This window comes from Phascolarctos cinereus, unplaced genomic scaffold (assembly GCF_003287225.1).
Source record: "Phascolarctos cinereus isolate Bilbo 61053 unplaced genomic scaffold, phaCin_HiC Scaffold_726;HRSCAF=1367, whole genome shotgun sequence".
In the NCBI taxonomy this organism is placed as follows: Eukaryota; Metazoa; Chordata; class Mammalia; order Diprotodontia; family Phascolarctidae; genus Phascolarctos; species Phascolarctos cinereus.
Genome location: NW_027556098.1, coordinates 24786905 through 24858993, shown reverse-complemented (window position 1 = coordinate 24858993; position 72089 = coordinate 24786905). Strand labels below are relative to the sequence as shown.

The following is a 72089-nucleotide window of genomic DNA, read 5'->3' as shown; positions in this document are numbered from 1 at the left end:
AATTGTCAGTGACTTCATAATGCAGAGTCTTCCCTGCTGCTGCTGCTGTTTCTCCACCCTATAATCCAGATCATGGGACACCAAGCCACCTGCGCATAAAAGTACACCAGCGCTCTGTCCTGGTTCCCCTTCTCTCTCTGCATTTTCTCTAATGGTTATTTTTGTCAGCTCTGTGGATTCAATTCTCTTCTCTTTGTTGATTACTCTTAAATCTAGATATCCAGTTCTCATTTTCTTCTAAGTTCTAGTATCTCTTATTTATCTGTATATTTGACATCTCCACTTGAATGTTCCTGAAATATCTGATATTCAAAATATCCAAAAAATAATGCACCCTCCAATTCACATTCTGAACTCCTCTATTTCTACTGAAGATATCACCAATCCCATTGTCACCATTTTCCCCATCATTCAGATTGACAATCTAGAAGTTTTCCTTGACTCTTCACTTTTACCTCACATATCATTAATTGCCAAATCTTATTACTTTCTATTGCTATAATATCTGTCCCAGATGACCTTTCTCTTTATTCACACATCAATCATACTAGTTTAAGCACTTACCGGCACTAGCTTAAAATATCACAATGGCCTCCTAGTTGGTCTCCCTATCTTAAAACTCCCTCCACTCTAATGTATCCTTCACAAAGCCACAAAAAAATTTTCCCGAAGTTTCCTGAAACTGTATAATTACACCTCACCCCCATCCCCCATTCAATAATCCCTAGTAATTCCCTATTACTTCTAAGTTAAAAAATAAACTTCTCTGTTGGAAAGAGAGAAATCTGTAATGAGCTTGAAATGCATCCTGCCTTCCCAGTCTCATTTCACATTTCTCCCTTCCACACACTCTAAAGTTAAACCAAACTGATTTTCTTGCCATGACACACACCATTTCCTATCTCTAAGCTTCTGCATTGGCTTTTCCCCATGTATAGAATGTTTGCCTCTCTCTTTAACTTCACCTTTTGAAACTCCCTATTTCTTTCAAGATTTTGCATTATACTTTTCTTGGTCCCTCCTGATGCTAGCACATTCCTTGCTAAAATTATGTTTTATCTGTTTTGTATGTGTTTTGTATTTTTCTATGTACAAATATGTTATCTCCAGGAGTGCGCTGGTAATTACGCTCTTTTAGGTTTAATTTGAATTAATATTTTCTTCATGACTTTCTGAAGTCTAGACAATCAACAAACAATAAATCAAGACTTGATTTATTGCATTTGTTCCAAGGTGCAAAGGCTGACTCTGAAAATTTAATAATTGACTCCTGGTCTGGTTTAAGCTGGCTCCAGCACACCCTGAAATCTAGGGCCCTATCATACCACGGCTTCCCTTCCAAAACAGGATCTAAGTGAAGACTTGTATAAAAAATTTTCATTCATCAATTTATGTAAGAAAACAATGAATTGGACCCTGGATGCATCCCACAGCAATAATTTAACAAATAATTATTAAGCAGCTAATATGTACAAAGCACTGGGCTATGTAATGGGGATACAAAGATAAATGAAACATGGCCCCTGAACTCAAAGAGCTTACAATCAATAAGCAAGCATTTATTAAGCACCTACTATGTTCCAGGCTTTGCACTAAGAACGTAAGGACCAAAACACATCCCACCTCTCAAATAGTTCCTGCTCTCAAGAAGCTTACATCCTAGTAGAGGAGAAAATGGGTACATACATAGGGATATGCAAAATAAATACAAGATAATTACATACAAGCTATTTAGTGAGAGAGGGTAATACCAAGTGAAGACTTTTTGCTGAAGATTGTACTTGACCTAAATTTTGAAGAAAGTGAGGAATTCTATGAGACAGAGATGAGGATGAATTTCTGGAATGAAGGACAGCCGATGCAAAGGTACAGGGATGGAAGATGGCATTACTTATGTGAGAAATAAAGACCAGTAATGGGAATATAGCAGGTATTCAAATACCTGTAGCATACATTCTATCCTGTACGTCTTGTAAGAAAACGTAAAGTCTGACCAGATTCATGCTAACAGATGAAGCCAGGAGTCAGTATAAGGTATTGAAAAGCAACCAGATTTTGTTTAGCTTGGCAGTTCCATGGCATATTGGTAGAGAGTTGGTGTCCAATCGCTTGAGAAAAAAAACCCCTCTCCTTACATAAGTTCTACTTACACATTCTAAAGCTCTTTATCCCCTTCTCTCGCCTTCCCCTTACTTCCCTTTTCTGCCTGGTAATAATGTATCCTTTATATATTCTTGCCTCCAGAACTAGCTAGTACTAGTCAAGTCATTATTCCCTTAACAGAGGTGAAGCATTAAGTGGTCTGGAGACAGCTAGCACCAGTAACATAATGAAGGGAGACAGAATAGAGGAAATCATGCATCATTTCCCACCATGAGGGTCTTTTTAACTTTTATATTGGTGGTATTCAGTTGTTTTTTAGTCATATCTGACTCTTGATGTTCACATTCAGGGTTTTCTTGGCAAAGATACTAGAGTGGTTTGCCATTTCCTTCTCCAGGTCATTTTATAGATGAGGACACTAAAGCAGACAGGATTAAGTTACTTGCCCAGGGTCATATAGCTAGAAAATGTCTGAGGCCACATTTGGACTCAGGAAGATGACTCTTCCTGACTCTAGCCCTGGCACTCTATCTGCTGTGCCATCTAGCTGTCCCTCTTAGTTAACTTTAGAAAAGCAATTAGTAGAAAGGAGATAAGGGATAAGCAGAACAAGACGGACAACATCTCTTGAAATACTGGCAGTGAAGTGAAAAGAGTTGTGGATTTGGACTTTGAGGACTTGGATTTAAATACTATTTCTGCTAGTTGCTACCAGTGTGACCTTGGACAAATGATTTAACTCCTTTGGGCTTCATTTTACTCTCCTTGAAAATGAGAGCATTGGAAGAGATAACCTTTAAGATTTGTTCTAGCCCTAAATTGGGGTAGCTAGGTGGCATGGTAAATAGAGCACTAGGCTTGGCATCAGGAAGACTCTTCTTCATGAGTTCAAATCTGGCCTTAGACACTTACTAGCTCTGTGACCCTGGGCAAGTCATTGGAAAGGAAAATGGCAAATCACCCCAGGATCTTTGCCAAGAACCAAATGGGGTCATGAAGAGTCAGACACAACTGAACCAGCCCCCTCTTAAGTCATATGCAGAATCTAAGAGCCACAACAATGAGCCCACATAGTTTTAACCCCCTGTGCAGCAAATGTTCGTCTGTCTAAAAGACCTCTACCTCTTGAAATGAAATGAACTAATTAATGAAAAAGCATTTATTAAGGTATCATTCCATGCAAAGAGCTGTGCTAAGCACTGGGGATACACACAGAAAAAGCTAGATAGTTCCTACTCTCGAGGCACTCTAATGAATGAGGCAGTGAGGTGCATAAAGTTCTGGATGGACCAGGAGTCAGGAAGAGCTAAGTTCAAGTTCAGTCTCAGACACTTACTAGCCACGTGACCTTGGGCAAATAACCTCTGTCAAATTTCATCAACTGTAAAATGGAAATAATAATAGCACCTATCTCCCAGGGTTGTTGTGAGTATAAAATGAGATAATATTTGTAAAGCACTTATTATAGTGCCTGGCATATAGTAGGAGTTACATAAATGCTAGTTATCGTGATTACTATTATATTTATTATTGTCATTGTTGCTGTTGTTGTTGGAGGCAATGGATAAAGAAAGCACAGCTACAGGAGAAAGGGAAAAGTATGGAAGTCATAAAGGTGCAATGGTTGGGCATATGGCAAGGCCCAGAAGGCTTTAGATTACTTACATAATCTAAGACAGTGGTAAGGGATTGTAGGGCACAGAGACAAAACATATTGGAAGGTTGAGAAGCCCATAGCCAGTGTTAGGGCAGATGATAAAGCATAGTAGTCCTCCATATCAATGAATGAAGTTGTTGACTTCCATCTTCTTCAGATCCTGTAAGTAGTCAAGCAGTCCAGTCAAAGGGAAAACCAAGGTGCCCTAGGTGGTGGCTCTTCCCATTATCTAACTATCCTAGAAACCCTAGATTCACTTGAAGACTTGGCTCAAGTGACATTTTTTGATTTCCCTAGTTGTTAGTGCCCCATTCACAATAACTGTATATCTATCTATATCTTCCTATCTCTATCATCTGTCTCTTTATCTATCTATCTATCTATCTATCTATCTATCTATCTATCTATCTATCTATCTGTCTGTCTGTCTGTCTGTCTGTCTGTCTGTCTGTCTGTCTGTCTGTCTATCTACCTACCTGTCTGTCTGTCCTGTCTGTGTATCTTTCTATCCGTCTGTCTGTCTATCTCCTTATCTGCAGTTTTGAGCAGAGAGGACCAGATTTGGAGTCAGAAGATTTGAAATTGAATCCAGGCCCTTAAGTTGGTGTACCTGGGTTTCAATCTGATTGTTATTATTCGATATCTGTATGACCATTGGATATGTCCTTTAACATATGATATACTGGGCAGAGCACTGGATTAGGAATCATAAGACCGGAATACCAGCACTCCTACCGGTGTAATATTTGCTGGGTTCAGTTTCCTTATCTATAAATAAGCACATTGGACTAGATGACTTTTAAGGTACCTTTGACAATTAAATGATATGATCCTAGAATTCTTTAGTTTCATTGGCTCTCAATTTACTTTCACATAAAATAAAAGAATTGGGCTCTATGGTCCTAAAGAGATCTAAATCCTACCATTCTATGTTTGGTTTTGGCATCTCACTATTTCATTCTAAACATTTCCATTTAAAAGAAATCTCTAGGCAAAAGGAAATATTTAACCCAAAGGAATGTATCTTCACTGGTGGGATTTCAGAGGCTACAGTGCCTGGCTGGGCAAATGCCTGGCTATTTTCGAGGCTGGGGGTTGAACAGAGAAAGGGACTTCTAGAGGCTCTGCATATCACAATACATCTTACTTTGCATACACTGTCTACACATGAATCTCTCCCCTTCCTTTCTTTACCCATCCTTCTCTGAAATATGGTTTAAATGTTTTTACAGGGAAGATTGTCTAAGTGAGACACAGTTTAACGATCTCTTCTTGATGCTGTAACTCAGCTCTTACCTTTCCCTTTCTTAGCCCAATCTGTCTAATTTTTTTAAAGGGTTTTTAATCACCTTTTGCATGCAGAAAGCAGCACTAATTAGCTAAATGTCTGCTGAAAATGCCACTCAGGCTATATAACAACTGATAGTTCATTTCCTGTTGTTCTGTGTGGAGCTAAAATGAGTGCAAATGATTACCTTTTGTTGAATTAAAGTGTGGTGTTAAGGTATTCAAGGGAGAAGATCCCAGCCCTTTGGAGCCAGTGAACCAGTGTTGCTATGCAAATTGAGCCAAATTGTTTTACTTTTTCACCTGGAGGTGAACAAACATCATTCCAATACTGACGACGTTGATACCATAAACTTATTTGGTTAATGTCATATTTATGTGAAGAGGAGGATGAACACAAGTACTTTGAATTTTGGGGAAACATCATCTCCCCAGATAAAGAAACCTCCTAGCCTCTCCCCCCAATACAGTCATGGGCTTGTATCATTAGAAACCCTTAAATTGTAATTCATTCTCCCCTTACTGACAACAACAGAATAAGCAAGACTGATTTTATTTTTAAGAAGTGCATTGGATAGCTAGGTTGGTATAGGGGATAGAGCCCTGGGCCTACAGTCTGAAAGACCTTTCAAATATGTTCAAATATGGCCTTAGATGCCAGCTGTGTGACCCTGGGCAAATCACTTAGCCCTATTTGCCTCAGTTTCTTCATCTGTAAAATGAGAAGAAAATGGCAAACCATTCCAGTATCTTTGCCAAGAAAATCCCAAATGGAGTCACAAAGAGTCAGACACAACAGAAAAACGACTGAACAACAAAAACTCATCTACATGAAATAGGAGGTATATAGAGTTTGAAAATGGGAGCCCTGAATGTTAGAGATGTTCAGTAAGGAAATAAACATTAGTCCATTTATAACTTCTCCTTTGGTGACTGGAAATTGGGAATAATAAGCTAGAGTGCATCACTGATCATGGAACCCAAGCCCCAGACCCAGAAGAGGATTCCAAAGCAAAGACCAGGCCTGAGGGCATTCATTATTTAACTGAGCGCATTCTGCTCTTTGCTCTAAAGAGCTTACTTGCTGAAAAGCTGAGAATCTGCAGCAGGGGGTGATGACAGACTAAGACTCTGAGGCAACAGAAAAGGAAGATACCTTTTCCTGGTCCTAATGTGAGGGTTTTTTCCCTACCTAAAAATGTTGCAGGAAAGCTGAGAAAGCACCACACTATCCACTGAGAAAGAGCCAGTAAAGTGTTTTATCTGAGCCAGAAGCTGGAGGCAATGAGCAGATCCTATGAGTGAAAGAAAGTAGGTCCTGGTGTTGGAAGAGATTAAGTGTCTAGCTGAGCAGCATCCTATACAGAGACAATGTAAGACCAGTCCTAAGCAGGCCTTCCAGGGCAGCGCAGGGACATCATTAGCCCTGAAATGGTGGAGGGATTGTCAATCTATGCTTGTGCCCTGGCCATATGTACTCCTTTCCATGCCTGTTCCTTAATTGTCACCATTCTACTCTCTGATGCTTTATCTACATATAGAACAGTGCACTTCAGGTCTCAAATTGCTTTATCTCAAGGAGTCGGACACAACTGAAAAATGACTGAATGACAAAAACTCATCTAAATGGAAGAATAGAAGGTATTTTGAGTTTGAAAATAGGAGCCCTGAATGCTAGAGATGTTTAGCAAGGAAATAATCATTACTTCATTTGTGACCTTGCCTTTGGTGACTGAAAACTGGGAAGAATAAGCTAGAGTGCTTCAATGACCATGGAACCCAAGCCCCAGACCAAGAAGAGGATTCCAAAGGAAAGAGTAGGCCTGATAGCATTCATTATCAAACTATTCTTATTAATTATTCTTATTAAACTATTAAACATTTCATCAAATGGCCACTAGGTGGTGTAGTAAACAGAGCCCTGGATGGCATCAGGAGAAACAAATTCAAATACAGGCTTAGGCTAGGCTAGGCAAACTAGGGTAGATTTTCCCCAATTATGTGATCCTGGGTGAGTTACTAAAACTCTGTCTCAGTTTCCTCATCTATATGTATGTGTGTGTGTGTGTGTATAAATATATAATATGTGTGTGTCTGTGTTTGTGTGTGTGTATATACGTATATACATATGTGTATGTGTATATATGTATGTGTGTATGTATTATTATATATAAGAATAGAATAAATATGAAAATGGAATAGAATAAATATAAGATATAATAAGAACATAAAAATAATAGCACCTATATCCCAGGGTTCTTATAAGGATAACATCAGATGTATTTGTAAAGTGCTTTGCAAAGTTATAGAGCTATAGAATGAAGATGCCTTTGCTTTTATTAACTGATCTTCCGACCAATTAAGAAAGGTAAACATGTTACAGTGTACTCTGAACCTGGGGTAGCCATCCACTTAGGGACTTGCCTGTGTGTTGGGAGGTTCAGGGGTGTCCCAAGGCACTTCATGGGATTTCACTGGTTGCTATGCTTCATGACTCTCTTCTGTTTTTAGTATAAGTTTAAATATAGGCAGTATGCATTTCTGAAAAGCCCGTGTTGAGCAGCCAGTTCTGCAGTCACAATATCCCCAGGCAGATGTTCTAAATTAAACAGCTTGCACCTCCTTCCTACTGAACAGCAACCAATTAAAAGAGACTTGACGCCCCTCACAAGCCTGAATCCAGCCCAACGCTCACCTCAGTTAAGAAGTACTCCCTGTCCCTTGGGACAGCTGCACAAACAAAATTAGCCAGCTTGACTTGCCCAGACAATTATAAAAGATGCTGTACGTTAGATTATGTAGTTATTTTATATTCACTCAATAGGTGGTGCTATTCCCCACAGAATCACACCATCTCACAGTTGTAAAAGACTTCAAGAGGTCAATGCCTATTGGATTGAAACTCTCCTCTACAACATATATGAAAAAAAAAATGTCATATAGCCTTTGCTTAAAGGCTTCAAATGAGAGAACCCAGTACACTTCTGGATAGTTCTAATCTAATTAGTGACCTCCCCCCCCCTTATCAAGTGTACTTTATTTTTTTCCCTTCAAAATGCCACTTATTTCTTCTAGCTATGCCCTCTGGGTTCAATAAAATTGCCTAATGCCTCTTGCTCATAGCATCCTTCTAAAAGCTGGCTAAAATTCCTAATTTTCCTGGCTAAAACACCTTTAGTTCCTTCAACCAGTTCTCATATGGTATGAACTAGGCAACCTTCAATATCCTGGCTACTCTGCTGTGGACGTTCTCTGGCTCATGAATTTCTTTCCTAAAATGTGGTACCCAGGGATAAAGATAAGACTATAATTCAAGCAGTGTGGCATGGTGAAAAAAAATACACAATAGGTGCTTAATAAATGCTTATTTCCTTCTTTCTAGATGACTTTCAAGATCTCTTCTATCTCTAAAACAATAAGCCTATGATCCTATTTGTTCTGACCAGAGCAGACCTCCCTAGAGGAGCTGTGCCCTGAATCTCAGGCCTCCTTAATCTTGATGTTCTGCTTCTCTCATTGCAGGCCAATTAATATTAGTTTCTTGGATGCTATGTCACACTGTTGACCTGTGGAGAGCTAGCCTGCAGTTCACTTAAACACTAAGAGCTATTTAACTATGCTTATGCCATCTAATACTAAATGAGGTAAATTTGTTCGTACTATATTTTCTACTAGATGAAAAATAGTTTTGAATTATTTTAATTTCCTTTCATTCATATTTGAAGGTCTGTCTTCTGATTGTTTGCAGAACTTGTTTTTAAATTGAATTGTTAAATTTAACCATTATGCTTAGTGGAGTTTTCAGACAAATTTTTTTGAGGCAACCTTTCAATTGGAATTTCATTTTCTGTGTTTAGAAGTTCCCAGCAGTTCTCTGCTATTATTTCCTACATTGTAGTGTTAAGGTTTATTGTCTTCTTGTGTTCTTCTGAAGGCCTATAATCCTTAAGCGTTCTGTCTTTGAGATCAGCATGTTTTGCTTGCATATGATCATATTTTCTTTTTATGTTATTGTTTGCTTGCTTTTCACTTATCTTCTTCTAGATTGCCCTTCACTTCTGTGTATTTGCATTCCCAATCTATTGTTCTCTCTTTGTTTATTTGGTGATTTATTTGGTTTTGACATTGCAGATAGCAATTCTTCTTTTCTGCCAATTTATTTTCGCTCTGCAGGCCATAAATTCTATTCTCATAAATCTCATTTCTCTTTGGAGCCACTCAGAAACTATGTTCTCCTCACATTCCACAGTCCTCTGTCTCATCAAGTGTTAGATCATTTTCCTTTGTTTTGCAGTATTGATTCAGAGATGCCTGAATTCATTTACTTGATCTGGGAGTCATATTTCCTTCTGTTGTTAATGTTTTCTCTGTTGAATTATCTGCTTATGTTCAATGTCTTTGAGTTTTCTTTTTCCTGAAATATATGGTAACTTCAGTCTTTCTTTTTTTTCTTCCAATTTTTCCTTATTCACTTTCTGACTGCCCCTCTGATGGTGGTTTCATTGGGACTGGATCTCAAAGAGTCTCAGCCTCCTCCCCTATTGGGCAATCGTGGTTTACCAGACTAGGTCTCTGCCTCAAGTGACTTTTGGGGGAAGTTTTACCCCAAGTGACTTATAACCCCAGCTGGATACTGGGCTCTTTACCTCAGGGTTAGTGGAGTGATGCACAGTTTCCCCCCTCCCCCCACCTAACAATATGGTATCTTGTCCCAGCGTACTGTCCCATTCCTTCTATACCTGAATTCTTTACCTTAGCACCAACACCTCTGCATTGGTGCTGTGGGGTTGTCCATTTTGGCACTATCATTTCAAAGACTGTCCTGCATTGGTGCTACAAGGTTATAACACCCCCCTGTAGGCTTTTTTTCCTGGAGAGCTGTTGCCTGCTACTCTAGCTGTCTGTGGTTACTTAAGCAAAGTTGTACAGCCTGCAGTTCGGCTCTCCATGGCACTGGAAAGAATGAGGGACTATTGGGGTGTGGGCGTAGGTTTTGTTGCAAGTCCTGACCTGTGTGTTGGGTCCTTGAGTCTCTGATTTCAGTCTCGCTGCCGCTACCGTAGCATGGGAGGTTGGGGGAGAGTGCTGAGTGTCGGTTCATGATTTTTTTTTTTTATCTTCCTTTGGATTCTGAATGTTCTCTACCATGGAGGCAGATGAAGTTGCTTTATCTTTGGTAAATAATTTATATTTTGGCAAGGTTTGAGAGGTTCTGCGAATCAGAGAGAATGATCCCATCTTGTTGCTCACACACTTCAACTTTTTCAATGAGGGGGCTAATGCCTTCACATATCAGGTTCTCGGGCTACAGGGAAAAAAAAAAACCTCAGTTATTCTTCTCCATAAGAAGATGCAACTGTGAAATCCCGGTCATAGATGTGTGTGACTTTTCTTTCCAAAAGGAAAGATTCCTTCTAGGAGCCAAACTCTTTCAGGATACAGAACAGTCAGGTAGCTAAGCAGAAGCTGCAGGTATCATCTTTCTTCACATTCATTTCTTCCTGTTTGCCATGATCAACACTTCTATCTGAAGCCTTTATATTTCTTAAGCCAATAAAGTCCCCATAAGTCCTCTTCAATTCCCTTATGGGGATCCTGTACTCCCAAATATCTTTTAGTGGTCTATGTTAAAGAAACTCAATAGAGTGAGTCTGAGGTGCACTCTCTCTTGCTCTCCCTCTCTCTCTCTCTCTCTCTCTCTCTCTCTCTCTCTCTCTCTCCTCTCTCTCTCTCTCTCTCTCTCCCTCCTGTGTTTCCTTAGCTCATCCTACCCCACTCCAAGATGCTTTGGTTTCCCATTGGAATGAAAGGGAAGGGAGAAGGCAGGAATAATCCACTCCCCACCATGAGACCAGGCTGCATCATCACCACCCACCTCAATCTTTTGTTTTCAATTCCTACCTTTATTATGAGTTTGTGCCTGGCAACAAGCCTACCAGATTTTAACCCATCCTATGTTCTTCCCTTTCCCTCCCAGTGAAGAATTTACACTTATAAAAATTATGTAGACTATACCAAGAAATCTGCGAGCAGTGTACAGAAATTAGCACATGCTAGAGTTACTGGTAAGCAGAGTACAATGCATTTGCAGGAACTTAATATATGACATTCACATTAGAATCACATGTGGCTGGTCATAATAATGGAACAAACCAAACATATAGTACATCATCACTGCATTTATGACAAAGTTGCATATGCAAGACTAAGGAAACAATAACTAAATGCATAGGTAACATAGCACACACGCACGTATAGCAATACTGCATACTAACTGTGTATATGAAATAGCATATGTATAACAATGTACTAGCTTAAATATCAACTATCTATATTAATTAAGCAAAAACATATAGTAGCAATAGCACATTTCAAAGAAAATGTATGAGTAGTATACACCAACATCATATGCTACGGTTATGTATAAAGAATATATTAGTTATATATAACAATGAGCATCATCATCCTTTCCTACCCTCTACATATAAGTGTATCCCAGGATCCTGTCCTCTGCCCTCTTCTTTTCCTTTTTCTCTCTTCAGTTCTCATGAGTTCAGCATCACCTTTATGTAGGTAATTAGCCTAAAGATTAGGCCCCATCTCTCTCCTGAACTCCATTCTTGTATCACTAATTGCCTAGAGTACATCTCCAATTAGGTGTCTATAGGCAACCCAAATTCAACAAAGTCTAGGAGGTCTAAACCCACCCTTCTTCCAAAGTTCCCTATTTCTATTGAGGATACTACTAATTTTCCAATTACCAAAGATTATAATCTTGGAGTCATCAACTCTTCCTTCTCCTTCACCTATCACAGCCAGGTCTTGTCAATTCTACCTTCACAATAAATCTCATATCCATGCTTTTTAGTCACTTACACAGTCACTCTCTTAATTCAGTTCCTGATCACTTTTCATTTGTACTGTTGTAATAATCTCCTATAGGGTTTAAGAGGGTATGTTTTTTCCTTTAAGGGATATTCCAAACAGTAACATGTACAAAGGATCTAGAAGGCAGGAGCTGGAATATATGCCAAAACTCTTGCTCTAGGTCAGCCTAGGGTCATATTCAACCCTTTCTTTGGTATAGATCCCTATGGCAGCCTGGTGAAGGCTATGGAAACTTGCAGAATAATATATTTAAACACCTAAAATAAATACATAGCATTCCAAAGGAAATCAATTATGTTGAATTTAGTTACAAAAATATATATTTTTTTAAAAGTTCCCACAACTCATACTGAGTCCTTTCTTTATGTGTAGCCCTCCCTCCACCTCCTTGCTTACAAGGAATTTAAGGAATACTTCCTTTACTGCCAGAGGTTTAGTGGGTGCCCCTCCCCAGTGATAAAATTACCCCCTTTCCCAGGCTTGGCTTGTTTTCTGCTTATTTCAGAGAAGCATAAAGGTGTATACATTTCTTAATGCCAACTGTCCTGCTCCTCTTCCATTTTGTTCCTCTTCCTCTTGGGTTCTTTAGTGCCCTTAAAGGAGACTAGGGGTAACTAGGCTCTTTGCACATGTCTCCAGCCCCTACCAATTGTGTTCCTCCTAGCATAGGGGTTTTTTCTTCATACTCCAGTTCCATTTAATTGATTAATAGTCAGATTAGCTTTTGCAAAGGAATATATACTTCAAAAGATATAATCAGAAACATGCAAAGTTGCTCCCCCAAAATGTGGAAGGCTTCCTTTACCTTATACCTGAAGGGTGATTAGGGTCATGTTTTCAGAGTTACAGAGCACAGTCCCAATTCAAGTCCAAAACCCCTTTGGGCTCTAGTTCTAGGCTTTTGGTTTCTCTTTGTTTTCTTGCTGGTCTGGCTGGCTGCACTATGAATCCTGATTACAAGGTTACCGTGGCTCAAACTCCAGAGAAAGGGTTAAAAGTCCAAAATCTGGTGGAGATTACTGTTGGCACCTAAAACTTAGGGTGGTAACCAACACAGAAAAGATACAAGCACCCTAAGACTCACTTCTTGGAACTAGGGTAATAAAGCATGAGTTGGAGAAGGAAGTTCATCCCTTCTCATTGGTTCAGTTTAGGGACCCTGCCCAAACTGTGGGTAAACGGTCATCTTTACCTATGGATGCATCAGTAAAGAATGTGCCAGAAATAGAGATTTCCAGTCCCACCAGTTTTAAAGACAGGTTACAAAGTCAATCAAAGTAGGTTATACTCACCTATAAGGTAAGGGATGAAGAGTGCCTCCATTTTAGGAGATATGGGCATCCACAGACAATCATTGTTGGGGTGCCTCCACGTTAGGCAAACTGGACATACTCCAAAGGTCCCATAACATATCTCTCTTGACTTCATAGGATCTGGTTTAGGAAACTTTCATTTACCTAGAGGGCTTGATTTCAACCTGCATTGTGTTTGGGACTTTTGTTTGCTTGTCCTCCTGTCATTCTCAACTTTAGTACAGAGACCCAGATTTCTACTCACTGCCAGCATTAATCACACTAGAAAAGAATTTAGTGGTAGATGAATTTCTTTTCTATCAAAGAGGAACTAGTTTCATAAGCAATAATAGCAATGATAAATAATTGAACATTAAATCCTAACAAACTCCATGCCTTACCCAGCTGCCTTGCATCCATGCTATGCTGACCCCTGGGCACTGTCTTCTAGCTTCCTAATGCACCTTAAAGATGACTGGGTCTTGCCACTTGCCCTGTTGTTTCACCCCTGTGATTTCTGGACCTTTCCATCTGTCTTATACCTGGACTCTTGCATATATTGCATCTTCCAATACTTCTTCTTCTTCTTCTTCTTCTTCTTCTTCTTCTCTTCTTCTTCTTCTTCTTCTTCTTCTCTTCTTCTTCTTCTTCTTCTTCTTCTTCTTCGCTACGTAATGGGGTTAAGTGACTTGCCCAGGGTCCACAGCTGGTAAGTATCAAATGTCTGAGGCTGGATTTGAACTCAAGTCCTCCTGACTCCAAGGTCGGAGCTCTATCCACTGTGCCGCCTAGCCACCCCTATAGTATAAACTTCTTGAGAGCAGAGACTGTCTTGCTTTTTCTATTTCTAATCTCAGAACTTAGGATAATGGTTGGCACATGGTAAGCACTTAATAAATATTTTTGGTTGTCTAGAGCACCAGAGGCTAAATAACTTGTTCAGGGACACAGTGTCTGAAGTAGTATTTTGAATCCAGGTCTGCCTATCTTGAAGACCAGCTCTGTCTCCATTAAGGAAGAGAATTTACTTCTTCTGAGCTCAGCTTTCTCCTAAAGGGAAAAGAAATCCTCCACCAATTTAACAGAGATCTAAACTTTGAGCCAATCCCTTTTTAACAAGTAAATGAAGGGTAAAACGAAGTATCCTCCTTCAGTGTACCCCACCAGTTCTTGAGGCAGGGGCAGTGAAAAAGCAGCTTGCAATTTTCTTTATATATGATTAGAGTTTTGTGGACTTTCCCAAAGGTCAAAGAAGCAAGTATCCAGAGACTGGGGACCTTATCTGACCCTGCACTGGCTTCCTCTGGTCTAGTGGGGAATTAGAATCTCTACTCATCCTCATACATTCATTCTCCCAGAGGTCTCCAAGAACAGAGTTCCAGCAATCTAAGTTGCAAAGACGTCATCAACTGTTTATCTCTGGGATATTATCTGCATGAAGGTCTCATCTCCATTGCCCACCTCTCTCTACTAGTAGGCAGACCCTTAGTAGGGGCTATCTTCATTTTACTCCACTCTTCTCAGATCCTTGCAGAGAACTCCAGTCCTCTTCTGTTGTTTTGCAAGAGGTTGTAATCTTTATATTCTTCTGTGTGGGAATTCCCAGTATCCCCTTCTGCAACACAAGGTGGCCAGTTAGTCAGCTGGAGAAAACCCAAGTCAGGTAACTCCTCAGGGGAAGCTCTCTCATTGAGAGGCAGGCAATGATCCCAAGTTCTTTTAGCTGGAGGAGACGCAGGGACTGCCTGCTTTGAGATCAAGATCTTTTAAAGGAAACATGTACTAAGTCACACACTACAAGGTTGCATCTTGGACTGCTTACCTTGTGCATGTACATGGGCCTGAAACTATACTGATCCCTAGGCAAGAGTTCTTCTCTTACAGGTGTTATGTTTCTGTGGACTCTAATATAGGCTCCATTTGTTTTCCTTAGTCCTGCAAATAAATCTTTTTTCTTTAGTTTTGGAAACTAAGCTTGCAAGTGAAGTTGTTGACAACACTACAGGAGTATGATACAGATAGTTTAGTTCTCAGATTATCTGAATGGAGATGAGCCAAAGAAACAGGGAAAGTCCCATAAAGTACACCCAAGTCTTTCATGTTCCCTAAGAGTTGCTGACCCAAAGGTTCATTATATAAAGCTATAAAAATATTGCCATATGTAAGTACATGCATTCTCAGAAACTTGTCTCATTTAGCTGAGGAGGGAAAATTCCAACTTTTCTCTTTTGGAAATAAATGAGCTTTTGATTTTAAATCTCAGGACTACTTTCATAGGAAAATATCTCCACCTTGTGGACTTTAAGGACATTGCTGGAAATAATCACCTTCCCCATTTTGTAGTTATGTTCTCTCCTAAAGTCTTCATGGACCCATCTTGGCTTTGAGATGATCATACTTACTTTAAGAGTATACTAAAAGAATTTGAAGTGTGGGCTCCTTGATGGACTATATGTCACACAAAGACTAATCTACTAAAGTTCAGAAAAGTTCATTCCCAATAGATTGCCCAACAGATGACAGATTATCTATCTATCTATCTATCTATCTATCTATCTATCTATCTATCTATCTATCTATCTGTCTGTCTGTCTGTCTGTCTGTCTGTCTGTCTGTCTGTCTGCCTGTCCGTCCATCTGTCTGTCTGTCTGTCTATGTATCCATCTATTTAGGTATTCATTTAGTCATTTGTTTATTTATCCATCCATTCATCCGTCTATTCACTCATTCATTCATTTATTTGCTTATTTATATGGCTGCAGTGACTTAAAAATTCATGTACTGAGGCAAGGGAGGGTTATCATCCATAATGGTGTAGAAAGCACACATGAAAAAGAAATTGTAGATAGTCCTCAAATCAAAGAAACTGGAACCTCGGATCAAATTCTACCTTTGAAGCTTACTACCAGAGTAATCTCTGAAAAGTCACTTATCCTCCCTTTGGTCTCCTCATCTTTAAAATGAGGGTATTAGACCAGATAGATTCTTAGGTGCCTTCCAGCTCCAGCTTAGATTTTGAAGTACTGAAGTATGGTTAAATAATTAAAGCATAAATTAACAGGGAGTTTCAGTTGGTAGACTATAGAATTTCAATAAATTTATTGTTTTCTTTCAAATTTCTTTCAAAATCCCTTTATGTATTTATTATTTTTTAAATGTTCTAAATGAAATTTTTAAAAAATCTGATTTGTTGCTCCCCAATGTTATCCCTTCAATATCAGCTATCTCTTCTAAGTTAGAAGTTCTTAACTTAAGGTCTGTGAACATTTTTAAAAATTTATAGCTATTTCAATATGTTGGTTTCATCTGTAATCTTATGTATTGCATGCTTTTAAAGATGTTATTCTGAGACAGGGTACATAGGCTTCATCAGATTGCCAAAGGGTCTTTGACATAAAAAAGGTTAAGAACCCCTGTCCTAAGTGGTTATGTGAAAATTTAATTGTTCATCTGTTTAATATTCCTTAAGATTATGTTATTAATGTATGTTTGACATCTTTTATAAGGTAAAATAAAGTTTGTTTTCCCAAATAAATACATAAATTAGTTTGCTTGAGCCTATGATTTCATCAGTATATAGGGAGCTTGTAGATGAGTAAACTCCCTCTACCAAGGCAATTCTTTTTTTGGGGGGGGGCTAGGCAATGGGGTTAAGTGACTTGCCCAGGGTCACACAGCTAGTAATCGTCAAGTGTCCGAGGCCAGATTTGAACTCAGGTCCTCCAGGGCCAGTGCTCTATCCACTGTTCCACCTAGCTGCCCCTGTCAATGCAATTCAGCACCACATCTGCAACTACTAGTTTTAATTTAAAGAGTTTCTTGTTGTGGAGTTAATTCAATCAAAGTTCCTATTACTGTATTTGCCAGGCACTGTACTAAGCCCTGGGGATACAAAGAAAGGTAAAAGACAGATGGAAAGATCCTCTGGTACTTGGGGTGCAGCTGCAAATCAGATAGTAATACATCTTTTTAAATGTTATTTACACTGATAATCATATTCATTTCTGACATCGAACCATTTGAAAGTGCCAAGGATTTTGGGAGTGAAAACTTTCTTTTCTATTCAATGTCTGTGGATGTAGCATTTTCAGAATCAATTGCTAGGCCACATATTCCCCAAACGATGTCTGCAGAGGTTGGGCTGGAAGAAGTGTAAAATTCTACATTTTGGTTCAGAAGAAATCAAGTTCATAAATAACAGCTCATTGAGGAAGTAGCCAAGTAGCAGTTGCTGTGAAAAAGATATGAGGATTTCAGTGCACTCAAGTTCAAATGTAAATTAACAATGTGACATACCAGCCTAAAAAGGTAATACTATTGCAGGCTGCATTAAACTTATAATAGTAGAAAGGCATAAGTTCTGAGAGGGATTCTCAATCATTTTTTGTGTCTTGGGCCATTCTGGCAGTCTGGTGAATTCTATGGACCTTTTCTCAAAATAATATATTCAAATAATTGAAGGAAAGGCTAATTTTCAATGAGAGGTTAGTGAAAATAAAGGCACACTTTTCTTCCCCAGACATCTATCCTGGTTTAGAATAAAAGTTAATAGTTTTTATATATTCTGCCCTGATCAAATCAGGGTCCTTTATTCAGTTGTGTGGACAATTTTTTTAGATGCGATATATATGATTTTGAAGATGTCTAGAAGGAGGGTGACCAGGATATTGAGAGGACTCTAGACCATAGGAATATGATACTTGGTAGGTGGTCAGAAGAGAGGAGAATATGTTTAACAGTTTGGGGGTTGGGGTTAGATTTGAAGAGCAAAACAAAAGATTGGGGGGGTAGAGAGAGAGAGAGAGAGAGAGAGAGAGAGAGAGAGAGAGAGAGAGAGAGAGAGAGAGAGAGAGAGAGAGAGCGCGCGCATGGAATGGGGAGCATGACTACCTTTTTCTCTCCCAGGGGCAGTGGATGCAGCTAAGAGGAGAGCAGCAATCCTTGGCAGTGGAGGCAGCAGTGGCAACAATTCAGTTTTTCCTCCAGCCCCACAGCGAGAAGATAAGAAAAAATGGGTTATTAGAGAGGCACAAAGATTATGCTCCATCGTGGGAGCTCCAGGCAGGATGTAGATGCCATGTGGGGGTTGTGGAGGAACTTCCTGTCTAGATTCAACTCCTACTCCCCTCAACTTGTTGCTATTGTTGGCGATTCTTGAAGAGGACCAATGACATCATGAGGGTGATATCCTCAACTTACTGGTTTATCAACAATCGCATTACTCTAAGCATTTTTATTTGTAACACAGGAGCTTTTACAAAGGAGTATTTACTTCAAAAGGTATATTAATAAATATACAAACTCCCCCCAACAGGGGAGGCATCATCACCCCCCCACATCTCTGTCTCTGGGAGGGAAACAGAATTAGGTTAATAGCCTAGCGCAGTTCCCAGAAAACACAATCCTATTTCCAAGCCTTAACCTACCCCCCTGCCTAGAACTCCGGTCCCAGGCATCCAAGCTTCTTAGAGATTCATGTCCCTGTAACTAGCTGTAACACCCCACCTGCAATCCCGCCTCCGATGTTGCCACTTCTGTCTCCCACGGGGATCACCTCCGGCACCTGAAACTGAGGATAAACAACACAGAATAGAAACAAATACCACAAGATTCATTTCTTCGAACTGGGGTAAAAGAAAGGAAAGCAGGGGAAGGCAAGCCCTTTCCTTCTCGCTGCGGTTCACACTGGGTACTGAAGATAGGAGTCACTGAAAAGAGTACAACTGAAAAGAAGGCATGGATGAAAAGCACAAATAGGCTCAGTCTTGACAGTTTTGAGGATTTAAAGACGCAGGCAGCCAAACAAAGGAGGTTATCTTGACCCATGTGCTGGGGAGGCAATTGGGCTCCATGTTAAGCAAACCAGAGCTCTAAAGGCCCCTTGGAGGCCTTTCTCTGGGCCCAGAGAGCCTGGATTGGATATTTATACTGATATTTTTGTTCTCTGACCTTGTGATAGGGTCACTGTCTACCAGAGTCCCTACTTCCCCCCTATAACAGTGATTAGAAAAGGTGACAAAGGCAGGATTTGATTGCCCTGGGGGGTAGGTCAAGGCTCAAACTGTGCTCCCTAAACATATCTTTTTTCATAGTTTTTGGCTGTAAGGGCATTAAAAGGTCCTGTCCTTGGAATCCCTAGGAAACTCTCCGACTTGGTGGATATCTGAAGACCATGAAAGTCACCACACCCTGCCCTGCTGACTAGAAACATTTTCATATGGAAATAAGAAGGCTACCCATCTATAGAAGCTAAGAACCACTGTATCCTTGTTACATATTCTTGTTATGTCAGAGGGCACCATTGCCAGTCGTCCTTATCTGTGTCTTGCCACTGCCCACTAATGACTGGAGGAGAAAGTGAGGCTGATGACTTTGCACAGCCCTGCCTTACTTAAAGTCAATTCACTTTCAAGTCAAGACATCACCAGCCTGTCATTAGCCTTCTTGGAGAATGAAGAACGAACAACAACAACATTAGAGTTAAGAAAACCTTTTATTAACCTTTCAGTTACCTAGGAATGCCTGATTTTGTCTCAACAATGAACTCACAGGGTGCTGGTGTTAAGCCCGCTCCTAACAGGTCTCCTAAAAGTTGGTCAGTCAAGATGTGCGTTTGCATATATGCCTCTAACTCTGGTCAAAAGTCCAGGTAGGGGAGGGGCATGTTAGTATGTTTCCAACTGGGAAACTCAAAAGGAGAAGTAGATGAAAATTCCCACTTCTGGCTTGAAAAGCTCTATGTCCTCCTGGGTTTATTGAACTGTAGTTTGGTTTTATGAATGATTCCATAACTCTCCCAACAAGCAGAACCTTAAAGCTAAATGCAGGCATTCATTTTGATTTCCCCTAAAAAAAGGAGATGCCTGTAACCAAGAGTGTGTCTGAGAGTTTGAACACATTCCTGAAGCCAGAGCTAAGCCTTCCCTTCATCCCAGACCAAATAAATGGTAGGGGAGAAGGGAAAAATGAAGGAAGGGCTCAGATTAGAGGAGAGATTCCTGCCTACGTGGTATTGTATTTTCTACGTTGTATTTTATTTTCATTTACTTTGTTAATCATTTTTCAATTATGTTTAAATCTGATTGCAGCCCCACTAGGGAGTTTTGTGGGCCAGTGGGACCAGAGTTTGACATCTCTGCTCTAGGATACAGATACCCAGGAAGAAGTAAACAAACTCTCATACTCTTGACAGAAGCCAAGTCTGTCATGCCATTACAGATAGCAAAATGAGCTCTCCCTATGAAGAGACCACAGATTAGCAAGGGGTAGTTGGAGTGAGAGTATCATGCCTGCAGTGTTGCTAAAACCAGGATTTTATCTGCTGTCTTCCCAGTGGAGACAATTAGCCTGGAAGAGGGGTAGAAGAACCCCGAGGCTCTCTAGGTCCTGAAGTGGGGCCCTTTGATTGAATCCAAACTTCACAGAACAAATCCCCTTAATAAAAGGATTTGTTTTGTAAAACTTGGACTCAGCCAAAGGGCCACACTTGAGGACCTAGAGGGCCATGTGTCCTTGAGGTCACAGGCTCCCCATCCCTGGTCCCTGGACAGATACATACCAAAGTCGGGGATTCCACTGATGTTTAATATAATAAGCCCTTTTTTCTCAGCCCTACTGTAGAGCAAAAACTCTGTGTGATACCACAGCTGGAACACTTGTATAGGACCTTGTGAACTTGAGGATTTCTCTCCTACAATGTCTAGGATCTCTCTTGGAACTGGTAGGTCACCTGACTTTGTGTGTCTCCCTCAGGGTCAATTCATTTGGAATTGAAACAGGGGAGACATGATAATCCTTGTGCTCCTGAGAAATTAATGATCCTTGAATGGGACCCCACTGGCATGGATCTGACTTGGAGTGCAGGACAGAATAGAGGAGTTAGTTTGAGCTGATCATAGAAACACGAAGTCACAGATTTTTAGACTTGAAAGGAACCCTAGAGATAATTTAGTCTAACATCTCAATTGTTAGATGTGAAAAATGAGGACCAGAGGGTCAGAGTGGTGAAGTGGCTTGCCTATAGTCATACACAGTCAATGTGATTGAAAAACATGATCATCAGGATCAGATCCTTTAGGAGCAATAGCTTTAGACTAGGCTATTGAAGCTCCATCCTAGGCTCTCTGTTAATTTCTCAACATATTCTCTCAGTGACCTCATCAGCTACCATCAGTTCAAGTGTCTCTACACAGATGACTCCTAGATATGTATTTCCAGTGGAACATAGGTACTTAATACTTGGTTTATCATTATTTATTATCATTATCATACTAGGAAGGAAAATTCAGGAATTTTAAGGAAATTTAGGAAAATTAAACTCTTAGGAAAATTAAACTGATGTAATATGGTTGTCTGGGGGCAGCTAGGTGGCGCAGTGGATAGAGCACTGGCCCTGGAGTCAGGAGGACCTGAAATCAAATGTGACCTCAGACCAAACACTTGACACTCACTAGCTGTGTGACCCTAGGCAAGTCACTTAACCCCAATTGCCTTACATATATATATATATATATATATATATATATATATATATATATAGTCATAGATTTAAAGCTAGAAGGAATGTAAGAAGTCATCAAATCTACCTCTCCCCCTGTATGACAAATAAGGAAACTGAAGCCCAGAAAATTTAAGAGGCTTGTCTTGGGTTACATAACTAGCAAGTGTTTGTGGCTGGTCCAGGATCTCTGGTTCAAATTCGGTGCACTTTTCTACTGTACTGTGAGATCAGAAAGAAATGCATCTGGTATCTCAGCCTATCTCTACCTCTTTGGCTGAAGGAGGGTTAGGACAAATATCCCATGATCCAAAAAACGGAAACCTCCTAAAATGCTAAATATTTAGCAAATGACAAGCCCACTCTCAAATCCTAGTTACCTTTGGTTTCTGATTCTGCTCTGTGTTTACAAGCCCTTCTTCAAAAAAAAAAGTTTTTTTTCAAAGTTATCCCTCTACCTCTAGCTCTGCTTTTCTGCTAAGCTCATGGATTTTTTTTCCTTTTTTAATTTTTAATTTTATTTATTTGCTAAGCCCCTTTTTGATATACTGACTTTGACCTTTCATTGTGCTTACTGTTTGAATGTGCTGATCTCTTGCCTACCTCAGCTTTAGTCTGTTTTTGTATTTGGACTAGCTGCCTACGTATCCCTGTGGCCTTGTTTACTTACTACCGAGTGAATCCTCCACACCTGCTAATCCCTAGTTTATACTTAGCTTCCCAGCTTGCCACACAGGCCAGGTGGCACAAATACTTAACCCTTCCAAAAGCCAGAGTCAACAGGGATTTCCAAGAACAGGAAGAAGAAGTAATTGCCAGGTCATGGAAGGAGGGGCTGGAACACAAAGGAATATTGGGTACTAGTGGGATAGGAAAATGCTTTGTTCATTCATGTGGCAGGAGGCTAGAGTAGGACCTGCGAGGGCCAGCATGGCCATAGAGAAAAAGTGCAGTAGAGTCAGAATCAAAGGAGGAGCTCTAAGGGTCCCTGCCTTGAGAAAAGACAATAATCAGTGGTAGTTTGATGGAGTTTCTTTCTTTGTTATGCATGTTGAAAGATCATCATAATGATAATTGTAGCTTATGTGCCAGTTCTGTTGAAGAACTTGGTGGTGGTAAAGAGATACTGTGACAAATGTGATATAATTCTCTGGATAAGTCAACATGTATTTTCATGCTTGCTGACTTCAAGACAAAGGTAGGCATGGAGGCTGAAACAAAAAAAAACCCAACAAAAAACCAAAAAATAACAATATATAGGAAAAACTGGCTCATGATCAAGAAAATAGAAACCAAAGACTTGAGTACGTACAATACAGAAGCCTCACTCTCATGTATCATGAATGCTTTCTTGAGAAAAGAGTTGGCAGGCTTGGTGAGGACTACATAATATCCCCCAAATTGACACTGTCTCTAGCTTACTGGGAAGGAAGCAGTATGGGTGTCATTTTCAAATTAGTTGTCCCTCTATAGTCAGATTATCAGCTTTCTAGCAAGGATCAGAATCAGCACCAAATTAGAAGATCAAATTAAAATGATAAGACATGTTATGCAATGAAAACAGCTCCTGACCCATGTTTTAGAAAGATAATTTTGAGAACCATGTGGAGAATAGATTGGAAAGGAAAGAGACTGGAAGCCAGGAATCTAGTTAGAAGGTTGTTGCAATATTTCAGGTGAGAGATGATTAGGGCCTGAGCTAGGTTTGTTGCTCTACAATATTAGACTTGACATCTTAAAGCACTGTGAACATTTCTGTTTCTCAGCTGCAGGGGATGAATTTATGAACAACTCTGCCTGAGTGCTAAAGCTTATCTCAGAGCTAATTAATGTCTTCAACATATCTGGCTATAGCTTTGCCAGTTGCAACAGATGCCTGGGAGGAGCCTGCAATGCTTTTTCCAATAGCTGTCATTTAGGATAGATCAAGGAAGAATCTACCAACTCAAAATATTGCGAAGCAATGTAACTTTTATTTCTAACATGATATGCACCTAGATTAGAAAAGTTAAGTTCTTAAAGTCCTTGCAATAAAGAAAAAACTGCATAATCAAATGAATTTCTAAGTGGGTTCTTTAAAAACAATATTCATGATCATCTGGTAGACCTTTAGTGAGATTTCAACTGAATCAAAGGAAAAGGATGACAGATCCAGTAGTTTGTAAGGTCCCTTTAAATTCTGTGCTCTTTTTAATCATAAGTCTCCATCTTCTTGATCCTCAGTTCCCCTTTCTACAAAATAATAAATTTAGATTAAATAACTTGTATGATCCCTACTAACTCTGAAACCTGATTAAAAGAGCTATACAGGAGCATTTTAGGCTTTCATAAAACTAGTGTGACCTCTACCTAGTGGAAGGTGGAGGATTAAAGAACCATAATTTCATAACTGAAACATAATTTCCCTGAATTGTTTCTTCACCTTCCTTTCTAGGCATTTAAAAAATTTTGTCTTTCAACAGGTTATTATTTTTTATTTTTCAATTAACCCCTATCCCCCTTTTTAAATTAATTTGTTCTTCCCACTATCTCCACGGAGCAAATTAAAAACAAACAAAAAACCTGAAAACAAATCCCTCAGTGCTATAAAAGCATAGTTAGCAAAAAAAAAAGTCCCAAATTATCCATATCTGAAAATACATGTCTCTTTCTATATTTTTTTCCATCACTTCTCTGTCAGGAGGTGTCATAGTTCATTTTTTTTTTTTTGTATTATGGCTAACCATTGCACTGATCAGAGTTCTAAAGCTTTTCAAAATTGTTTTTCTCTATAATATTATAGTTACATAAATTGTTCTCCTAGTTCTGCTCATCCTCAAATATAGGCTGTATATGAATATGATGGAATATTATTATGTAGTAAAAATTAAGGAATATGAAAAATTCAGAGAAATATGAGGTTTGTTCAAACTGATGCAAAGTGAATAAATAGAACAAAAAATGAATATATACAATTTCCATATCAACATAAATGAAAAACTACCCAAAAGAAAGTCTGTGCTTTTATCTTCTCTTCCATAGATGCTAAGATGAAGTGGTTCTTAGCCCCTCCCCTGAAAGTTCCCTTTGGAAATCCACCCTACCAAAAAGTTCCTTCCTGTTTGATCAAGTATTGAAAGGAGTTGTTTCCATTGTTTTTCAATCCTTTGAAGTATGAAAGTATTAGTAAGTCAAGTTAAGAAAGTAGTATCTGCCTTTCTTTAGGCTCTTTAACTGAATTCCAGCAGATATCTGGATAACTGAAGTTCCTCATCTTGTAATATCATGCCTCCATTCCAAGCTTGTGGACAGTTTTCCAAAATCAATTCTTTTCATTGAATCATAGATTTAGAATTGGAAGCTTACGGACTGTTTTCCATACTCAACTCTTTTCAGGGAATCATAGATTTAGGACTAGAAGGGACCTTAGAAGTCTTTGAGATCAATCCCATCATTTTATAGAAGAAGGAAACTGAGTTTAACAGAGATTAAATGACATGCTCAAGTCCACACAGGCAGGATTCAAACCCAGGTCTTCTTGACTAAGGCTGCCTCTTTATCCATTATGCTACATTGCTTTCTTCTCCTTTTTCACCAGAGTGGTCATAGTATATTCCAACTTAGATCTTGCCTCCATCCCTATACCTTTAATTAACCTGTTTTCAATGTATAGAGTGCTCTCTCACCTCTATTTGGAACCTCATTGGTTTCCTTTGAGCCTTGATTAAATTCTACTTTCCAATAAAATGTTTTTCCTGGTGTTAGTGCCCTCCAACCCCCACCAAAAAAAAGCCACACATAAAATTACTTTATATTTGTTTATTTGTATATATACCATTTTCCCTAGTAGACTGTAAGCTACCTTCCCTAAATTGGCAGGGGTGGGGAGAAGGCAAGAAAAATTACAAGCAGAATAGATGGAGTCTCTTTTGCATATGATAATCCTTTAAGTATTGGAAGATAAATTGTCATTCTTCTTTTCTCTTCTCCAGACTAATTATACTCATTTTTTTCAAATCATCTTCATATGCCTGCTTTGAGGCCCTTCATCATCCTAGTTGTATATATTATATACATCTATAATATTAGTCCTATTTGATATGTAAAAAAGAAAAGATCCAATGAGAAACAATTTTGAGGAGGTAATAAGGGGAAAAAAGAGACCACAATGGATACCCAGGGAATTTATCAATCTACCTAGATTTAAAAAAACATATTAATAATAAGTAGAATGTACATAGTGCTTTAAGGTTTGCAAAGCATTTTATTAATTATTAACTCACTTTATCCTCATAACAACCCAGGAAGCTAGGTGCTATTATTATTCCAATTTTATAGATGAGGAAACTGAGGCAGATGGAGATTAAGATTTGCCCAGTATCATACAGCAAGTATCTGAGGCTATAAGTCAAACTTTTTTGGCAGGCACACTAAAAGTGTGCTATGAACCTATGAGAACTGTTAAAAGGCTAAGTTCAAAATTAGCTGAGGTTATTGGGGAAATCTAAGGCTATGGAAAAGGAATTTTAAAAAAAGTTATATTAAAGGAAAAGTTATATTTTTTTTATTAATTTATTTTGATTTATCAACAATCACTTCCATATGCTTTTGAGTTGAAAATTTTTCTCCCCCTTTCTCCCCCCCCACCCTCCCCAAGATGGCGCAAAATCTGATATAGGCTTTACATTTACATACCCATTAAACATATTTTTACATTAGTGAAGTTGTAAGTAAAAATTAAAACCAATAGGAGGAACTATCAGAAAGATGAAACAAAACTCAACAGAAGGTGAAAATAAGTGATAGCGATTTGACTTCCATAGTTCTTTCTTTGGATGTGGACAGCATTTTCCATCTCGAGGCCTCTGTAGATGTCTTAGGTCCTCGTAAAGCTGAGAAGGGTTCAGTTTAACAATCTTAGTCATTGCATAACGTGGCTGTTATTGTGTACAAAATCCTCTTGGTTCTGCTCACTTCACTCAGCATCAGATCATATAAGTCTTTCCAGGTTTTTCTGAAGTCAGCCTGTTCATCATTTCTTATAGCACAATAGTATTCCATTACATCCATATACCACAACTTGCTCAGCCATTCCCCAATTGATGGGCATCCTCTCAATTTCCAATTAAAGGAAAAGTTATATTAAAGAAAAAAGGGAAAAGAACAAAGGAACTGCTTAGGATCACTGCTCTGAGTGGAAGAGATGATGAAAACAATGAGAGAGGAAGAGGAGGCTGAGCTGCTCAGCTTCCATTGTGATTTTGGGCAGTGTGACATAGTTTAGAGGCAAGAAACTTGCATTCAAATGCTCATTCTGACACTTACTATCTGGGTGACTTTCACCTCTTTTTTGCACCAGTTTCCTCATCTGTAAAAGGGGGAAACTGGTAAACACTTCTTATAAGGATGTTATAAGAGATTCCAATCAGGTTCATATAAAGTGCACTGCAGACTTTAAAGTGCTAAATAAATTTCAGTCATTATTATTTTTGTTTTCTCTTCCAAGGACACTGTTCTTTGGACAGGATTAGATAATAATAATGATAATAATAATTAGCATTTATATAGCTCTTTAAGGTTTTTAAAGAGTTTTAAAAATATTATTTCATTTTTATCCTCAAAACAACCCTGGGAGGTAGATGCTATTATTATTATCCCCATTTTACAGATGGAGACACTGAGATTAAGTGGCTTACCCAGTGAATAAATGTCTCTGGGTAGATTCAAACTCAGGACTTTCCAGCTTCAGGTCCAGTGCCTACATGCAGGAGAAAAACCACTTGCACTGGAGTCAGAAGACCTGAGTATAGAATTTGCCTCTGAAATTATGAGGGGTACACTGGAAAATACTTAACAGCCAGCTCTCTTGGGGAAAAATATGTATACCCAACATACTTTAAGTTTAATTTGCATTGTTAACATTTTTTTAGGCCTAATAAGCAGCAAAACTATAAATCAACCTTTGATTTATAGTATTTGATGATTTCCAGAGTGTAAATGCTCATACTGAGAATATAACAATTAGTCCTTGGGAGCTGGTTTGAGCTGGCCCCAGAATACACTTTTCATACTAACTACATATGGTGTGAGAGCTTGCCAGCCTAGTCACAGCTTGGTCCAATCCCTGATTTCACCTGATTAATCAAAGGTGCATAAGATCATAGTATTACAGATTTAGATCTAGAAGGTATTTTAAAGCACACTAAGTCTAACTCCATTATTTTCATATAAGGAAATTAAGGCAAAAAACTAATGATGTCTCATACAGCTAGTATGAGGTCTTACACAGCTAGTAATTATTGAAGTAACCTATAAAGGTCTCATACAGCTCATAATTATTTATGGTAGAATTTGAACTCAGGTCTTCCTCACTCCAAGTCCAACACCTTATCTATGCACTGCCTTGGAACCTCTTCCTTTCTTGTTCCAACAAAGAACTCTCATATCCAAAGACTTTAGTCTAAGACATCTATTTGGAAGTAGAGGCAAGAGGTAACACTGTCTCCTCATCAATTAAAATGCTTAAAAGACCAAAGCAAAGACTGAGAATTAAGGGATATAAGAAAATACTCTCAAAGTGAGGTCCCCTAAGGTAAAAAGATACAAAAGCTGGGTTATTAGAGCATGCCTCTCTAGAGAAAATAGAGATTAAACCACATTGGGGCAAGGGGTTCAAAAGAGCTGTTTCCCTCTAAGACAAGAACAGCAGCTGTGGATGTGCAGCTCTCCTGAATCCCTGAGTAAAAGTAAAACTGAGGACACATCTGTGTGTGTGTGTGTGTGTGTGTGTGTGTGTGTGTTGCTTTATTTCCATGCTAAAGAGATCAAAGTATTTTCCACTGAGGTACAGACTTCAGCGGTGGAAGCAAACAACCAATTATCTCATTCACTTTGCCAAACACAAAGCATTCTGCCTGTTTACTACAATGCTATAATCTGTGGCCAATCCAATGCAAGAGCTGAGGCTATTTTTTTCCCTCCTTGTTACGGAGATATAGATGCAAGCAGCATTTTGATATCCTCATGGGATTTCTTGGGTTGCTGCCAAACAAACCAAATTCTGATGTTCCCAGAGGAAATCCCAGGTGCAGGCACCGACCACAGAGATTAGCTTAGTGAGAATCATCCAAGATTAAACCTGTTCTGTGTTATTCTCCACCTGTGGTTCTGGGCCACAGGTTCAACAGAAGTCAGAATACAGTACAATTATAAAGTAAACCCAAGATTCTTGATTCCCCCCCTTCTTGGGCTTAGAGTGTGCCGATCTAATTAGGTATGGCATAAGCCACGGCACACTGATATGAGGACCCTGTGCATGGTTACTCTTCTCCTAGCAAGGGCATTAGCTCTGTAATATACAAGGTAACCCTTATAATCACCTGGCCAAAAAGAAAGAGAAGAAAACTGAGGAAGTTCTCATATCTTCAGCCCATCTGATGCATATTTTACTTATGTAGCATAGAATGGAACTGCCTACCTCTAACAAGTACATAGGGAGATTTCCCCAAGTGTAGCATTTTAATAGAGGATGAGGCTCCCATGTGTAAGGTTTAATAGGGACACCACATATAGTACTGAACAGGGTAGAGAGGTGCCCCTCATGTATCATCAGTAGTATAGAAAACCCCTTTCTCAAGCTTGTCTCAATTTATATTATTAATTCCTTTCCACTTACAGAATCCTATTTATGGGAACTTATGCTTTCTCAGGAGCACTATTTCAATGTGTTTCCACTGTGCTTGTGACTTCCAAATGGAGTCACTGTTTGCTTATCCTTCCCTCTGCTGCATCTCAGTCGAGCTGAAGTGGGAATGTTTCCATCTCTACAGAGATCAAAACCTTCTCCCAAATCTCTACATGCACTAAATTTCACATTAATCATACAAACATGGATTAGCAGCCACCAGATTTTCTTTTATATAAAGGGCAGGGGTCAGAGGTGTAGGGGGTGGGATGGGGTGTGTGTGTGAGTAAAACAATAACAAAGAGACAAAAGCAAGCCAGGAGGGGAGTAGTTTGTTTGAATAAGGAATAGCCAGCAACTTGCTCTACTGGCTGCTGAATCAGAATTCACTTCTTTGAATTTTTTCTTCTGGAGGGAAGAAAAGAGAAAGAACTGTGGAGGAGTTGGACAGCTAAGGGAGCTGTTTCATTCCCCTGAATGGAGGCTGGGGGAAGGCAGATGTTGCAGAGAGGTGCTTTCCTTCTCTCACCAACCATTGCTCTGTTCTCAGCAGTCTCTTTGGCACAATCCCTCTATCCAGAAATACTACTGGCAACAGCAACAACCTATCAAAATTCTGGAAGGAAAGAGTACCTTGAGACCAGCAGCCTGTTCATCCTTGACCACTTGCATGATTACAAGATGGGGAATGATCTCCCTTATTTTGGTTCCTCTCTCCTATAATTCTCCAAAAGTATAGTTATAGGAATTCAAGTTCAAAACATGTCACCAACTGGTAATATATGAGACAGCATTAAACAATGCTTGCTACACGTTCCTCCTTGGGGGCAGAAATTTTGTATTCCCTCGCAAAAAAAAATTCCAAGATACATTTGAAATCTGAAATCACATAGCACAAGCATCAAAATGAACATTAGAAGGGTGATTATCTTGGCATCTCAGGTAACCACTCTATGATACTATTGAAAATGAATGCACATTAACAATACACTCCATAGACATAGCACTATAAAAAACATCAGTTGGCAGGGTGAGTTAGTGACTAAATTTCATATAGGACATAACACATACTTGTCCTAAAAGGACAATAGTATATAAGCAAATTATCATAAACAGCAAAAAAAAACCCCCACAAAAACCCCCCAAAGCTACCTAGCAAGTTATAACACCATCAATTGGCCTACAGAGAACAAATTTGGGTATAATCAATAGAAAATAAAGAAATAGAAAGTGAGCAAAACAGCGCACAGCTAAAACACAAATGTTTCTATACTGCCAGCATACCAAAAATATATATGTAAATAAACATAAAATATTTATTATAACTCATCATAATGTGTAATTCAAGTATGTAGTAATATGTACATCAATAATCATATGCAATTACATGTAATGAACACTTTATATGGGTAAAATCTAGTATTGTCACCTGGCTATATGTACAACTACTTCTTCCAGTTCATCTATAACATCATAAATTAGACATCATAGCTTGAAAAAGCTAGTTCTTTTGTAACCTGTTGAGTTCTTTGCCCCATACCTATATAGATATAGATATATATATTTATGGATATATATGTGTATACACATATACATACATATATATGCACATACATACATGTATACAACACACACACACACACATATACATCTTCATCAATTACCTAAATCTGAATTTTTAGAAAGGCTGTGCTGGCTATCTGTGCTTTCACGCTGTGGAGATTGTCTTTATACTCCAGGAATCTTTATTGCTGAAGTTCTAAGCAAGAAAGGAGGTGGGTATAGGGGGTGTTCAGGGAAGACTAGTACTTCTGGTGTGAAGGCTGCCAGGCCCTTTTCAGGGCTGCTTTCCACCTTTGGCATCTACCTGTTCCACCCACCTCTCACCTGTGATTCCAAGAAGCTGTAGCACGTGCAGTGGCCACACCTCGGTAAACTGTTTTGGCAGACAGGGTTAAACCAGGTTGAGGGTAACCGAGGGGTCTCAAACACGTCAGTGAGCTAGGGTGGTGTCTATCCCAAAACATGTGAAGACTTCCCCTGGTGGAATGGGTAGATGAGCACAATCTGTTCCAACAGCAATGAAGGCAGCTGAAGCAGGCGCTATAGAACACTTAGAGCTTGGTTAGACAATGAAGACACCAAGGTCATCCCCTGCATCTTGAGCTATCACCGGTTATCTTGATTCTGTCCTGCCACTGGACTATGATGACTCTGGAGGAGAGAATGAGGCCAATGATTTCATGCAATGCTGCCTTGCTTAAATCTAATTTATGCACGAATCAAAAGACATCACCATCCAACCAAGCAAGAAAGGAGTTGGCTTTGGGTTCAGTCCTCTTGCCCTGTCTGAACTGGGTTTGCCCTTTGTTTGAAGCAAGGCTGTCAGGTAAAAATTAATATGCCATGTCTCCATTGGAATCTCACTTTCTGAGCCAGCATCTGCTTCAAACAGTCTTCGTAAAGGTTTGTTTTGCAGAGTTCACTGAGGTAAGCGGACATCACTTTTCTCCCTCTATTCATTAGAATCCAACTAACTCTCTTTTGGGCAATAAGTAGTTGTAGTGAAATATCCTGATAGTCATCTTATAGACAAGTTGCCCAGTTTCCCAACAACTTTGTATGGGTTAACTTTCCATCAGGTTGCTAACTTGTGTTAACACCAAGGTACCTTGCCAAATCTCAGTCTTTTTGTTGAATATCTTAACAATGCACTTGGGCATCTTCCCAACATTTGCTTTTGTCACAGCTATCTGAGCCAGTCATGACTAATTTGTAGGCTTATTATAGCTTTTCTTTTTCAGTTAAGAGATATGCTGGTTGTAAGTATTAGTATCACCTGCATCCTCTGAAATTAAAAAGCATGTGTCAATAGGTAGACATGACTCTCACCCAAACACAAGTAAGTACATTATAAAATATGTAGCCTCATTCCTGGTGTGTTTGTACATTTGTATTTGAAATGTGGCATACTGACTCCAGAGATTTTTGTTTTATATTTCTACATTTCTAACATGTCCAATGGGATGTAGCTGAAACGCTTAGGGTGTGGGTATCCCTATGGATGGTAAGATATGCTTTTTTTTTGGTGAGCCAATCAGGGTTAAGTGACTTGCCTAGGGTCACACAGCTAGTAAGTAGCATGTGTCTGAGGCTGGCTTTGAATTCAGGACCTCCTGACTCCAAGGCCGGTGGGTGCGCTTATCTACTGCGCTACCTAGCTGCCCCTGCTTCTAGACTTCTTAACAAATATTTCCCTGAGTAATCTGCTCTTAAAGACCTTGCCTTGGTCAGAATGGATCCTGACAAAGAATCCATACACTGAGAAATACTTCTCAAACTTCAGCAACCATGGAGGCTTTCTGGTTCCTGGTTGTGTATGTTTGTATATACCTGGTGAAATGGTCAGTCACTACTAAGAGTGACATGTTTTTACTATCTCGTTCCAGAGATAAAAAGTCAATGTAGTCAAGTTCCAAAGGTTTGCTGGTGCTTATATTTTCCAAATACGCAGCAAGATTTGGCAGTGTTTTTCTTTGCATACATTGATGTGGTAGGAGGCTACATCATTTGCCTCATCTCCAGATCTGAAGTTAGGAAGGAATGGCTGTAGCCTCCTATCACCAGGTATAAATGACAGACACAATCAAGACAAGGGGGTTATAATAATTGGTTTACTTAGCTTATAAGGATACAGTTGGCAAACCCAGAGTAAAGACACATGATGTAAATCAGACCCAATAGGTACACTTAGCAGTTTGACTGTCTGTGAAACTCTTGTCCCAGGTCCCGATCACAGCAGCTGGTATGAATTGCGGTTTCTTCAGAAGAGCAACAACCCCCTTTCCTTTTTCTTTTTTCTTTTTTAAGGCAGTTGGGGTTAAGTGACTTGCCCAGGGTCACACAGCTGGTAAGTGTCAAGTGTTTGGTCTGAGACCGGATTTGAACTCAGGTACTCCTAACTTCAGGGCCAGTGCTCTATCCACTGTACCACCTAGCTGCCCCTAACAATCCCCTTTCCTACAATTGCTTTTATCCCCAAATTCTGGATGCTCTGACAGCCTTGGGGTTGTTTGAGTAATTGTTCAAACAGGGCCTATTTTACAACCTTGTTTTTTCCTGACTCTTTCTTCCCCTCCTCTATTTTACAGCTGTGTTTACCTGTTACCACTTAGTTAAATTCTTACTATACTCAGTGACCTTAGGGCACTTATCTACATAGAGAAATCAGATCTCTGTGGAGGTTGCAGCAGGGCCCAGACAAAGCCTACCAGTATGTGGCACAAATTTCACACCTGTGCTGACACACTTCCGTAACATCTGTTACCATCTTGGGCCAGTAATACCTACTTCTTACTAGTTTCAAAGACTTCTTCTGACCTATATGAACAAAACCATCCTACAGTGCTTTCATGGCCATAGCTTTCATGGCTTTAGGTGGCCCGGACAGCTTGTTGGTACCATAAGCAGCATCAGACCCAGTCCAGTCCAGCACAACACTGCACAACTGTGACTTCTGCCATTGTCTCGAGAACAAGGCTCCTTCAAATGACTAGAACTTGAGTCTTTTTAGCATCACTTTCTTGTTTCTTGGCTTGTCTTATTTCCCCCAGCCCTTTATTCTATTTTCTTCTATTCTATCTATTCTCACTGCCAGTCCCCTATAGACAACTGAGGCAAAGGAGGTTGGTTCAATGAAATAGTGCTTACACAGTGTTGGCATGCTCTTTGATGGAAGCCCCAACCTCTCAGTTATACTTCCTCTTGATTGTAGCCCAGCTCTCTAGAGGTCATAGGTAGCCTCACTGTCACGTGACCTTTGGGGACAACACATATACATCTATATTCATTTTCTATGCCTCCAGTGTATGTTGCATGTATAGTCAGCTAATGTTGCTACCCATCTTTGACATGCAGAATCCAGACTGCCACTAGTCAAAATATGGATTTCTTTTAGTCCATAACTGGAATTTCACTCTACATACAAAATGTTTGATCTTTTTAGGGACATCTCACTTTAAAACCAAGATCTCCATTTTTGAAACTGGAGATATCCTCATATTGAGTTTCACTATCAGTGAGACCTCTGTTGGAGTATGCATCTCTGTTGACTATCACTTTCTTGGTAGAAGATAGATCCCAAGCCCTCTAGGCTGGCAACTGCTGTCATGACAAAAAGGCTCGCTTGTATCTATATAGGCCAATCTTGTTGACATTTACTTATCCTTTAATGGCTTTGAGATTTTTAGATAATTTTTCATTTTCCTGTCTTTCTTTCTATTCCTAGGTCTTTGCAATCATACATGAGTGAGTGAGGTCATTCAGCGGTTTACATGAATCATAACATAATTCTTAATATTTTCAATATTAAAAATTCTAAAAAAGTCCTTAAACTTCAAAGTTTCTATCAGTGTGGCAAATTCAGGAGAATTTCTCTCTTCTCTGGGTACCTAATCATACCTTGTTGAGACACTAAGTGACCCACGTATTTGACATAGTTTCTGAAAAAATGGCAATTGATTAATGTCTAGACTTTCATTCTCCTCTAGCTTAGCTAATACTTTCACCAGTCTCTTCTGGTTTAGCTAACCTTTTCACCAGACTCTAATGTCTTTCCAAAGGCAATGATTTCCTCTAGGTACAATAATGCTTCCTGGTATTTCTTAATTTCAACCACATAATAAGTCATTTGAATGTGGCAAGAACCCTAAAAATGCCTTGGAGCATATGCTTGAACTGGTAAAATTCCACTGGACACATGAAAACAGTCTTCTCTTTGTCTTCCTCAGAAACAGGTGTTTGATAGTATCTACTAGGTAAATCTAAGACTGAGAACCACTTGCTACCTAGCAGACAGTACAAGAGATCTTGAAACTTTGGCATAATGTGTGGGTCCACTTTAGTTCTATTGTAAAAGAAGATGGATCTATTTTTCTGGCTATGTCTAGATGGAGGTGTTTTTGTATCTGGCTTTTGTAGTTTCCATTCCCCTTGTCCATTGCCGCTCCATAGAGAATAACTTTGTCTACTGCTTCAGCTCTTACTTAATCCTTTGCCAGTATAGGCCTTCCAATTTGTATTTGCATTGTGACTTACTTGTTTGGTTCTGGCTATGTCTAGATGGAGGTGTTTTTGTATCTGGCTTTTGTAGTTTCCATTCCCCTTGTCCATTGCCGCTCCATAGAGAATAACTTTGTCTACTGCTTCAGCTCTTACTTAATCCTTTGCCAGTATAGGCCTTCCAATTTGTATTTGCATTGTGACTTACTTGTTTGGTTTCAAGGCTTATATTTTATTAACATGGGCTATGTTCCTGGTCTAGTCAAGGCTAAGTGATTCTTTGGAGAGGTGCTATGGTTCTCCATCTCTGTGAGTATTTGTCTCACCTCACCTAATGGTGGCAGCTGTACCCGGGATTGTAGACAAGTGATAGGCAGACACAGATTAGGGCTGTTTTCCAGAACTCCCTGTGTTTGTTGTAGTCTGATCTTATCTACTTATTCAGGTACTGCTGCCTTTCTTTGAATCGGTCTGTGTAACTGAGTACTGTATCCACTCTGGCTCCAAAGTCAGAAATATTTTCTCCTTTATGCTGAATAGAATTACAGTTGCCACGTTTTGCATACTTATTGTTGTGAGATTCCTGGCTCTGTGGCCTTTAGGCTCTGCATTAAGCCAAAAGGCTGTTCTTTTAAGACTATCCACTTTTTTGTTTTTAAGACTACTCCTCTTTTCTGACTCTGGTGCTTGCTAATTACTGCATCTGACCCGTGACAAAGCCAAGACTCTTAATGTTGTTCTCCAGGGGTGGAGGATCCAGACAGTTATTGTCTTGAGAAAACTCCTAACTTGGAGTCTTTCTGACATTAGAAGTGTGGCCTATAGGGAAAGTATCTCCTCAAAGTTAAGCATGGCTCTCAATTTCTTTGTGAGCAAGCCTTTTTTTTCCCTCATAAGAGTTTTTGCATTTTTAAGTAGCTCTACTTCCTCTTCAGAGGATAGCTTGCAGCTTAATTTCCAGGTACTATCTATCTCTTAATGTCAGTACATCAGGAACTTTTGAATGTTCAAATGGGTCTGGTAGTTCACAGAGCACTACCTGAGTGATCTCCCCAGGCTTGAATTCACTAAATATCACTTGGGAATTTTCCCTTTCCTTTACACTTCTTTTCAATGCTTTTATAAAAGCATCAGACTTTTAACTGGCGTCTGTTCCTAATGTCTGGTAATCTCTATGCATTTTGACCTTAATAGCACTCTGATGCTTTTCAATTTATCTTTTTAAGAGATCACTTCATGTTAAATGAAATATTCAACAAAACCAGTAATATTAACTTAAGCACTAAACTCATGAGGTGGAACCACAATAAACAAGGCTATATGCTATGAATACTGGGTAGGAAAACAGTAAATAAATATGCAATTGATACCAACATAATAGAAATAAATTCAAGGTCATGAGGAACAGAATTAATGTTGTTTTAACAAAATATAGTAAACAGTATGAAATGAGTCAAAACACTTGGGATAGTTAAACCTGATGTCTTATCAATATCAATTAATAGATTTAATAAAATACTTTATGTAGCAGTATTTTAATATTAGTGGCAGGTAGATTATGTTACAAAGATTTTTTGTATGAGTCTTGGGGACAACATTCAATTCAAATTTGACTATAAAACAGGATTTTCCTGGAATGAATAGCTATAAAAATTACAGTAGAAAACTAAAAATGTAATGAAATTTGTATCCAATAACTGAGAACAAAAGAAATTGGAAAATGCATTCAAATAGAACAGGAGTAATACCTCTTCATAGCTGAGAAAAGACGGAATAAAATTTCCAGTGTGGTGAAGCAGATATCCCATTGGAGGCAAAACAAATCAAACCCAAAAAATGAAACAAAATCAAACCAGTGTTTTAAAAGTCACATTGAAAAAAAACAAGAAATAGTACAAAATTGTTTAACATTAACTGACCAAGACATAAAAACACAAGAAAAGTGAATGAGACATTTTCTTCCAGTCAGTATCAACAAGACATGAACCAGAGATTAAGTCAAACTCAAAACTGTCACAGGCAAAACCAACTACAAGAGGAATAAATGATCTTTCTGGGGGAAAAAGAACAAAACCACAAACTCCAGTAATAGGGGGAAAAAAGATAAAATTTCATGATGTAAAGAATTTATAAGAAACAAGGAAATCCAATAAATACAGAGCTTTCTAAGAGAAGGGGCTCCCACGTATACAGTTTAATTGTATCACGTGGCTGAATGTAGGTATCTTCCATACTTAGGGTTTAGTGAGTGACTCCCATAGCAAATGAAGATAGCTCTTTCCTAGGCTAGGCTTCCATTTGCCTTCCATTGCCTAATGATCAACCATTACTAAACATACAGGTCAATTCAAGCTCATAATAATTCACCAACTGGTGAACTCTGGAATAGCACACTATTCTTCAAATGTTTCTGGTACTTCCTCCTCTCCTTGATCCTCAGAATTCACTAAAAACTTCTTTAATTTCTCATTCACTGAATGTTTTCCAAGCAAGCGTCAAAGAAGATAATGGGTTATACCTCACTGGAGGTGTTCAAGGAAAGCCTAGATGTCCACTTGTCGGATGTGCCGTACAGGGATTCTTGTTCAGGCACAGGAGTTGGATTGGACAGATACCTGGGTGAGCTGCATCCTGAGATTCAATGAGTCTGTGCACTCATTCCTCAGTGGAGCTGCTTCCTGGTAAAACTGTGAAGCTGGCAAGTATCATCGTCTTTTCCCTTCTGTCTTAGTTCCTCAAACATTATTCTAAAGTCCCTTCAAATAAATGCCTGGCTAGTGCCTCATGCTATTGTCAGCTGCTCAGGAGTCAAGCAGTTTTTGATGTTCCACATCTTTCTGCACTTCCTCTCCTTACCAAAATTTACTAGGCCTGAGTCCTAAGCCTTCAGAATCTTGCTTTCTAAATGGTAATTTTGATCAGGCAAACAAATCTGCATTCCTAGCATCCCCAGCCAAAATGCTTACTCTTCTGCACTGTGTATTTTTATACAGTCAAAAATCTTCAGCAGGATCTTAATGAATTGCTGGGAATCTTCAAGCACTACTGCATACCAACAAGGGGAGAGAACTATGGGGGGTTACCTCTGAGAGCAAGAGGATCTTTTAGCACTCCTTAGTCCTTTGGCACAGGCTTAATCTATCTATATGGACCTCTATCCCTACTATTTTATAGAATAATAGAATTTAGATTTGGAAGAGATCTTAGAAATCATTTAGTCTGATCTCTCTCACACAACATAAAACAGTTCCTTCTAAAGGATCCCTGATAGGGTTTCTAGTCTCTGCTTTACCATGTCCAGTCATGGAGAACTCATTACTTGCCAATGGAATCTGATCCACTCCTCGGAGAATGTTTTTTATTTTCTACTTCTCTAACTTTTTCCCTTTATATGATCAATTGCTCTTCTAAAAGTAGTATCTTATTAGGAACACTAAATCCATCCACTGAGTAGCAGGGAAAAGTCAAGGAATATGAACATAAGACTAGGGTATGAATTGTACCATGGTGTATTTTCCAGAGCTGAGTTTTTATATCTTATAATTGGGACAGGTCTGAGGAAATTAGGGGAATTAATATTCAGAAATTGGTTTTGGTATTAGAACCTAGATAATCAGAGGGTTCAAATTTGTTGGAAATAAATGAATCCAGAACAATGAACAACAACTCTGCATTTACATGGATCAACTTCAATATTTGGGTTATAATCTCACTTTTAAACTTGTGACTACACCCTAGATGTTAATTTGGAATATCAAATTTGGCTAGTGTCTATGTTTCACAAAAAAAGAGAAAAGGGCCCTAATGTTCCCAGGCAAGTATTCAGGCTGACAAAAACTTGAATATAGGAAAGATTTTATTTAACCAACCTAGAATAAAAGTGGGATGAATGTAGTATAGTCTGTGAGGCATAGCAGCCTTCCCAGGCCCACATTAGACTTTCCAAGTCTTGGAACATATCTCCAAGGTGAAGGAAACTTTTATGTTTCTGGACCAGGCTGAGTTTGAGGCAATTCCCCTTCCCATGCGATCCCTGTTTGAGAGGTCCTATTTATCCACAACCCTCCCCCATACCCCAAACAAAAGGGAGGGTTTCTGATCTATCAGGAATCCAGATCAAATTCTAGGCATCAGCTATTCCATTTTTGGGGTTTAGGAAATTCTTGGGATCAGGAAGATTATGTGAAGATGTTGCCACTACTTAAGGCTAATTAGAGATGACTAAGTTCTATTTCTATCCATTCTTCAAAAAACCTAGGAGAGTAAACTGGCTGTGACTATGGTCCTGCTGCAGGCTGAGCCTGATTCAGGGGCAGTCTGGTACTTCAGGTTTGGAAATGGAATTAAATGAAGCACTTGGAGGTTCACCTGATCATAACTTCCTAGTTTACCTGCTTCTCTAGTGCCCATGCTAGAATTCCCTAGACAAGCCTAAGGAAGATCAACCTTCTCTGCCTCCTTGTAGGCTGGCTTTTCTACTTGGGCCATCAAAATGCTATGAAAAGCCCAATATCTGGAGCCCATTTTAATACCTTTAAAGAGATAGCTAACCTAGTCTGCAAGGCAGATAGAGCTCTACCACATCTCCATTTGTTAGGCCATAGTAACCCTTTGCATTTATCAGCAGAGATCAAGATTTACACAAAAGTGACCTATTTCAGCCAAGCCAATTCACCATTTCTCTAGGAAGTCTTATATCCCCTAGGAGATCTCTGTGTGTGTGTGTATGTGTGTGTGTATATAGAACATATACATATTCTATATGTATACAGCCACATATATATCATATATACATATATACGTATGTATGCATATACAAAAAAATTGAACTTAGCCCTTTCTAGTTGGCCCTAAGTGGTAGGAAATCTGGGTTAGTACTATAAACTTACGGGGAGATATATATATATATATATATATATATATATATATATATATATATATATATATATATATATATATATATATATATGTATATATGTATACACACATATAGATATATGTGTGTGTATATATGTATGTACGTAAATAGAACTTAGTCATCTCTGGTTGGCCCTAAGTGGTAGGAAATTTAGGTTAATACTGTAGATACAGCAGCATCACCACTGCTGCCACTGCCACTGCCGCTGCTCACTCTCTCTCTCTCTCTCTCTCTCTCTCTCTCTCTCTCTCACACACACACACACACACACACACACACACACACACACACGTAGTTTTAGTCTGTTTCTGACTCTACTCTGATCCCATTTGGTGCTTTCTTGTCAAAGATAATACTTGGAAGGGTTTGCCATTTCCTTCTCCAGCTCATTTGACAGATGAGGAAACTGAGGCAAACAGGATTAAATGACTTCCCCAGGGTCATACAGCTAGTAAGTGTCTGTGGTCAGATTTGAACTCAGGAAGGTGAATCTTTACTGCTGGCTTCAGGCCTGCCACTCCAACCACTGCGCCACTTAGCTGCCCCATGTGGGGTCACGAAGAGTTGAACAACGACTGAACACCACAAACACACATATGTGTATATATCTACAAATATAGATCTCGCTCTATATACTTCTTTAGGCTTACAGTACTAACCTGGATTTCCTACAAGGGGAAATTTCTCAGGGTCACTTTTCTTTTCCCCTTTTCTCTCCAAACCTCCATGTAACTGATGGTACCTTCCACATAGTATATACATAAGCTGCTCCAGGAATTTCTCAGGTTCTCCAGGAACTGTTATGTACCTCTACCAGTTGTGTTCCCATAGCCCTGACTGGGCCTGGAAACTTCTCACTGCTGATGCTGGTGCTACATAATTCCTTGGACAGGCTTACAGGTAGATTTCCAGGTTTGCTCTCTAGATAACAACGTGCATAATCAGTTCAGTAACTCTCCTCTCAGCATTCCTCAATCTCTTTATCTCTCTGTACTTTCCATTTTAATGGGAAAATCCAAAAGTCTAAGGACTGGTCAGGAAGCAATCAATCATCCTTAATGGCTCAAGGAAACAGGGGAAGTACCTAGGACCAGGGAATTCACACCTTATCTTATCAGACTTACAAAGGAGTTACTAATCTTGGCTCATAAAGTCTTACAAGGGTTCTGTAGGGCACACTTTACAAACCACATACAGAGGTGAAACAGTTTTTGTTGTTTGTCCTTCATTCTCTAAGAGGACCTTGACATCAAGGAGATGATGCCATGACATGCAAGTGAATTGGATTTGAGCAAGGGAGGCTTGTGCAAAATCACCAGTCTCACTTTCTCCTCAGAGCCATCTGGGTCCAGTGTCAAGATATCAGCATGAGGGGAGATGGCCGACTGTGGTGGGAGATCTTGGCCTTTTTAACCCAAGGTCTTTAACAGGTCTCAATTTGACTGAGGCAATGCTCATTCAGTGATCAAGGCTAGGTAAGAAAAGAGGCAGAGTATGACTTCTTTAACTAGTAAAAAAAAAAAAAAGGAAAAAAAAATCATTCTGGGATGGGAAGACCCTTAGGGATTCTCAGGGTGAAGCTGTAGGAATTTTAGGGAAGGTAAGTATTCTCTTTATTTTTAATAAGTACCTATTCAAATTCATCTTTCCATAGGGAACAAGCTAATACGTGCACATAATTGTTTAACCTTTTTGGAGGGTGGAAGGTATTTGGATAAGGTAGTAGAATTTATTTATTTGCAGGTCCTCAAAGGGAACAGTTAACAGCATAATTATTTTTTTAAAATTATTCCTTGCATAGCAATGATTAGCTATATATACATATATATGTATATACATATATATATATATATATATATATATAGCTATATAGCCTAATGATTGCTTTTTAATGATGATGATGTAGTCTCTCCATTGTAGAGGGAACTAAAGATGAAATTGTTGTTTGCGGTTTTGGGTGGGTAATACTAACGTGACTAAGGGTGTCTTTTGTTTAGGTCTAAAGAGAACAGAGGACAAGAGAGCAGGGGTAAATAGGCAATAGAGGGTTTTTGGGTTTTCTCCCACTTGTCAAGGTGCTCCTGGGAAAGGACATTTTGGCCAAAAGTTTTAAAACAACTCGTTTTCTTAATCATAATTATTACTTGGACTGTTTTCTAGCCTGACTTTTGCCAATATCAAACGAGTAATTTTCCCCCCTTCTTTATTTTACCCTGCAAATGGTCTAGAGGAAAAGTGGGAAAACATTATACTCAAATCTTGACTCTCCCAAATGAAAAACGAATATTAATATGCAAACACCTAATACTTTTCAGGATCAGGAGAAAAAAAACAACAAACCAGGTTTCAAAAGAAAAAGATTTTCACAACTCCACATCTTTTGAGCTCTGTTCTGCTGCTTTTGCTGCAGTGGTTGCACTTCGGCAAAATGCAGTGTCATGGAGAGCAGTACTTCTTGTACTGTGGTAGTCTTACTTTATTTACATAGGGACTGGGAGAAGTAATAATTGCACAAGAGAATTTGAAACTGGAAGGTGCCTTAAGGGACCAACTGCTCTAACCCTTTTATCTTACAGAGGCCTAGAGAGGGGTGAGTGATTTGTCCAAGGTCAGAGGGCTAATAAATAGCAGACCCCTTATTCAAACCCAGGGATTCTAATTTCCAAATTTATCGATTTTTCTCTATATCTCATTAACCTTACCAGAATGGGAGTTATTTTGGGGTTGGGGAAAAGGAACTGAAGACAGTGTTTTCTAAACCACTACACTGTATAAAATGGTCAATGCAATTCAATATGCCTTTCTTGAGTACCTACTATGTGCTGGCACTGTGCTAGGCTCTAAGGATACAAAGATTAAAATGGAAAGAAGGAATCAAGAAGCAAGGAAGGAAGGATGGATGGGAAGAAAAAAGAAAAAAAAAGAAAGGTATGGAGAAAAGAAAAAAGGGAGGAAGAAAGAAAAGGAAGAGAAAGGCCAGAAGAAATGAAGAAGGGGAAGAAAGAAAAAAGGAAGGAAAGGAGGAAGAAAGGGAAAAAAGGAAGAAAAGAAAGGTAGGAAGGGAGGGAGAAAAGAAAGGAAGATGGAAGAAGAAAAGAAAGGAAGAGAAAGGAAAGAAGCAAGAAAAAAAGCAAAAATGGGAAGAAGGAATAAAGGAAGGAAGGGAGGAAGGAAATAGGAAAGGGAGGGAAAAGGAAGGGAGGAAGGAAAGGGAAAAAAAAGAAAGCCCCGTGCTTGCCTTATAAAACTACAAACAGTAAGACTAAGAACCTCAGGAAGACCTCAGATACCAAGCAAGCGGTTCCTGATAAAGAAACCGACGCCCAGAGTGGTTTAGAGACTTTCCTGGGGTCACGCTGCCCGTAAAGGATGGAGGCTGACTTCGAGCCCAGGGTTCAGGGGAGCCCATACCTAGGTCAATCGCCATTGCTGCCAGGGGCGTTTGTTTGTTGAATTTCAAGTCCCCCTGGATTCCCTGGGCCTTACTAATGGAGCTAAAGTTTCGGTCTCCCTCGTGGACTCTGGCCTAACCCCCCTTCCCCGTGGGCCCTCCCCCACCAGCTGGACCCCCCCTCAGCTGGGCCCCCCAGGGAGGCCCTGCCGGCGCGCACGGTCCCTTTAACGGCCAGGACCGACCCAAGTGGCCGGCGAAGTTGGGGGAGGGGCAAGGAGAGGGCCCCGGACAGTGGCGGGGGTGGGGTAGGAGGGATCTGAGACGCGCGAGGCGGGGAGCGAGGCGGGGAGCGAGGCGGCGCGACGGCTTCTGAGGAAGCGGAAATACGTCACAGGGGAAGGCGTGGTTGTGTCGAAAGGGTCATGTGACCGGGGAGCCACCGAAGAACTGTGGCTAAAGGAAGGGGAAAGGGAAGTGTTGTTGGGGGGCGGGGGGTGGGGCCGCTCCCGGTTTCTGGGGGAGGGTTGGGGGGGTAGGGGGAGGGTTGGATGCAGGGGAGCAGGCCTCCTGCTGTTGAAGAGCTAGAGCCGAAGACTCCTAGAGCAGGTGAATATCTGCTTTCCTTAGGTCGCCCTCCCACTCCTCCCCACCCACGTCTGTTCGTTCTCTCCTCCCCCTCCCCCCTCGCTCCTGGCAACTGCCTCTCCCACCACCCCCCGCCCCGAGCGCACGGCCCCGCGGGAGCCCGGGATCGCCCGAGGCTCGCGCCCCCTCCCCAACCCGGCGGGAGCGCGCGGGGCGGCTCCGGGAGGAGCCGACGGCCGAGCGAGTGGGTGGGGTTCTTGGGGTTTTTTGGGGGGGGTGCGGGGTGTATGGGAAGCGAACTGCATCTGTATGGTGGCTGTTCCTTGCAGCTGGTTCCTCGGTTCGCTTCGGGCTGTGCATGGGCTTTATCCTACTTTCTTTAAAAAAAAGAGAGAGAGAGGGGGAACGTTCTCGAGGCGTCAGGTGTTCTGGGGCCCGGTTTTTCCCTCCCCCCATCCACAGGCACTGTCTGCTTCCTCTCCTTTCCCAGATCCGCCTCATTGGTTTATTCTGCTGTCATCATCTTTTGCACATGGACCCAAAACTTAAGTCTTGGAAAGAGCACGGGATCTGGAATCTGGGTTCCAATCCTGGCCCACGGTGACCTTGAGTAAATCATACTTATCAATCCCTGGGCCTCAATTTCCTTTTTTTTTTCTTTTGGTACAGTGGGGGTGGGTAGGGTGGGTGAGGGGGCTCGTCTAATTCTTATGCTGGGGGATCACTTTTTTTCCACATCCTTACTTTACCCTTAGGGGTTGTTAGACGCCCCTGCTTGGGTAGAAGGAATGGAGCAGGGTGTTTGTACCTCGTTAACCACCCCCATTGCAGCCCCTCCTCCTCCCCTCTCCCCGGGCTGTGCTTTCTGGGAGCCCATCTGGGAAGAGTTCATTTCTTGCAAAGTTCAGCGGCCTTTTGTTTGAGAATGTTGAGCTCTGGGATTGTACCTCATTCTCTTTAGGTGTGGTTATGTCTTTTCTTCAATCACCTGGATTGTTTTGTTCACATCGTGCGAAAACTTAGAAAACAAGTTTTGGTTTGATTTATATAGGATGTAGCTTGGAAGGTTTTTTAATGAGCTGATCAAAATGGTACAGGAATCTCTTGTGAATAGAGGCAGTGGAAGAGGCGGCAAGTAAAAGGTGCAAGATAGGTGGTCCCAAGCCTTTTTAGCGAATTTGATTCCTCTTAAATTAGTCGAACCTTTCATCCCTACTCCCCCATCCCAGCGGGCTCCCCCCCGACCCAGTGCCCTAGCTCTATTCTTAGTCAAGATGTAGGGGCTTTCTTAGAAATGAGAGAGACTTCTAAATGTAGTGGGGAAAAAACTCATATTTGGAGTCAGTCACCTGGCGTACCAATTGGAACTCTCTTTGTGAAGTTGAGTCAAATGGAAAACTCTCAAGCCTCAGTTATCTGTGAAATGACAGTGGATTGCTTTATCTGATCTAGGAAGATCTTCTTATTCTAAATCCTGATTGTTATGGTTTTTTATTGTCTTATTAGTAACTTGGAGATGATATAAATTTTGAGATTTGTCTTAACTCATTCTTGTGTCATTACAATTTACTGTTGATTTTTAATATGACTAATTTCAGATCTTATTTATAGTTTAATTGTAAAATTGGGTGTTCAGTCATTCTCTGTTGATAGGAATTAAAACAAAACAAAACACCTTAACATTTATTCTGTTGCTGAAGTTTAGAATACCTGTCAGTATTGTAACTTTTTTTTTTTCAGTACGCTGTCTTGACGATTTTTTTTTTAGGTCTAGTTTTTGGCTATGGCGGCTGCTACGATAGTTCATGATACATCTGAAGCAGTTGAACTTTGTAGTTTATATGGATTATACCTCAAGCCAATTACGAAAATGACAATTAGTGTGGCACTTCCACAATTGAAGCAACCAGGAAAATCCATTTCTAATTGGGAAGTGATGGAAAGATTGAAAGGAATGGTACAGAGTCATCAATTTTCCACTCTTCGAATTTCTAAAAGCACTATGGATTTCATCCGTTTTGAAGGAGAAGTTGAAAATAAAAGTTTAGTTAAGTCTTTTCTTGCATGTCTTGATGGCAAAACAATAAAGCTCAGTGGTTTCTCAGATATTTTAAAAGTTAGGGCTGCTGAGTTTAAAATAGATTTCCCAACTCGGCATGACTGGGACTCCTTTTTCCGTGATGCAAAAGATATGAATGAGACTCTGCCAGGAGAGAGACCAGACACAATTCATTTGGAAGGACTACCTTGTAAATGGTTTGCCTTGAAAGAATCTGGTTCAGAAAAACCAAATGAAGATGTTCTCGTTAAGGTATTTGAGACATTTGGAGAAATACGGAATGTGGACATCCCAATGTTGGACCCTTATAGAGAAGAAATGACTGGCAGAAATTTTCATACTTTTAGTTTTGGTGGACATTTGAACTTTGAAGCATATGTTCAGTATAAAGAGTATGTTGGCTTTATCAAAGCTATGAATGCCTTGCGAGGTATGAAACTAATGTATAAAGGTGAAGATGGCAAAGCAGTAGCCTGCAATATAAAGGTGAGAAATTGCAATATTTTTGCCTGTAGTTTCCCATAATTTTTAATATTTAGAAAATATTTAAATACAAGATGGCCAATCTATAGCCTTGATTTCAGACTTAGAAAAAAAATTTTAGAGAAATTATACAACAGGTAAACATCATCTAAAAATTGGAATGTTCCTATAATAGTATTTCTTTAGATTTCAAACAGTTATGGAAATTACATTTATTGGAGTGGATGAATAATGGTATCAGACCATATTTTTTTTTATAACCTGCAGCAGTTTATTCTCAAGTAGTCTATCTAAATTTATAAAACATAGTTTTAAAAAAATTCACTGAATGTTTCATGGTATGCCCAATAGTCAGTGAAATCAAGATTTGAACCCAGGTCCTGATCCCAAAACTAGCACCCTTTTTACTACACAATGGCCAAAAAAAAAAAGATCTTTTAAAAATATTTCATTGGAAACTGGGAAAACAAACTTAAGGCAAGTAAAATCCTTTGTTGATGGTTGTCTTCAGTAGTATATGATACTTCTTGACCCTATTTGGGGGTTTTCTTGATAAAGATACTGGAATGGTTTGCTATTTCTGTAGCTCATTATACAGATGAGGAAACTGAGGCAAACCGGGTTGAATGACTTGTTCAAGGTCACACAGCTAAAAAGTGTCTGAGGCCAGATTTGACTTCCTGACTGCAGGCCTGGTGCTCTGTTCACTGTGTAGTAAAATCCTAAGTAAGTCCAAATTCTCTGTTAGATTTTTATTCACTGAAATGACTATTTTAAATAAATGGGCCATCAATCATTTATAGTTCTATTATTTCATGCTATAGATATGCTACTGAATTGTATATAAGTGCAATTATGTTTTAAAGAATGGGTTTCGATAATTAAAAATCAGGCACTTTGCTACTTTAATTTTTTTTTGCTTTTTTTGGAAAGGTTTCTTTTGACTCAACTAAACATCTTAGTGATGCCTCAATTAAAAAACGGCAACTTGAAAGGCAGAAACTTCAGGAACTTGAACAGCAAAGAGAAGAACAGAAACGTAAAGAAAAAGAAGCCGAAGAAAGGCAAAAAGAGGAGGAAAGGTAAGTGTACATTTCCATCATATTTACCCTTTGTACTTTGAATTTGCATTTAACTAGAACCTCACCTTGATTTCTGTGAATTGCAACAGGAATTCTTTTTTCACTCTTTCAACTCCCTAGGGTTTTGCTTCCCATATTCTTTTCCCTGTACTGCCCAGAACTGACACTGAATCCCAGCCCCACTGCCATTCCAATTTATAAATCTGAATCTCTGGTGCCTTATATAAGAAGGAGACTTAGTAGCCATGTTGTTTCTGCATTGCTTACAGAGTGATTTCCTTAAAAAAATAATCCTGTTAGGGTGAGAGGAAGATATTTTCTTAAAGTGTACCTAGTTGCAGTTAGGAATGCCTTTCTCCATAACAAAACATAGGTTCAATGGTAACTTCGATTATGGATTAATTAGGCTTTTATGGGCTGCTGTAGGAACTTAGCTGCCTATTTAGAACATTGTTTCTATGGGAAAATATTTTTTGAGATCCAAACATAACCTCTGGATTGTATGCCTAACAACCCATGTGACTCCCACTGGAAATTACTTTGTATATATTTGTGTACTTGTATCCTGCCCAGCAGAATATAAGCTCCTTGGTTGCAGGGATTGTAGATTTTCATTGTATCCCTATTGTTTTGTATAAAGTAGACATTCTTCATAAATGCTTGTAGAAATGAATGGAATCAAACCTGTTTGCAAGTTAGAAATTGACTGCGTGTATCTCTTAATACTTTTTCCTACTAGGAATTTGAAATTGCTCAGAAAATAGATGTAAATGTGATCTTTTCCCACTGGATTCAGATTAGATGACGAATACTGAATTTTGGCCCTGCGAAATTTTTGTAGGATTGTAATCGTTTTATCATTTATTTGTGCGTTAAAAAAAATATGACATCCTGGCCATTTTGTACTTTTATTTTTAGGTTGATTCTTTATCCACAGATTGTAACAGAATTGAAACAATTACAGAAATGAAGCAAAATTGAAAACTGACAAAAATAAAACACTTCCATCTTTTAAAGTCACATTTTATTTTTTCAGTTAACAATTATTTTCTTTATCCCGCTTCCCCTTCTTGCTTTGGTGGAGGAGAACTAATTTGTAACAGTAACGCATAGTGAAACAACAAATTCTGACATTGGCCACATCAAAAAAAGAAGTCTCAATAAGTGCTCTGAGTAGTCCATCAGTTCTTTGTCAAGAAGTGAATTTTGTTTGGTTTTTTTGGCATTGATTAGAAAGTCTTTCAAGGTTCATCTTTACAATGATGTTGTTATTGTATAAATTATTCTCCTTTTCTGCTCACTTCACCCTGTATCAATTCATGCAAGTTTTCCCAGGTTTCTCTGAAACTGTCCCCTTCATCATTTCTTATATAGCACACTAGTCTTCCATTACATTCATATACCATAATTTGTTTACTGTGATGGGCACCCCATTAGTTTCTAATTCTTTGCCATTACAAAAAGAGTTGTTATAAACTCTTGGGAGTTTCCACATGGATCTTTTTTTTCCCTTTCTTTAATCTCTTTGGAGTATAGGCCTAGTAGTGGTTTTGCTGGATCAGAGTAACTATGCACAGTTTAGTTACTTTCTGGTTATAGTTCCACACTGCTTTGCAAAATGTCTGGATCAGTTCATAATTCCTTGAACAGTTCATTAATTTGCCTGTTTTCCTGCTGTTCCTTTAACATTTTTCATTTTCATGTTTTGTCAACTTTGCCAGTCTGATGGGTGTGAGGTAGAACCTCAGAATTACTTTAATTTTCATTTCTCTTATCATTAGTGATTTGGAGCATTTTTTCATATAGATGTTGATAGCTTTTGTTTCATTTTCTGAAAACTGACTTTTTACAATCTATTGAGGGATGGCTCTTATTTTTATAAACTTAAATCAGCCCCTTCTATGTCTTAGGAAAGTCAGTAAGCATTTTTAAATGTCTGCTGTGTGTCAGGCACGTATACTGGGAATACAAAAGGAGACTGGTATCATAAAATCTTGCTGCAAAGATATTTTTCCTCAATTAATGGTTTCCCCATTTTAATCTTAATGACCCATAAGGTTAATTCCCCTCAATTCTCCACTTCAATTTTTGTGTGAAGGTGCTGTCTCAGGGTAGAAGTTTAAACTCTTTCTGATTTGAAATCCTTGTACTGCTTTTATAAATAGATGAGGATTAAACTTGCTTGAAGTTTGCTGGTTTTTTTGGATTGTTTCTGGAGTTGTGTTGCTTGTTCAGAACTACAGAAATAAAAGAAGTTTTTGTTCTTAAATTCTGAAAAACACAAAGGAAGTTATCCTAAAGTATAATGGTTTGGAAAGAGGTATTAGTAGAGACGACCCACATAGTTACAGTCTACAGAAGGAAGTGGCAGTACTACTGAATATTTGTGTTTTGGAAATATATATTCTTTATTACTGCATATCATTTACTGTTTTGAGTCACTATTTTGATAAAAAATTAAGACAGTATAGTTATATTTTTGAAGATCATAACTTTGTATGACTAGATTGAATTTTGTTTAAGTGGAAGCCTTTACAAGTTTTTAAGTAGGGCATTTGAGCAGGGTGCTCGGATATAGAGAGCAGTTAAATTTTTGTTTTGTTATGTCATGGTATATTAGAGATCATCTATAACAGTTCCTTCATCTTATGGTTAAGAGAACCTGAGGCCCAGAAAGGTAAAATGACTTATTTAAGGTCATGCAGGTAGTTGTGGCAGAGTCAGGATTGAAAGCCAGGTCTTTTGACTCCAAATCAGTACTCTTTCCACTGTGCCATGCCATTGTCTTTGTAACCCCAAAGCCTAACACAATGCTTTCCATGTAGGTACTTTTAAAATGGTTATTAGATTGGATTGAACCTCTCTGAGAATAATAGGATCACTTCCAGGATCAAATATAAAATGCCTCCTGGCTTCCCTTCCTTCAAATCCTGGTTAAAATGTCATCTTTTACAAGAAAACTTCACTGATTCTACCCTTAATGTTAATACCTTCTCTCTCTTGATTATCTCCAATCTGTTCCCCATCTCACTGCTCACTGAAACTATTCTAAGTCTTATTTTTTCTCCTTAATCTTCTCTTTTTTTCACTTCTTGTTTTAAATTTATTTTTTAAATTTTAATTAATTTATATTGATTTATCAACAATCACTTCCATATGCTTTTCAGTTTAAAATTTTTTCCCCCTTCCTCCCCACCTTCCTCCCCAAGATGGCACACAACTTGATATAGGCTATACATATGCATTCCTATTAAACATATTTTCACATTAATGATGTTGTAAATAAGAATTAGAACCAATAGGAGGAACCACCAGAAAAAGGAAACAAAACTCAACAGAAGAGAAAAAAAATAGCAAATAGTATGCTTCAATCTACATTCAAATTCCATAGTTCTTTTTTTGGATGTGGATAGCATTTTCCATCACAAGGGCTTTGGAGATGTCTTAGTGACCACATCGTATCTATTAGTTGTTTTGATATGCGTTTCTCTAATCAATAGTGATTTAGAGCATTTTTTCATATGACTACAGATGGCTTTAATTTCTTCATCTGAGAACTGCCTGTTCATATCCTTTGACCATTTATTGAGGAATGACTTGTATTCTTGTAAATTTGACTTAATTCTCTATATATTTTAGAAATGAGGCCCTTATCAGAGACATTGGTTGTAAAAATTCTTTCCCAAATTTCTACCTTGCTTCTAATCTTAATTGCATTGGCTTTGTTTGTGCAAAAACTTTTCAATTTAATGTAATCAAAGTTACCCATTTTGCTTTTCTTTAATCTTCTTTAATCTTTAATCTTTAATCTTCTCACACCTCCCCTTTGCCCATCTCTCTCAACTAAGGACCTTACCTCTTTACTGAGAAAACTGAGGGTATTCAAAGCCTTCATCACTTTTCATCTAGATGATTGCAACAGCCTTCTCATTGGTATCCCTCAAATTTCTTCCCATTGTTTGTCATCCTTTCTTCTGCCAAAGTGATTTTCTTTGAACATGAATGTGATCATGTCACTGTCCAGCTCATTAAACTAAGGTGGCTCCCTTTTGTCACTAGGGTAAAATGTAAACCTCCAAGTTTAGCTTTTAAAGCATTTCACTCTTGGCCCCAACCTGTCTTTTCAAGCCTCATTGTATACTAGTCTTTGTTCCTTGTTCTGTGATCCAGCCAAACTGATTTTCTCTACACACAGCACAGCATTCTGTGTCCTTTCTCTTGCCTTTGCATTGGCCATCCTCCATATCTCAAATGTATCCCCTCCTTACCTCTGTCTCATAGAATCTCTCTGTTTCTTAAAAGTGTAGATCATATCACCTTCTATGTAAAACTTTTCCTGATCTCCCCTAATCAGCTGCTGGTGGGGCCCTCCCTGCCAAAGTACCTTATGTTTTAACTACTTCACATTTATTCTCTTCCTATGTATTTTATATATACTTTCAAATATATACTTGTATCCCCTGTCAGGATGTAAGCTTCTTGAAAGTAGAGATTGTTCTATTCTTTGTATTTATATGTATTCCCAGAGCTTACCATAGTACCTGGCACATAATAAATGTTTCATGAATGATAATTGCTTGATTGTCATTGGTTTACTATGATTAGATGAAAGACTTATTCTTTACTTTATGAATCCATCCTCCATTTAGCTGCCAAAGTGATTTTCTGAAAGTATAGATGAGCATGTCACACTCCTTAACAAAACTCAGGTGGTTTTCTATTTTCTCTAGAATCAGTTAGAAAGACCTGGTATTTGTAGCTCTTCATACCCAGCCGTTCCTGTCTTTACAGGCTTTTTACACTTTAATTCCTTCATTTACTCCCCAGTTTTCCTACTGGCCTGCTTGCTACTCCTTGCATGTGAAACTTCTCTCCTAAATCTTTGTCCTTTTACTAGCTGTCCCTCAGGCCTGGAATGCTCTCTTTTCACTTCTACCTCTTACTTTCCCTGGCTTCCTTCAAGACAAAACTCAAATCTTAACCTTCTGCAGGAGTCCTTTTCTGGTCCTTGATGGATACTAACAGGCCTCTACATCATACATATTCTATCCTGTGCCAAAATTAGTTTTGTAACTTGTAATTTAATGTAAATAAGAGTTTTGCATTTCATATTACAGTTACCTTACATCATTGTTAAGTCTATATTAGCAATTATTTTGACTTGATTATTGCCATCTTAGTTTAAAAAAGATGAACATCTTGGACATGTCTAGTTAATAAAAATGAGTTGTCTTTTGCCTTTGAAAAAGTTAGCTGATGATTATAAACTTGTAGGTTTGAAGGTAATTTAGAAGTTATTTAAACAAATTTCTTGTTTATATGGTAGAGCCCCTTTCTATGGTATTTCTGACAGTCATCCAGCCTTAGCTTAAATTCTTGCAGTGATACTGGCCTCTTGTGACAGCTTAGTCCATTTTTGGGCACTTCTATTAATTGCCAGTTAGAAAGTATTTTTTTTTAATTGAGCCAAAATAAAATGCTTTTCACTGAGCTTTCTTTTGGGTTCTGGAATAACACGATCATGTTTTACATTGATATCAATGCCCGTCAGTATGGGCATTCTCTTCAAAAGCACAGGTAACAATCTATCCACACCTTCTCATCCTGTACATATCTTGTTTGTGGCTTCTCATAAATTTTCCACAGGGTGTCCACCCAACTTGAAGAAGGGGGTTTTCCTTCGTATTTCTCTAAATTTTACAGATACCAATGAAGCATAAAGACTATGTCAGTTATCTTTCACTTTTGCTGTATAAGTGGCTCATCTCTTTTTCTAGTCATCCATCTCTCTGAAGATGTCCTTTCTGTGGCTTCCATTAAATAATTCTGTATTCGTAACGTTGTAGAATATTATGCCCCACAACATAGTTCTCTATTTCTTTTTTTTACTATAAATTTATTCATTTTTAGTTTTCAACATTCACTTCCACAAGTTTTTGAGTTCCAGATTTTCACCCCATCTCCCCCTTCCCCCCACCTCAAGATGGCATGCATTCTGAATATCCCTTCCCCTAGTCTGTCCTCTCTTCTATCTCTCCCCCCTTCTCTTATCCTTTTCCCCTTCTTTTTTCCGGTAGGGCAGGATAGACTTCTGTACCCCATCTCCTGTATTTCTTATTTCCCAGTTGCATGTGAAAACTTTTTTTTAAACTTGTGTTTTCAAAACTTTGGGTTCCAAATTCTCTCCCTTCCTCTTTCCCCATCCACCATCATTGAAAAGGCAAGCAACTCAATATAGGTTATACATGTGTAGTTATGCAAAACACGTCCATAGTAGACATGTTGTGAAAAACTAACTCTATTTCCCTTAATCCTATCCTGCCCTCCCATTTATTCTATTCTTTCTTTTGACCCTGTCCCTCCTCAGAAGTATTTACTTCTGATTACCCCTTTTCCCAATCTGCCCTCCTCTCTATCATCCTCCTGCTCTCTTTCCTCCCCTTCCCCCTATTTTCCTGTAGGGTAAGACAGATTTCCATACCCAATTGAATGTGTATGTTATTCCCTCCTTAAGCCAAATCCTATGAGAATAAGATTCACTCATTCCCTCTCACCTTCCCCTGCTTCCCCTCCACTGTAAGAGACTTTTCTTTTCTGTTTTTTTGTGAGATAATTTACCCAGTTCTACCTCTCCCTTTCTTCTTCTCCAAGTATAATCCTTTCTCATCCCTTAACTTTATTCTCCAGATATGACCCCTTAATCTTCAACTCACCCTGTGCCCTCTTCTATCTATCTACATATTCATACATATTTTTTTTCCTCCAACTACCCTAATACTGACAAAGGTCTCATGAGTTAAATATCATCTTTCCATGCAGGAATGTAAACAGTTCAATCTTAATAAGTCTCTTATGATTTCTCTTTCCTGTTTACCTCTTCATGTTCCACTGGAGTCCTGTATTTCAAAGTGAAATTTTCTATGTAGCTCTGGTCTTTTCATCAGGAATGCTTGAAAGTCCTCTATTTCACTGAATGACCATTTTTTCCCCTGAAGGATTATACTCAGTTTTGCTGGGTAGGTGATTCTTGGTTGTAATCCTATCTCCTTTGCCCTCTGGAATATTATATTCCATGCCCTGCGGTCCTTTAATGTAGAAGCTGCTAAATCTTGTGTTATCCTGATTGTGTTTCCACAGTACTTGAATTGTTTCCTTCTGGCAGCTTGTAATATTTTCTCCTTGACCTGGGAACTCTGGAATTTGGCTACAATATTCCTAGGAGTTTTCCTTTGGGGATCTCTTTCAGGAGGAGATCTGTGGATTCTTTCAATTTCTATTTTGCCCTCTGGTTCTACTATATCAGGGCAGTTTTCCTTGATAATTTCTTGAAAGATGATGTCTAGGCTCTTTTTTTGATCATGGCTTTCAGATAGTCCAATAATTTTTAAATTCTCTCTCCTGGATCTATTTTCCAGGTCAGTTGTTTTTCCAATGAGATATTTCACATTGTTTTCTAATTTTTCATTCTTTTGGATTTGTTCTACTGTGTCTTGATTTCTCATAAAGTCACTAGCTTCCAATTGCTCTATTCTAATTTTTAAGGAAGTATTTTCTTCAGTAAGCTTTTGGACTTCCTTTTCCATTTGGCCAATTTTTCTTTTTAGGGCATTTTTCTCCTCATTGGCTTTTTGGACCTCTTTTGCCATTTGGGTTAGGCTATTTTTTAAGGTGTTATTTTCTTCAGTATTTTTTTGGGTCTCCTTTAGCAAGCTGTTGACTTGTTTTTCATGATTTTCTTGCATCACTCTCAGTTTTTCCTCTACTTCCCTTACTTGCTTCTCAAAATCCCTTTTGAGCTCTTCCAAGGCCTGGGACTGATTCATATTTTTCTTGGAGGCTTTGGATGTAGGAGCTTTGACTTTGTTGTCTTCTTCTGGTTGTATATTTTGATCTTCTTTTTCACCAAAGTAAGATAATATAGTCTGACTCTTTTTGCACTGCTTGCTCATGATCCCGGCCAATTACTTGAGTTTTTAACTCTTTGTTAAGGTAAGAGTCTGCTTCCAATGTGGAGAGTATACTGTCCCAAACTTCAGCGTTTGTATAGCTGTTTTCAGAGATACTTGTAGGGGCCTGTAAATTTTCAGTTCTTCCAAGGTGGTATGATAAGGGGCGAGGTGTTTACTCCTTTCCTGGCCTGTGACCACAAGTACTCCTTTCTGTCCTGTAACTGTGAGGAGGGGTTCCTCTCTACAGCCACTATAAGCTCCATCATGCCAGCGCTCCTCCTCACCCCAGCACTGAGCCCAGAACTGCCACCCAGATCCAAACACGGGCAAAGCAAGAGATTCCTGCCTCCTCACTGAGAAAGAGATCCCTGCAATCCCTCTCTGATCAGCCACTGGTTTCCCCCTCAGTCTCTGGGCGGGAAGCTCGGGAAGCAGCTGCACTCCTACCCCCAACCCCCCCATGCTCTTGGGGAGTGGAGCTGAGACCCTGCCTTCCTTTGTCAGCACTGACAGAAACAGACTTTCCCACTGACCTTCTAAGCTGTCTTTGGCATTGGTGGATTGAGGAGTCTGGAAACCTCCAGAGCTGCCTGAGATTCAGTCCTCTGAGGCCTGCTCCAGGTTCGCTGCGGCCTGTGCGCCCACCCCGGCGCGATACACCTTTCTGATCAATCATCCAGGTTGTCTTAGGCTGGAAGTTTGTTGCACTCTGTCTTTTTGTGCGTTCCGCTGCTTCAGAATTTGTTTAGAGCCATTTTTTTATGAGTATTTGGAGGGGTTTGGAGGAGAGCTCAAGCAAGTCACTGCTTTCACTCCGCCATCTTATAGTTCTCTATTTCTGTTTAGGTTTTTTCACAACTTTAATTCTAACTCTTTGGACATTGCTTTGTAGCCATATAACATCACAAAAAGAAAATTGCGGTTAAAAAAAAATAAGATTTGGTTTCATTGAAGAATTTGTGATTATTAAAAACGCTAAATTTTCTCAGAGGCAATCCAACCAGCTTTTCTTCTCTTATTCAATTCTTGGACAAGTTCATTGTCTACATGTATTACAATATGTGTGCTTTTGGATCATGTCTATGGATTGTCCATCTCATTGCTTATCCTAGTCAGGATAATAGGCATTCTTAATCCGCTGGCCTTTTACTGTATGACTAGGTCAAACTTTTTTTTTTTTGAGTTCTTATGATCCTATTTAGAAAGCTTTTTCAAAGTTCTGGGGCTTGATACAGCCAATGCAATGTCATTCACACAGAAGGACCTTATATATATGTAGGGAATCATTCTTCTATTTGTACTTTGATGTCTTATGATGACAGAGGTATCAGACACAGCCACATTGACACTGAGCAAATAGAATTAGATTAAAATATATTTGGGAAATATTTAGCAAAGAAAAATACAATAGAACATAGATATGTTAATATGTGGTTCTCTGCTGGAATCTTTATGTACAGTTTAGTAGCCCCTGTTTCTATTTAAGTTTAACATCAGCTCTGAAGCTCAAGTCTCCTTTTTCTCACTTGATGTTTATAATCAGAGGGTTGTCAATCATTTCTTTAACATTATGTAATTATACTCGTATTGATTTTTGACATATGCTTGGGATATACCTTGTAGAGACCTTAAAGGTGGCATTTACTACTGAATCAATTGAGCACTATGGGATCTTGTATTCTCTGTACCTTTCAGTCTTGTGACTATCAGAGGTGTAGTCTGCTATAGAATGTTTGTAAAGATCTACCTGTTCCCTTCTCATAACTTCATCAAAGATGCCCTTTGATATGTGTGTAGATTATTTTCATAAAAATTTTTGTAGAGATGGGATAAGTAAGTATACAGGTAGGTAGTTATTGATATTTTTTCTGTTGTTTTTTTGGGGGGGAGGGTAACAACAAGGTCTGTATTTCCCTCCTACCTCCACAAGAGTTTTTCATCTTCCTCCCTGTCAGATGTCGTGAGAATTGATCCCTTGACATCCCCAAAATTAATTTGGTTTCACCATGAATATTCTCTGTATATAATTGGTCTAGTTTAGTGTTGTCTTCTCATCTTTATTTTGTTTAGTACTGTTTCTACTTCCTTGTACAGCATGTTGAGGATTGTTATGTTAGAGTCCAGCAATACTGCCTGTCTGAACACAACAGAAAAGGAAACTTTTAAAGCAAAAATAAACTTAATTGACTAGTATCATAAATATCTAGGCACTTTCAAGGGCTTCAGAATTTCTACCACCTCATCTTTCTATAACTTAATCTTTTTTGTCCAAAGGAATAACATTTATAAGTAATAATTTTTTCAGTTTTATTGTTTAATGTGGGTTAGTAGTTATTAATGTTCTTTTTTTACAGTAATATTAGAAATTTTTTTCTACACCCTTTATTATTTTCAGATACCTTGAGGATTTCTTAGTGTCCTGATTTTGTGTGTGTGTGTGTGTGTGTGTGTGTGTGTGTGTGTGTACGTACTTGACCCAGTCTAAATACTTTTCTCAACTTCTCCCCTCCCCCATTCAGTTCCATTTCCACTTTCTGTATAAGCACGTCTGGGACTGTGATGTTAAAAAACAATGTTAAGAGTTCAACTCTGGTGATGCCATTATTCTTCTTAGTGAAAAATTTACTATAATTTTTTTTCAAATCTTCTTGTTCTCCTTCAGCTTTCATCATTAAAAATCCTTAGATGATATTGCTTAGTTGTGTCTCTTGCCAAGCTTTCTTTTTCTTTCTGGTTATTCCTCCACTCATCTTCCTGCTTTATTCAGAGATTATTTTCATAAACTTCTACCATCTTTTTCTCTAAGATTTTACAAATGAGATTATATTCTAAACTAGTATTGCCTGTGGCTGCCATTTGTCCCTTCTTGGCCAATAGGCGAGTATATACTTAGTGAGATGATTTTTAGTCTTCTCACTGTTGGTCATAAGATCATAGAGTTAGAGTTCAAATCTTAGGAGTCATTAGTCCAGCTTCATTTTACAGATGAGGAAAAAGAACCAGAGAGATTATGTGACTTGCTTGACATCAAACAGCTAGTAAATGATAGATCAAAATTTGGAACCATTGTTCTCTGACCCTAGAAGAAGTTTTTTCCCCCCTCCATTGTGTCATACTTGATTTACATCATTTGAACATCTGTATGAAAGTGTTATAATTGGCATCAATGCCAGATCAATTGATTTCCCATTTTTGAAGTTTAATAAAGTGTTTAAATAGGTCAGGTTAGAGGTTTTAAATTTTAATCTGTATCTTTTTCTCAATTTTATTTATCTAGTTTTGATCTTTGTTTAAAAAAGTCTGACTGTACATAAGTTAGTTGTTTAAAATGTAATCAGTTTTATTTTCTTGTTATGTTATTCATTGCCAGTCCCTTCTGATTATTTTCTTGAAGATAGCATTTAGATTGTGTAATATGACAAAGAGGTATGAGGCCTGTTTATAATCTACAGGTCATTGTCCTCTTTCATCCCTTACTCCTGAGCCTTATTTTATAACTTTTTTCTCCTGTCATTGACTACTCTGACCTTTGCTTGTTTTGAAGTCACCATGTATCAAAGTATGTGTTGATTGAATTTGGAATATCTGATATTTTCTTAGATTTTCTTTACCTTTTTATCTACTTTACGCACATATGTTGATGCATAAGTTGCAATTTTTTTCTTAGCTGTCTTTTTGCAAATACTTATGAATATGACAACATGAGATAAACAAGAGTCCCACAAAATGATGCTTCTTGTTGCCTTTAGACATACAGTAAAACCAACTCTGCCAGATATTTTGTTGATTTTCCAAGAGAATCTGTGAATCATCCTTACATTTACCTGACTTTTTTGCCCTCAGGTTTTATTTATAGTGATATCAAAATTAGTATAATTCCGTTCCTCCAGTAGTATATCTACTCCTTGGGCATTTGGCAAGGCTTACACATTTATAATACCAGCAATATAATTAATGGTTTAAAAATTATCTAATTTTTTAGCATTCTTGTCCCTTTTTTCCACCATTCTGCCACCATCATTGCAGAGGAGGAAGGGAACTTCACAGAACAGAGGGTCATTTTATATTTTCTTTAGTTTATCTGCTACTGTGACCAAAGTGACTACTACAAAGTGACATCATCAAGTGGCTAGTTTGCTGGTGATAAGCTCTTTGTGCTTAGATAGGCTGGTTCTTGGAAAGGAGACATAGTTGACTATTGGGACTACACTGTCCACGGTTTCCCACCTGTCCACAGTTCTTCTGAGAATAATTTGCACATGCATCAAGGGTATTCTTTTTGAGAGTATTAGAAGGAAATAGATTGATAGATTACCTTTTTACTACTGTGCAATTTCCTGAAAGATGTAGAGTACAAGTACCTGTCCGCTGTTCAGAATATATGCTATGCAGTTGAATGGACAACATACACAACTTGCGCATTAGTAAATGTATCTTGTACAGATACTGCACATAGACAATGAGCTGGCCCCAGAATTGAAGAGGAGAGGACAGCAGACTTGATTGTTTTGGGCAACTGCAGCATTTTTTAATGACTTGATATTTTTTTCTGGAAACAAAGGCATATTATTTTAAAGCCCAGCATTCTTCTCTTATATCATAGGATGTTGTAGTTTCCAAAGATTTCAAATTTGAGATCATTCAAAGGGTAATGAAAAGGGACGTGGTTGACAGGAACATGTTATATAGTACATTACAAGCAGTAAGTATAAAGTAGAAGTGGAATAAAAGATGTCACTAAAGAACTGTGTGAATGAAAAAAGAATAGAAGCTGATCACATGTTGAGAGACAGATAATAGAACAGTCCTGTTTGCTCTTTTTATGATATCAAGAAAAAAATGAGAAAGTATCTTATGCTTTTGGTTCACTCCCATGCTGAACTTAAGAGAAGGACAAATCTTATGGATGGGTGGTGATCTGCATTGTATATATATTGTGTGTGTGTGTGTGTGTGTGTGTATACACACACACACACACACACACACATATACAGCAATGCAAAACATATTTCCATGTAAGTCATGCTATGAAAGAAAATGCAGACAAAAAAACCAAAGCAAAATAAAGAAAGTAAACAAAAGGTACACTTGGATCTGCATTCAGACTATCAGTTTCTTCTTTGGAGATGGATAGCATTTTTTGTCCTGAGTCCCTCAGAATTATTGTGGATCATTGTATTGCTGAGAAGAGCTAAGTCATTCACAGTTCTTCACTGTACAGTATTGTTGCTACTGTGTACAGTGTTCTCCTGCTTTGATTCACTTCACTTTACATCAGTTCAAGTAAGTCTTTACAAAAGGTTTTTCTGAAATCATCCTGCTTGTCATTTCTTATAACACAATAATATTTTTTCACAGTTATAGACCACAGCTTGTTTAGCTATTCCTCAGTTGGTGGCCATCCCTTTGATTTCCAATTCTTGGCCACTACAAAAAGAGCTGCTAGAAATATTTTTGTATAAATAGTTCCTTTTCCCTTTTTTTTTTCTTGATGTATTGACCTAGTGGTATTGCTGGATCCAAGGGTATGCACAATTTTATGGCCCTTTGGACATAGTTCCAAATTGCTCTCCAGATTGGTTGGATCAGCTCACAGCTCCACCAGCAGTGCATTAGTGTCCCAGTTTTTCCACATCCCCTCCAATATCCATCATTTTCCTTTTTTTAATCCTATTAGTCAATCTGATAGATATGAGGTGGTAGCTTAGAGCTGTTTTAATTTGCATTTCTCTAATCAAAAAAAAAGAAGTTTTTGACAAAACCAATACAATTCTGGTATTTAATGTATTTTTCTCTGTGGTGCATTTTTGTATATATTTTTTTCCATTTGGCCAGTTCTGCTTTCAAGACATTCTTCTCTTCATTGGATTTTTGTGCCTCTTTTACCATTTGGCCTACTCTGTTTTTTAAGGTATTGTTTTCTTCAGTATTTTTTTTTTGGCTTCCTTTACCAAGCTGTTGACTCTTTTTTCATTATTTTCTTGCATCACTCTCATTTCTCTTCCCAAATTTTTCTTTACTTCTCTGAAGTTGACTTTTGAAATACTTTTTGAGCTCTTCCAAGTCCTGAGCCCAATTCATATTTTTCTTTGAGGCTTTGGGTGTAGGAGTTTTTGTTTTGTTGTCTTCTTCTCACATTGTGTTTTGATCTTCCCTGTCACCATAGTAACTTTGCTCATTTTTCCAGCTTATTTCTTGCCTTTTAACTCTATGCTAAAGTAGGGTTCTGTTTCCAGAGTGGTGGGGACACTGTCCCAAGCTTTGGGTTTTTTATGCAGCTGTTTTCAGAGGTAATTCTGGGGACCTGTAAGTTTTCAGTTCTTCCAAAGTGGTGTGATCTAGGGAGAGATGTATTTACTGCTCTCCTGTGCACCGGTGGTTGCTGAAGGTTTGGATAGTTGTGCAATTTCTTTAAAAAAGACAATGAAATTTGCTGTGTTGATTGACTCTTCCTTTCATGAAAGATTTCATAAGTGCTCTTTTCAACCCTGAAACTCTGACCAGGGTCCTAGCTACCTGGAGGCTGCAAGCTCTGATGTGCTGGTTCTCTTCCTCACCCTGAGATGGGAAGACCTAGGACTGCAGCTGGCATTCAAGTATGGGCAATGAAGCAGAGTCCTGCCCCTGGTGCTGGCAAAGGGACCCCTATTTTGACCAGTTGTTTGATCTCTTTACCAATCTGTGGGCTAAGAGGTCCAGAAACTGTCACTGATGTCACTGATTCAATCACCTGCAAAGCTTTCAGCTATACTGGGGCTTGGCCTGTGCTGGACTGTACTCCATTCTCACCTTGGTGCATCAGACCTTTCCTGCTGACCTTCTAAGTTGTCTTCAGCTGGAAAATTGTTTCACTCATCCTTTTGTGGGTTCTGCTGCTCTAGAATTTGTTTTGAGGTATTATTTAAAGTTGTTTGGAGGGATTTTGGGGAGAGCTCAGGTGAGTCCCTGCCTGTTCTCTGCTGGCTTGGCTTTGCCTCTTCTTAAATATATTTATCTGGTGTATATTTCATGTTCCAAAATGAAACCATACTATGAAGGTGTGATTATCCAATTGCTTCAGTTCCATTACTTAGCTCTTTTCTTGTTCATCACTCAATGCAAGGTATGAACCTCATGTTGTATAGAAAAGAATCAGTGTAAAGTAGAGCTGAGTTTTGCAAGGAGAGTCCTTTTAAGCCAAAACAAATTACTTAGCTATTTAGGGTATGGGGGTCGTATCAGTGATAATTCTCCTAGATATTTGTCTCTGTAGGGTCAGTTACCCAGTATTTTCAACTGATCTGTGAACTATTTAGTTCAACTTAACATTTGTTAAGTGCATCATAAGCAGAACCTTGGTGTTGGGGAAGAGATAAAAAATAAGGCACAGCCCCATTCTTACGTTGTAAAATCATGGTAATTACATATGAGTATAGGTATACCTTGGAGATATTGTGGATTCAGTTCCAGACCACCACAATAAAGTGACTGTTGTGATGAACCAAATCATATGAATTTTTTGAGTTTCTCAGTGCATGTGAAAGTTATGTTTACACACTACACTGCAGTCTGTTAAGTGTGAAATTGTATCATATCTTAAAAAAAAGCACACTTACTAGCTGTGTGACCCTGGGCAAGTCACTTAACTCCAATTGCCTAAAAATAAAAATAAATTTTAAAAAATGACATAGTGCTTAGGAAAGTATTTTGTAAGTTTTATGTTTTGGAAAGTGCTATTGAAATTATGGTGGTTTTTTTAATCTAATAAAGGAAGTAAGGTACTTGAGATCAAGATATGTCTTACTCAACTTTGTGTCTCTGTACTTGATAAGTATTTGTTGAATGTATTTAGGATTACCAAGTAACATTTAAGTGTTTTAGGAGACTGTATGTAAGCAAATAATCTCTATAAGAAACCTCACAATTTAAAAAATGTCATCTTATGGAAATATTTCAAATAATTCTCCTTAGTACCAGAGTCATTGTTGTTTTTAGATACTTATACTCTAGAATTACTCCTTTTTAGTGGTTTAATGGAGTAATACATATGCAGTCATGATTCTCTAATATTTATTCAGAGAGACTGAGGTTTGATTTTTTTTTGACAGACTATCAGTAGCTCCAGTCAAAAGTCTTTCATGTTTGCCTCCTTATAGACAAATTGTATGAGTAAGCACATCTGTGAACTTTACTAATCACACTTAAGCTCAGTTGGTTGGAATTCAGTAGAAGAAGGAATAGTCTTAATCAGTTGTATCAAACTCAAATAAAAAGGAATCTTTATGTGTTCCATATTGACTTAGAAAAACACAAATTATCTACCATTATTGATATTTTTATTTATTTTGTTAAAGATTTCCTAATTATATTTTAATCTAGTTTGAGCCACTCAGGAGTTTTGCCTTTTGACATTTCTGATCTTAGTTGCTACACTGAAAAGCTTGTACCATTGTTCTTGTGCCATTGTTCTTGTCATTATTGTTTTTTAGGGGGAGGGGAGGGGAGGGGAGGGAATTACTTTAGTGCAGTATGTTGAGTTAGGAACCAAACACAAACAGTTGAGACAGAAGCTCAGTTGTCATTTTGCCTTTGGAGAATGGTGGGTAATGGAGGTTGGATTCATGCATACTGATACATGTTAACTGCCATATTTCACCACAGGCTCAGAACTGAGGCTTGGTGTGGAATGGCAAAGGATTTAAGACATCAGATAATAAAGATAAAAGTGCCATGGCTGGAATGGATGATGGCAATTAAGATAGTGTGCTGCACTTTGTCACACTTGTCAGTGTTGTCAATTTTTGAATAAGAGGGTATATAATAGAGCAGTTTTGTCCTTGAAAAAGAATAATAGCGTTTCAGTCTTGGTGCTGCAAATGTACCTTATCTCTGGGTAATGTTATTATTGCAGGGTGCATTTTGTGAATACGTAGGCAGTTTGCAGATTCTGAAATTTCATGATTACTTAATGTACTATGGTATATAATATACTAAAGGAAAATAGATTTGACAGAAGTGCCAATCTAGGATTGCAGGATACTTTTGATTTTTTTTTTAATAAAACATTTGATTTATTTTACTTAGAAAACAGAAAGAATTAGAGGAGTTGGAAAGAGAAAGAAAACGAGAAGAGAAGCTACGTAAGAGAGAACAAAAACAAAAAGACCGTGAAGTCCGTAGAAATCAGAAAAAACTGGAGAAGATACAAGCTGAAGAGCAGAAAAAATTACAAGAAAAGATAAAATTAGAAGAGAGAAAATTATTGTTGGCTCAAAGAAATCTTCAGTCAATAAGATTAATTGCAGAACTGCTAAGCAGAGCAAAGGTAATGTTATGTTGACCTTTCTGTGACAGCATTAAGTGTTCCTCTTATCAACTGCCCTATTGGTTTTTAATATTTTTTTTTCAGATTGTCTGTAATGCAGAGGTAAGGCTGGACAACAACATTTTCTATTCTGTTTTCTTTCCTGCTACTTCAGCTATAGTTTTAAGGAAATTAATGAATCTAATCAGCTATGGATAAGAAACCATTGGAATAGATTCACTCTCACTAGTAAAGATAATGTATTTTGCCTTAGAAAGCTTGCATTTTTTTTTATCACAATAATTCTCAAAGTAGCACTGAGGATAAGTTTTACAGATAAAGAATCTAAAGTCACGTGTCCAAAGACACATAGCACAAATGGAAGACCTGGTTAATAGAATTTAGGTCTCATTGTCAGATAGGTTTGGAAATGAGTTGTGGTAGTGATGTAGTTAGTGATTTTTCAGTTTTAGAAACTTAGAATCTTACAGCTGAAAGCAGCCTAAGAGAATAATTACAGTGAATGGAGCACTGAACACGCAGTCCAGAAACTCTGGGGTTAAATCACGCTTATCGAACTTCTTAGCACATCGCTGGGTACACTGGGTAAGTTAACTTCTCTGAGTCAGTTGCCTTATATGTAAAAGGAGGATGATAGCGTCTGCCTTAGGGTTATCAAATCAGATCATATATGTGAAATGCTTTACAGACATTTAAAGTGCTGTATCAGTGTGAGTTGCTATTGTTATTTCTTCTGACCTTTTACAGAAAGTATATTGGCTTATTTGTGGATTTGCAGTCTCCTTCGCTCTAAAGTACTACTGTCTTAACATGTATTTGTTTTGTTTTGGCTATTCTTCTTCCTTTCTCCCTCTCCCCTTCCATCCTTCTAACTTCTCCTTGGAGTGGGCACGAACTGTGCTCACACAGAGTTTCTCCTTCCACCAGCCATTTAGTAGCATTAGGTATTGGCTCTGCATTATACACAAAAACCCCTGGAGAGCCTTATTGGAGCAGATCCCTGCAAAAGACATTTCAAACCAAATGTTTGACCTTCTCTTGACAATATTGTACAGCTGAGTCTTTACAGTGTCAAAGACAGAAAATCCTGGATACTAAAACTTTACCTAGAATGTCTTTATTTGAACTTTTAAAGTTCCCATATACATAAAGCTGATTAAATTCTTTGGGTAGGGAGGAGAAAATCTATTGTTTTTTCCCAATGGTGTCCTGCCTGGTTTCTTTGAGACCTAAGCAGCTCATGCACCTCAAGATGGGCCCTTTCCATTCCCATCCAGGCTTCTCTGCTTCTTCAAAATTCCTACAGGTAATGATGTTGATGAGGGGCTTGATGAGGATGATGAGGATGAAACAGTAGCCAGCATTTTAATATTGCCTACTGTGTGCCAGGCACTGTGTGGTAAGTGCTTTACAAATAGGATCTCATTTGAGCCTCACAACTATATGGGAAGGTAGAGGTATCATTATCCCTGTTTTACAGATGAGGAAACAGATGCAAAAGGAGGTTAATTAATTTGTTCAGGGACACACAGCCAGTAAGCTCTGAGGCTGATTTATGAACTCAGGTGTTCCTGACTGTAAGCCACTCAAAGTCTTTCCACTTAGCCACCTAGCTGCCTCTCTGGTCGTAGCTTTTGGTACCCCTCAGTGTTACTGAACATAGACTAGCTATTTTATGTCTTTTTATCTGTTATTATGCCTTGACTCTCCAGTTAGATTGCATCTTATATCTCTGTATGCTTGATAGCCTGAAACACCAGGCTGCGTAAATTATAGAATCTCCTTCTCCTTGCCCTCCATTTTAACCTTTTTGAACATTTAGGAAACTTTCACTTCCTTGGTTTCAGTCCATTGCACATTTTGTAATGGTTTAAAAGATGGCTTTCAGGAAAAGAAAATCTTATTTAAAATCAGGAAGTTGAAATAGTGAAGAAAGCTTTGCATTCCAATGCCTTTATCATATTAGCTTCCCATTTTTTATAAACTTTTTTAACCTGGTGAATGTTTATTATATAACAAACTTGATCTACTATGGTGGTACATAGTTTTCATAGATTTAGATACGGAAGTAATTACTTTTTTAGGCTACAAAGTAATTATTAAATAGTATTCTCATAGCTTGAAACCACTACTACTTCAGGAGGGAAAGAAGGAATCTTTCAGGTGTTAGTATAGTGCTGATGTCAACTCAGGAGAAGCCAGGTGATTTCATAATCATTTCTGTTTATGGTATTATACTCTGGGCCAACGTTTGTTAAAATCAGTAACAGGCCATTGAATAAATTTTGTTCTTCAAAATACATCTCTACACATATCTTCTGAACACTAGGTTCTAGAATAATCTTTGTCTTAGAATTTAGTTTCTTCTTTCTCTTCATCTTTTTCAGGCAGTAAAATTACTAGAGCATGAACAGAAAGAAGAAAAAATCCGCCTTCAACAACTTGAGGAGAGAAGACGACTTCAGGAGGCTGAACTCAGACGGGTAGAGGAGGAAAAAGAGCGAGCTCTGGGGCTCCAGAGGAAAGAGAAAGAACTGAGGGAAAGGCTATTAAATATTTTGTTGAGCAAGAAAATAGATGAAACACAGCAGAACAAGGAAGACGCAGTGGCATCTCATTCTGCCCTATTACAGCCTGTTATAGATATTATACAGTCAGTGTCTTCAAGCTGTGTTACTTCTACCTCCTTGCATTCCCTCATAGGTCAGCCAACTCAGATCTGTCAAAGAGAAATGCTGTCAAATCAGGAGATTAATTTTAATTCCAAAAATGTGAATGGAAACTTAAGTGAAGAAGCCCAGTGCAAAGAAAGTAAGAAACTTAACTGTATTACAAGTGAAAGCTGTACAGAAAAAACATGTTCAGGTGTGCTCTCTTGTATTCCTGCCAATAATCAGCAACAGAAGGGTGCATCTAATTGTGACCAGAACATGTCCAAAAAAGATTCATCTTCTGAACAAGACAAATGTAATAGAGAACCAAGTAAGGGAAAAAGTCGGTCCAGCAGAGACAGAAGTACTGAGGAGAGACACAAAAGGGATAGGAGCAAGCATAGAAGGGAAGCGAGTAAAGAGGATGAAAGACAAAGAAAAGAAAGACGACTTCATAGAAGACACTCTTACAAAGATTATAGTCCTCAACGAAGAAGTGTAAGCCCCGATAGATCTCGGTACCGGAGGTCCTACAGCAGAGACAGATACAGTAGAAGGGATAGAAGCCGGGATAGAAGAAGTGTGGGTAGGAAGCGCAGTCGACGAGGGAGATCCCGATCTCTGAGCAAACACAGAAGTACTTGGAGCAGGTAGTAAAGGACTCTGCCTTTTTAAGGCCCACTTACAGGATAGACCAGGTCCAGCAAGAGGTTCTAAAGTTTTTGGCTTCTTGACCACCTTAAGAAAACCGAGTCTCTGCTTAGTGAATGTAAAGTGAACTCCTTTGTGAAAGGAAACGCAGTTACATTGGAAATTTATTTTCTTTTTTAAAGATTGCATAATTATTTGTGCTTCAGTTTCAACTGTGTTGGTAATTTGTTTTTCATTAGCTGTCCTTTTTCCTTTTAAATATTTTGATCTGATAGCTTTAATGTCACGAATCCTCTTTTAATCAGGAGAAATGTATAGACTGACAGTTTAAGAATTCCAGGCCTACTACAGAACGTATGCAAAATTCTTGACTAAAAATTCTTTATACTCTCAATGAAGTCAACAGAAAAAGGGCAAATTTAATTGAACTTGAGATAAGCTGCCAAATGTTAAGTGTCACGAACAACCACAAAAACTTACAGGACATTTAAAAGAAAGAAAGAACTTGCTGGTTTGACTTTTATTTTATATTTAACTGATTCAAAAACATGGAGATGGTGGTAGAAAGATGTGGGAACAAGATGATCATGGCATAGTAAGCCATATATAAAATGTAGGTGGAATTCTTTTGAAATTGAAAATGCAAATGCACTATACTTTTTAAAGATTCCAGTAAGTGGGAGTATGAGACAAAGTGGTCTGGAGATGCTCCATTGCTTCTGAAACATTGACTTTTTACAAATTAAAATAATTGAGGTAAAAAGTTAGTTAAAAGCTTTTGTTTCTAGTACAAATTAGTGTGTGCGTGGTTTTTTTAAGAAGCTGTTTTGCTAAATTATTTTTACTTGCAATGTTTCAAACAGATTCAAGGCTGCAAACTTGTTAAATTTTATAATCTTTTGCTTCTCAAGATGAAGCTCAGGAATACTTTAAAGTAGTTGTAACCTTTGGGTTATAAAAGGTTGTGTTTATGCCAGTTTGCATTTTTATGGTGAAATAAAAGCCTTTTCCAGTGATCTGAAATTCCTGTGTTTATATTTTAAAAGATGATGAAACTACATTTCTTTTTATTCTCTGAGCACTCAAGTACATTAAAAAAAATCTCATTTTCATATTAATTGGAGTTTGTAGATTGTGTTGAAAGTATTTCAAGTTATGAGTGATTATTAATGTTCATTAATGCATCTGGTGACATTACAGTTCATCATACTCAGTATTGTAAAATAAATTTATGGAACCTCCTAGAATAATAACAGTGATAAGGTCATATATGGCACATTACACTTTTACAAAGTGCTTTCTTCACAGTAATCTTATGATATTCAATTAATAGAATGTCAGTATAAAGCATTTTTTAAACTTAATTCTTATAGCCATAAAATGTGTTGTAAAGTAGTACAGGTTCCTTTATGAACTCTTACAAGCTAGAAGTAGGAATTGCTTTATTTGTCTGTATTTAATCAAGTCATTCCATCCTTTCCATTGTGGGACTTGCATGTTCTTTTACAACCCAGACTTATATGCTGTTGAAAATCAAGCAGACAAGATTAGAAACGACCTGCTTACTCCATAATACAGATGGAATAGAACATTTAACCTTTACTTTGTTATCTGTTCTATTTGTTTGCAAGTGTAATTCTGGGTAAGACTTGGATATGTAATATTCTGTGTCAATGGGGATCTATTTGACTACTTCAGAGATTATAATTCTAAGGACTCCAGTGATGGGGCCTTCAATATGTCTCAGCTGTTTATTTAAAACTTATTTAAAACTACTAAGTTGCATCATGCTATTCCAGATATAGATGTCTTCAGGTAGCATAAAAAAAAGTTAGAGGCACATGTAAGTTACTGTAATAATAAATAACATTAAGAAACCTAAGGCGAAATTGAAGAAATGAGAGTGTTCATGCTACAATCTGGATCCTAAGTCATTCTTACTTATTTTTCCAGGCATGAGATAGCCTGTCACCTTGATTATGCAGAGGAAGTTTATCTAATTTCCCTAGGATTTTTGGTCCTTTCCTTTATTAGTGGTCATTCTACAATCATTAGCAATAAACAAGAGTATAAAAAAGGAGAATGAAATTTAAGTTAACTTTGCTACTGTTTAATAGATACTTGATGTAGTGGAAAAAGCAGATGAGTTTTAGTCGCATCTCTGCCACTAACCAGCTGTGTGATCTTGGGCAGGTCATTTCATCTTTCTTGGCTTCCTTTTTTCAGTAAAGTTTAGTTGAATTAGTTTTAAGATAGATGATTTTAATGTCCTTTTCAGCTCTCAGATTGTGTTATGATTGTTTTAATAGAAAAAGCCCCTCAACTCCCTTCTGCATCTACTGTTTAGATGATTTTAATGTCCTTTTCAGCTCTCAGATTGTGTTATGATTGTTTTAATAGAAAAAGCCCCTCAACTCCCTTCTGCATCTACTGTTTTGTCACTTCATTATTAAGGTATGTTACTTTTGAAATAAATTGGGATTTAAGTTAGTTCTGAGGTGATTTTTAATTCTATTGGGGAAATTCTGGGAAGTAAAGGAAGCAGTTGACAATATCCTAAATTCTGGGGAGTAAAGGAAGCAGTTGACAATATCCTATCAGGGGTGTGGAACCTGCAGCCTCAAGGTCTCCTAGGTCCTCAAGTGCAGCCTTTTGACTAAATCCAAACTTCACAGAACATTGTTCTCCACCCCTGTGACCTAGCTCCTGTTCTGGGGAGATATTGAAGATACGTTTTTACTCTGAATCCTAGGAACATTGCCTTCAGTAGCTTCCCTACTATATCTGAAGAATGGAAGGTTAACTTATCTGTCCTTTTTTCTCCAGGTCCTTATAATTTTGTTCTGTTAAAAAATCATTTCCAAGATGATGGATATGGTTAGAATACATCAAACCTACTCCATTCTGTTTTAATTTCTGGCTGAATAGATCTGCTGTTAGCTAAGAATGTGAAAAAGAATCATCAGTATTGGCAGTCAGTGCTCCTCCTATCTGAACTTGAATAGAGCTGTAATAAAATATTTTTCTGGTATCTGGGCTAACCATCATGTAATCACCTCGTCTGCCGATTAGGTTAGTATCCAAAGTCCCTATATACCAGCTATGACTGGAAGAGCTGTTAATTTCATTACTATGACTATCCTGTTGGAGAAGTTTGGAACCCATTAACATATAACCCAAGTATTTCTGGTACCTAAGCTCTGGATTTTTATTCGTGCTATTACTCAGTTACCATGAGTGTAGCCTACCTTCAAGAAGGCTTTGCCAACCTAGGTGAGTTATGAGCTGGTTAATGAAAATATTAAAATCTATTCGCAGAAACAAAACACTGAAGGAAAAATATTGTGGAAATGCCCTTAAGGTGCTAGTCCATTTCATATATATCTTTGGTCTAGGTATGGCAAAATTCACGTTTTTAAGCTGCTGTTTTGTCCCTTATAAAGGACCTGATATGCTAAAATACATAGCAAATCATGGGGAGGAGAGGGAAAGAAGGTAATGCCAGAAGAAATAAGAGGACCTTGAACTTTGGTTCAGTTGTGTGTGTGTGTGTGTGTGTGTGTATT

General features: G+C 38.4%; 1 protein-coding gene across 1 annotated transcript; it reads left to right on the top strand.

The window, feature by feature from the left end:
- Positions 1–44266: 44266 nt before the first annotated feature.
- AKAP17A (A-kinase anchoring protein 17A) lies at positions 44267–69539 on the top strand. Its single transcript, XM_020992895.2, has 5 exons — positions 44267–44365; positions 46113–46889; positions 47820–47968; positions 64981–65221; positions 67609–69539. The coding sequence occupies exons 2-5, from the start codon at positions 46128–46130 to the stop codon at positions 68524–68526; spliced, it is 2070 nt and encodes a 689-aa protein (XP_020848554.1). The 5' UTR covers positions 44267–44365; positions 46113–46127; the 3' UTR covers positions 68527–69539.
- The last annotated feature ends 2550 nt before the right edge of the window (positions 69540–72089 follow it).

Bases quoted from the DNA above. Each gene is read 5' to 3' on its own strand.
- AKAP17A (XM_020992895.2), top strand. From the start codon at position 46,128: ATGGCGGCTGCTACGATAGTTCATGATACATCTGAAGCAGTTGAACTT. The intron at 46,890-47,819 runs GTGAGAAATTGC...TTTTTTGGAAAG, and splicing joins CAGTAGCCTGCAATATAAAG to GTTTCTTTTGACTCAACTAA. The intron at 47,969-64,980 runs GTAAGTGTACAT...TATTTTACTTAG, and splicing joins AGGCAAAAAGAGGAGGAAAG to AAAACAGAAAGAATTAGAGG.